At 43.0% G+C, this 62,578-nt stretch overlaps 3 protein-coding genes across 8 annotated transcripts in view; 2 read left to right on the plus strand and 1 right to left on the minus strand.

Moving 5' to 3' along the window:
- Positions 1 to 1,875, minus strand: part of LOC109882731 (leucine-rich repeat, immunoglobulin-like domain and transmembrane domain-containing protein 1) — a 6,729-nt gene extending 4,854 nt beyond the window's left edge. The window contains exon 1 of the mRNA XM_020474822.2: positions 1 to 1,875. This exon is cut by the window's left edge and continues 476 nt beyond it. The gene's annotated coding sequence lies outside the window, so the exon portion shown is untranslated.
- A 3,366-nt stretch (positions 1,876 to 5,241) lies between these two features.
- On the plus strand, positions 5,242 to 12,628 carry LOC109882729 (RPE-retinal G protein-coupled receptor). 5 transcript variants are annotated; one of them, XR_004204454.1, is made up of 7 exons: positions 5,242 to 5,769; positions 6,227 to 6,276; positions 8,185 to 8,306; positions 8,858 to 9,034; positions 9,739 to 9,856; positions 10,581 to 10,694; positions 10,864 to 12,628. XR_004204454.1 is itself a non-coding variant. In XM_031799311.1 (7 exons), the coding sequence occupies exons 1-7, from the start codon at positions 5,694 to 5,696 to the stop codon at positions 11,005 to 11,007; spliced, it is 888 nt and encodes a 295-aa protein (XP_031655171.1). In that variant the 5' UTR covers positions 5,249 to 5,693; the 3' UTR covers positions 11,008 to 12,628. The 5 variants fall into 5 exon arrangements, 3 of the variants coding, with proteins under 3 accessions (XP_031655171.1, XP_031655170.1, XP_031655169.1); XM_031799311.1 differs by having other exon boundaries at positions 5,249 to 5,769; positions 6,227 to 6,386; positions 8,858 to 9,011; XM_031799310.1 differs by lacking the exon at positions 5,242 to 5,769 and having other exon boundaries at positions 5,790 to 6,386; positions 8,858 to 9,011; positions 10,864 to 11,041; positions 11,102 to 12,628.
- A 35,086-nt stretch (positions 12,629 to 47,714) lies between these two features.
- Positions 47,715 to 51,923, plus strand: LOC109882730 (protein Tob1-like). 2 transcript variants are annotated; one of them, XM_020474821.2, is made up of 3 exons: positions 47,719 to 48,005; positions 49,689 to 50,616; positions 50,656 to 51,923. In XM_020474821.2, exons 2-3 carry the CDS (start codon positions 49,821 to 49,823, stop codon positions 50,964 to 50,966), a joined length of 1,107 nt encoding a protein of 368 aa, XP_020330410.2. In that variant the 5' UTR covers positions 47,719 to 48,005; positions 49,689 to 49,820; the 3' UTR covers positions 50,967 to 51,923. The 2 variants fall into 2 exon arrangements, with proteins under 2 accessions (XP_020330409.2, XP_020330410.2); XM_020474820.2 differs by having other exon boundaries at positions 47,715 to 48,005; positions 49,689 to 51,923.
- Positions 51,924 to 62,578: the final 10,655 nt, after the last annotated feature.

Here is a 62,578-nt window from a genome sequence, read left to right on the forward strand (position 1 = left end):
TTCTCTATAGTTGGGGTTTATTATAGAGATGGGAGGGAACCATTAGTCTAAATGCAGAGTAAAAACACTTCTCTATAGTTGGGGTTTATTATAGAGATGGGAGGGAACCATTAGTCTAAATGCAGAGTAAAAACACTTCTCTATAGTTGGGGTTTATTATAGAGATGGGAGGGAACCATTAGTCTAAATGCAGAGTAAAAACACTTCTCTATAGTTGGGGTTTATTATAGAGATGGGAGGGAACCATTAGTCTAAATGCAGAGTAAAAACACTTCTCTATAGTTGGGGTTTATTATAGAGATGGGAGGGAACCATTAGTCTAAATGCAGAGTAAAAACACTTCTCTATAGTTGGGGTTTATTATAGAGATGGGAGGGAACCATTAGTCTAAATGCAGAGTAAAAACACTTCTCTATAGTTGGGGTTTATTATAGAGATGGGAGGGAACCATTAGTCTAAATGCAGAGTAAAAACACTTCTCTATAGTTGGGGTTTATTATAGAGATGGGAGGGAACCATTAGTCTAAATGCAGAGTAAAAACACTTCTCTATAGTTGGGGTTTATTATAGAGATGGGAGGGAACCATTAGTCTAAATGCAGAGTAAAAACACTTCTCTATAGTTGGGGTTTATTATAGAGATGGGAGGGAACCATTAGTCTAAATGCAGAGTAAAAACACTTCTCTATAGTTGGGGTTTATTATAGAGATGGGAGGGAACCATTAGTCTAAATGCAGAGTAAAAACACTTCTCTATAGTTGGGGTTTATTATAGAGATGGGAGGGAACCATTAGTCTAAATGCAGAGTAAAAACACTTCTCTATAGTTGGGGTTTATTATAGAGATGGGAGGGAACCATTAGTCTAAATGCAGAGTAAAAACACTTCTCTATAGTTGGGGTTTATTATAGAGATGGGAGGGAACCATTAGTCTAAATGCAGAGTAAAAACACTTCTCTATAGTTGGGGTTTATTATAGAGATGGGAGGGAACCATTAGTCTAAATGCAGAGTAAAAACACTTCTCTATAGTTGGGGTTTATTATAGAGATGGGAGGGAACCATTAGTCTAAATGCAGAGTAAAAACACTTCTCTATAGTTGGGGTTTATTATAGAGATGGGAGGGAACCATTAGTCTAAATGCAGAGTAAAAACACTTCTCTATAGTTGGGGTTTATTATAGAGATGGGAGGGAACCATTAGTCTAAATGCAGAGTAAAAACACTTCTCTATAGTTGGGGTTTATTATAGAGATGGGAGGGAACCATTAGTCTAAATGCAGAGTAAAAACACTTCTCTATAGTTGGGGTTTATTATAGAGATGGGAGGGAACCATTAGTCTAAATGCAGAGTAAAAACACTTCTCTATAGTTGGGGTTTATTATAGAGATGGGAGGGAACCATTAGTCTAAATGCAGAGTAAAAACACTTCTCTATAGTTGGGGTTTATTATAGAGATGGGAGGGAACCATTAGTCTAAATGCAGAGTAAAAACACTTCTCTATAGTTGGGGTTTATTATAGAGATGGGAGGGAACCATTAGTCTAAATGCAGAGTAAAAACACTTCTCTATAGTTGGGGTTTATTATAGAGATGGGAGGGAACCATTAGTCTAAATGCAGAGTAAAAACACTTCTCTATAGTTGGGGTTTATTATAGAGATGGGAGGGAACCATTAGTCTAAATGCAGAGTAAAAACACTTCTCTATAGTTGGGGTTTATTATAGAGATGGGAGGGAACCATTAGTCTAAATGCAGAGTAAAAACACTTCTCTATAGTTGGGGTTTATTATAGAGATGGGAGGGAACCATTAGTCTAAATGCAGAGTAAAAACACTTCTCTATAGTTGGGGTTTATTATAGAGATGGGAGGGAACCATTAGTCTAAATGCAGAGTAAAAACACTTCTCTATAGTTGGGGTTTATTATAGAGATGGGAGGGAACCATCAGTCTAAATGCAGAGTAAAAACACTTCTCTATAGTTGGGGTTTATTATAGAGATGGGAGTGGACCATTAGTTTTGGTGGTTAATTTACTTTTATAGAAGCACTGTATGCATTTTCTTGAATGTGACAATATAAGGTAAGTGCAAAAGGAAGCTATTATTTTTTCAAACATAACTATTACCATAGTCTGTCATTAAAAGGTTGCATACCATGATTTTGACATAGAACTCATTATTTCTTCCATTTTTTAAACTTTGTGCAGTATTTTCAGGCTAAATATCTATTAACAAAGTCACACCGATGAAAGATATCCACCAGTATTATCAAAACCCATACCAGTAGCAGCCTCCCTTCCCCCAATGCACTGTGGGGTACAGTGTTCTAGACCCCAGTGAGACCCTACATGACATGGAACGCACCACTAGATGGCAGCTAAGAGTGATAGAAAACAATCCATCCATTTGATTTGTAAACTTTCATGACCTGTATATTTTGGCGAGTCAGGGTCATGGTTCTAGAGTCAGAGTAAGAGTTCTAGAGTCAAAGTCAGTATTCTAGAGTCAGAGTTCTAGTCAAAGTCAGGGTTCTAGAGTCAGAGTAAGAGTTCTAGAGTCAACGTCAGGGTTCTAGAGTCAGAGTCAGGGTTCTAGAGTCAGAGTAAGCATTCTACACAAGGGATTCTGATGACTTCAACATTCTATGACTATGCTTCTTCATCCACTTAATGTTTATAGCCCATTGTTCCTGTAGGTCTGGACATCTATTAGTCTGCAAAACTACTGATCCCTCCTCATGACACACTTTCCATCTGTGAGAGTGGCTTAGTGTGAGTACACAGTCTGTCCCCGGTCTCTATTCAGACACTGATGTAAAATGCACCCTGAAATGGCACCCTATCCCCTATATAGTGCACTACTTTTGACCAGGGCCCATAGGGTAGTAATGCACTATATAGGGAATAGGGTGCGGTTTGGGACCGGGCCATAAACAGCCAGGTGCAGACAAAAGCTTTAAAGATTTCAAGCGAATTTGCGACCAGGAGGCAAATCCCAGCCTCCAAACAACTATGTGTCTTTAATCCAGTTATCTATCTATGGCCCTTATTAATACATCTTAAACCCACTTTCATTCTGGAGGGGTTTTCTAGCACTTGAAAAAAAAACTCCTCCACTTGCATGTATTATCTGGGCTCTAGGTTGTGTGTGTGTGTGTGTGTGTGTGTGTGTGTGTGTGTGTGTGTGTGTGTGTGTGTCCTAAGTAATGTGAATGAGTATTTATAAAGAGGGCTGCCTTCTGCTTTAGTAAGTTGAGTTGAGTTAAGTTGAGCTGAGTTTTTTTAAGTTGAGTTTTGAAATGTTAAACAATTGTGTGTTATTCAATGTCTAAAGTCCAAACTAAGGCAGCTGGACTTACATCAACAGTGCAATCTTTGTTTTATTGCTACATCAACAGATTATAACGGTAGGTGAAATGAACTATGTCCCAATAGGCAACACATGGAATCTGTGGGTGTTGTTTCTCGTGCCATAAAAAAAAGGTGAGGTCTTTGATTACAATTTAATATTATTCATCCAGTTTAAGTGGGATTCAAATTCTACCCTATTCCCTATGTAGTGAACTACTGGTCCTGGTCTCTGGTCAAGAGTAGTGAACTACTGGTCCTGGTCTCTGGTCAAGAGTAGTGAACTACTGGTCCTGGTCTCTGGTCAAGAGTAGTGAACTACTGGTCCTGGTCGCTGGTCAAGAGTAGTGAACTACTGCTCCTGGTCTCTGGTCAAGAGTAGTGAACTACTGGTCCTGGTCGCTGGTCAAGAGTAGTGAACTACTGGTCCTGGTCGCTGGTCAAGAGTAGTGAACTACTGGTCCTGGTCTCTGGTCAAGAGTAGTGAACTACTGGTCCTGGTCGCTGGTCAAGAGTAGTGAACTACCGGTCCTGGTCTCTGGTCAAGATTAGTGAACTACCGGTCCTGGTCGCTGGTCAAGAGTAGTGAACTACTGATCCTGGTCTCTGGTCAAGAGTAGTGAACTACTGGTCCTGGTCGCTGGTCAAGAGTAGTGAACTACTGGTCCTGGTCGCTGGTCAAGAGTAGTGAACTACTGGTCCTGGTCGCTGGTCAAGAGTAGTGAACTACTGGTCCTGGTCTCTGGTCAAGAGTAGTGAACTACTGGTCCTGGTCTCTGGTCAAGAGTAGTGCAGTAAATAGGGAATAGGGTGCCATTTGGGACGCCAGCAAGCTCTATTGTTTAAGTCTTTACTGTTGTTACAGTACATTAGGACCATCTCTAGGCTATCCAAGGCTTTGGGCTCTACTGATGAAGTATGAACCTGGGACCATCTCTAGGCTATCCAAGGGTTTGGGCTCTACTGATGAAGTATGAACCTGGGACCATCTCTAGGCTATCCAAGGCTTTGGGCTCTACTGATGAAGTATGAACCTGGGACCATCTCGAGGCTATCCAAGGCTTTGGGCTCTACGGATGAAGTATGACCCTGGGGCCATTTCTATGCTATCCACGGCTTTGGGATCTACGGATGAAGTATGACCCTGGGGCCATTTCTAGGCTATCCACGGCTTTGGGATCTACGGATGAAGTATGACCCTGGGGCCATTTCTAGGCTATCCAAGGCTTTGGGATCTACGGATGATGGATGAAACTGAGCTAATGTATCACATACCAACTCATAGAGCCTAGTCATAATGCCATCTAATGCTTTGACCCATATATATATATATATATATATATATATATATACATATTGAAATTGAATGTATAACTCAATATGCTTTGTAAGCTTCCAGCTAGCACTTAAAGTTACTGTAGGTCTATGTTTATGATGTCATGGATGGTGAAGGCAGCAGGTAAAGATGTAGGATCTTAATTTGATCACTCTTTTGTTGCTGAGCATTTTCCTGCATAGAGGAAATTCTAACTTGTAGTGAATTCAAGGTTTAAAAAGGCTTCTAAAGTTTGTAATTTATAGTTTAAAATGTCAGACTTGATTAGCCCTATCGAAAAAATGAATCAAAAATATCCATTAATTATAATCCACATAATAATTCACGTTTTCTGTTGGTGCTGGATCATTTTCCTGCCATAGCAAACTGGCTCAACTAAGATCCTACATCTGTAGGCCTACCTATCTAAATATATATGTATATGTTATTTAAACTTTATTTAACTAGGCAAGTCAGTTAAGAACAAATTCTTATTTACAATGACGGCCTTACACCGGCCAAACCCTAACCAGGACGACGCTGGGCCATTTGTGCGCCGTCCTATGAGAGATATCCTTCATTGTCATGTACCATATAATGTTTAGCCTACAAAGGATAAAGCATGATCTGTGGGTTTAGAGTTCAGTGACTACCACTGGTCAGTAGTAGCCTATAATGTGAGATAGGCGGGCTCCTTATCAGTTGTTTTATAGATCAGCGAGCTGCGCATGCGCACTAGGTGCGCAGAAACCACTTCAATGAACACAAAGAAAAATATATTTTCGGAAAAAGAAGAAAATAGTTCATATCCAATGTGTAGCATACTCTATCATTATCATTGTACCTCTAATTAGAACATTCCTGTAGGGATTGGTAAGGTTTTTTCTTGAGATAAGTCCTTGAATGTCTTTTCACGTGAAAGAGCGTTTATAAGGAGTTCAGTCTTAGAAACCTCTGGCACTTTTAGAAGCGGAAATAAACGTAGAGGAATTATCTGTAGTGTCCCGACAATTATAGTAGCCATTAAAAAATGGCAGCATACACATTACCGGAGGGATTCTCCGATTTTGACATGTTTGCATTCGGTTCAGCTCTTCTTGTTGGAGGTAAGTGAAATATTTTATGCCAAATATGTTGAAACGAAAGTTTTTATTTATTTGCACTAGAGAAACGGCTGCCAGAGGATGGAACCCTGTGGGCTTTTAAAGGGATCTTAAATGGATAGGCCTAAAGAATTTAAAGTCGGACAAAACAAAAATGATTTGGCCCGAGAAATGCTTTGAAGATTCTTCAAGTAATTACAGCAATTTGGCAACTTCAAATCATCCATGAATGTCAATGTGATAATTGCTATTATGTGCTATAATTGTAAGATAAGGTTTTGTAAGGTTGAAATGTGAAAGTGAAATAAAAGTATGTGTGCTTAAAATTCAACAATTTCGGACATATCCAATACGTGTAACTTAACTGAAATGTTAAACCTCCATTTCGTCTGTTTATATCATGGAATCTATCACAAGTTGTTTCCCTTGATGATTTCTTTCTTTCCTGTGTGTGTTTTAGGTCTTCTTGGATTCTTCCTCAACGCCATTTCAATATTGGCCTATATTAGCGTAAAGCAAATGCGAACTCCCAGTAATTTTCTTGTGTTTAACCTTGCTGTGGCTGACATTATGCTCAATTTAAACGGCCTGATCGCTGCTTACGCCAGTTTATTTTATAGGTCTGAATTTTTGTCCTCTGACACTACATTAACTCCTTTGGAGGTTGCCTAATTTATGTGTACAATAGTTGTTGCAAAACATGCGTTTATGCATTGATCTAAAAGTGGTTTACAGAATGATTTGTGCTTACATCCTTTCTAGAGAGGCATTCAAGTAAGGCACATGTGTCATGCATTTCTGAGTAGCTATAATGGATATATGCTATACTACACAAAAGGGTGATTCCTCACGAAACTAGGGAAAAAATTACTCATTTTTTTTCATTTTTTTTTTCATGAAATGTAATCTATATAAGGGTCCTTTGGAGGAAGCATTGTTGACATGTATCTGACATTTGTATCTTCAAGCATAATTTAACTTTTTTTTTACGAAGTTTGAACATTTGTGACATTTTGGCCTGACCCAGGTCTCCTTTAAGACACCAACAAAATGGGTGTCAAATGTAGCTTTTCTACTTGTTCTCTAGTATGAGTACTATTTTGATTTCAAAAACATATTTTATAATTATTGAAAAATATAGAAATGTTGGTTAGGGCAAATTGTTCAACATAATGTTGAACATCATATACTCTACGATCATATACTCTACGATCATATACTCTACGATCATATACTCTACGATCATCTCCTCTACGATCATATACTCTACGATCATCTCCTCTACGATCATCTCTACGATCATCTCTACGATCATCTCCTCTACGATACTCTACGATCATCTCCTCTACGATCATCTCCTCTACGATCATCTCCTCTACGATCATCTCCTCTACGATCATCTCCTCTACGATCATCTCCTCTACGATCATCTCCTCTACGATCATCTCCTCTACGATCATCTCCTCTACGATCATATACTCTACGATCATATACTCTACGATCATATACTCTACGGGCATATATACGTTCCAGAGGGATCTCTGCTAGTTTTTAAGTTATGACCCATTTTATTCAGAGAAAATGGTAGAGTAGGCAATGTGACCAATCACAGCCCTCCTTTTATTTGTATAATTTCACATCCTGCAAATCACCAGTAGAGGGTGACAATTTTTTTTGATCAATTTTTGCATTCACCCTGTTGGTAATGCGTACTAATTGGATCATAACTCTAAAAGTATCAGGGAGTCCACGGTGGAACTTTGATATGCCTGTTATTATGCACAAAAAAAACTATATTTAAAAATAATGTATTTAATGTATTTATATTTGTCAATATTGACAAATGAATGTACTTTATAACAAGCAGAACAAGAACAAGCAGCAAAGTTTCATATGACACCGATTTTTCATCTATAGATGAAACAATATGGAGTCTTAAGGGAGGAAAGGGGTAAGGCCAAAATGTCACAAATATTAACATTTCAATTAATTATTTCTCAATTATGCTTTAAGATACAAATGTCAAATATACATCAAGAATCCAACCTCCAAAAGGAACCTTCTATGGATTAAATTATGTAAAAATCCCCTAAAATCATGGTCTTCTTTTGTTACGAGAGGAATCGGCCGTAACTGTAATGTTGAACTGTTGTTAATGTATGTGATCCTGATTTCATAGTTCAACTGTAGGTGTATTTGATATAACAATTTGCAGCAATATGAGTCACCATGTTTATGATGGGAATACAAACACCAAGGCTGTGTTTAGACAGGTAGCCCAATTCTGATATTTTGTCAATATATGTATATTTTTTGACCAATCAGATCGATCTTTTGTAAATAATCAGGCAAAATATCGGAATTGGGCTGCCTGTGTAAACGCAGCCTAAATGTGCTCCTCTCTTCTCGTCACCCTAGACACTGGCCCTGGGGCCAAGACGGATGTAGCAACCACGCCTTCATGGGGATGACAGCAGTTCTGGCCTCTATCAGTTTCCTGGCTACCATCGCCTGGGACAGATATCACCAATATGTGACCAGTGAGTAGAATCCTACTGTACGGCGGCAGGTAGCCTAGTGGTTAGAGCGTTGGGCCAGTAACCGAGCTGACAAGGTAAGAATATGTCGTTCTGCCCCTGAGCAAGGCAGTTAACCCTCTGTTTCCCGGGTGCTGTGGATGTTGATTATGGCAGCCCCCCCCCCCCCCCCGCACCTCTGATTCAGAGGGGTTGGGTTAAATGCGGAAGACACATTTATTTTTTAATTATTATTATTTTTTAAACAATTTTACCCCCTTTTTCTCCCTAATTTTGTGGTATCCAATTGTTAGTAATTACTATCTTGTCTCATCGCTACAACTCCCGTACGGGCTCGGAGAGACAAAGGTCGAAAGCCATGCATCCTCAAATGCGTAAGACACATTTCAGTTGAATGCATTCAGTTGTACAACTGACTAGGTATCCCCCATTTGCCCTTTCCCAGTATGTGTTCATGTCATTTACTATAGTGCTATTGATTATGAAACATTTGATTGATGTACTATATACATACTCTTGCAAATTCCAATAAACTTAACTTTATTATGTTCCAGATCAGAAGCTGTTTTGGAGCACGGCCTGGACTATTTCAATCATTATCTGGGGGTTGGCCATCATCTGGGCGGCCGTCCCTCTGATTGGTTGGGGAGTTTATGACTTTGAGCCCATGAGGACCTGCTGCACACTAGACTACACCAAAGGAGACATGTAGGCTACGTTTATATTAAAATGTAGGTTATTTAGCAGACAATCTTATCCAGAGCGACTTACAGTCAGAAAATGAAATGTGTGCACAACCTCATGTTCTCTCTCATCTGTGGTGCAGGGAATTCCAATTCCTGAAGGTCATTTAATTGTAAAACAACAACTTCCTTACACACTGTTACCTCTACACGCGTTGATGTTTCAACCAGAGACCCTACAAGACTTTACAATGTCTAAAGATTGACTCCCAAATACCCTTCTGTCTAAACCAGCTGTTGGCATCACTGTTTTGCTTAGTCAAATGTCAACAATGGAATAACAGAAACTGGGATTTAAGACAACCAAGCAGATTACCTCAAAAGTAGGCTCTTTACCCCAGTTGAAAACATCCAGCATTTCACACACAGAATGAGCACTTCCAAAAAATCTCTAATGGATTGGGATTATTCATTTTGGACAATAAAAACAATGCTGTCTAGCAATGTCTCCCGCTTACTATGGTTGCAACATTCCAAGGTTTTCCATAAGTCCCAGTTGGAAGATTCCCGGAATCAGGAGGGAATAAATCAGGAACTGCGGAACCCTCTAGGATATCTGGAAAACCTGGGAATTTTGGGAAAACTACCAGAATTTAGCAACCCTAGACAAGTGAGGATACCCCATGTTTAAAGATACACTGTATTATACAGTGTATGTCGTTATACCGTCCATGTTCATCTCCATTCAACAGGGACTACATTACCTATATGGGGGCCCTGACGGTCTTCTACCTTATCTTCCCTGCTTATGTCATGAAGTCCAACTACGACGCCATTCACGCATACTTCAAGAAGATCCACAAGCACAGGGTAAATAAACCCTCCAACATTCTACCGTTAGAACATTTGAATGTTCTTTGGAACATTACAACGCATTATAATAATACCATTCATCTTTGGCCAGAAAAACATACTTCTCAATATACAGTGCATTCGGGAAAGTATTCAGACCCCCTTGACTTTTTCCACATTTTGTTACATTACAGCCTTTTTCTAAAATAGATGAGAAAAAATACACACAAAGACCCCACAAAGTGAAAATTAGTTTTTAGATATTTTTGCTAATAAATAAAAAACTGAAATACATTATTTACATCAGTATTCAGACCCTTTGCTATGAGACTCGAAATTAAGCTCAGGTGCATCCTGTTTCCATTGTCACTATGTTCTGTGTGGGGGTACATAGAGTCACTATGTTCTGTGTGGGGGTACTTAAGTCACTATGTTCTGTGTGGGGGTACATAGAGTCACTATGTTCTGTGTGGGGGTACTTAAGTCACTATGTTCTGTGTGGGGCTACATAAGTCACTCTGTTCTGTGTGGGGGAATATAACAGTCACTATGTTCTGCTCTTTTATACATTATGTGATTTTGATATGTTATTGTGTGACTTCAAAAGCCAGAAAAGTCTAAACAGGAGTAAAGTAAGTGTAGGGGTTAGAATGTATGGTAGGGACATCCCAAGGATTCCAGATAGCTTTAACCCTTAAAAGTCCCATTCAATACAATTTTATTGACTGTCCTTGTATTCCAGTGGAACACCAGCATACCACTGAGGGTTCTGTTGTTCTGCTGGGGACCCTACGAAATCATGTGCATCTACGCCTGCTTTGGCAATGCCAGACTGGTCTCTCCAAAGCTGAGAATGGTGAGCAGTTCTTTTTCTTCTACCTTTTTCCCTTTTCTTCAATTCTTTTGGTCTTTTTTTTCTGTTTCTTTCTCTCTGTGCTTGATAATTCTTTATTTCAATTAAATTTGAATGGAGATTTGTTTTATTTAAATCTTTTAACAAGAAAACATCTTTATTCATCTCCTAGTTACTTCCTGTTTTGGCGAAAACGAATCCTATTTTCAACGCGTGGCTTTATTCCTTTGGGAACGAGTTCTACAGAGGGGTGTGGCAGTTCCTGACTGGCCAGAAGTTTACTGAGCCGGTCGTTGTGAAGTTAAAAGGAAGATAAAGGAAGTTTTCCATTCTGACATTCTAATTCCATGGTTACACTACTGTACAGGCCATGGAATTAGAATGTTCCATTCTCACATTCTAATTCTATGGTTACACTACTGTACAGGCCATGGAATTAGAATGTTCCATTCTCACATTCTAATTCTATGGTTACACTACTGTACAGGCCATGGAATTAGAATGTTCCATTCTCACATTCTAATTCTATGGTTACACTACTGTACAGGCCATGGAATTAGAATGTTCCATTCTCACATTCTAATTCTATGGTTACACTACTGTACAGGCCCTGGAATTAGAATGTTCCATTCTCACATTCTAATTCTATGGTTACACTACTGTACAGGCCATGGAATTAGAATGTTCCATTCTCACATTCTAATTCTATAGTACAGGCTATATCCAAACAACATCCTCATCATGCACTCTCATTGCAGTAGGTTTCACATTGGAAGAATGGTATTTGTACAAGGTGGTGAACTTAATGTTAATTGTTTATTTAGCTGGCTTGGGAAACCATGGGTCCAATGTAGCTTGTCAATAGCGGTATGGTGGCTGACTCTCCATTCAAATAGACTTTGGGGAGAAGCACCTGCTATTAGATTGAAGGATGTCTCATGATTGACTAGACATAGGACACTCAATGACCTACGTTGTAATACAAATACCACAGTGCTCTTAATGTGGTGTTCATGCTGAGTTATTTCAAGGTAATACGACCAGAGATCAACTTAAAAGTGGACCAAACTTAAGGTTCAAGTCATGTTAATGTAATGCCGTTTAATTTTTTTTAAATTTTTATAGCCAATAGCTTTACTTCTAGAAGTTTCCCTGATGTATCCCTCCAGCACTGTAATAAACACAGCAAGGTATTCCGCCATGCAGCCGCTCTTCAATCTGACTCCACTGTCCTTACCTGGAAATGGTGTGATTCTCAGCATGCCGCTGTACCTGTACAGCTGTAAAAGGATGAGACTTCAAAAAAGAGCTATACTCTGACCACACCTGGGTTCAAATACTATTTGAAATCTTTCAAATACTTTAACCTGCCTGGAGTGCCAGATGGGCAGGGTACACAGTTTTTTAAATGTTTTTTTTTACAGTATACAATTTCAAGGCAATCTCAATCGAGCCAGGATAAAGTATTGGAAATTATTTCATATAGTGACTGAACCCAGGTGTCATTCAGCCAAGACATTTCATGCTATGGAGGTTGTTGTATAGTTGTGACCAAGTAGATTTATTGTGTGACTTTTTTGGTTCCTGAGGAGTTTTAGGATTGTCTCCCAAATTACACCCCATTCCCTATTTAGTGCACTATGTAGGGAACATGGTTCAATTTGAAATCTGAAGACAAAAGCCTTGATGTGATGTAACCTCTTCACAGTATAGCCACCAATCTTTCTGTGAAGAACTATTCTCTGTAGGTACTTTACTGTGGAGACAGAACGTAAAGAAGCAGGATCATCCCTGTTTAAAGGAAGTGGCGAAAACCACTTCCCTTAAACACTGAATCCCACGGAGGAAGTTTGTGAATGACCAATGCTCCCTATGTTACAAAGTCTTACATTACATTACATCCCCATATAGTCTGGAGTAAACTAGATGTAACCTAATAATGTTTGGTGTATTGAATGTGTTTGTTGTTGTTCTAATATAATATGCCATTTAGCAGACAGATTGACAGTCATGCGTGCATATATATACATTTTTGAATGTATTTGCACGTTCAAACCGTAATCTTAGACTATCACATTGTGTCCCGTTGTGTCGTTTTAACTTTGTCTATCTTTGTGTAGCAGACGCCTCCATGCATAACCTTACGTTAAAAACAAACAGTCAATCTACTCCATTGCAGTTGTTTGCAATGTTGTCTTTCTCAGTTTTGTTTCTACTCCCAGTCATGTGTTCTGGTCCCAGGTGAGGTAAGCATGGCAGACATCAACACAGTGGTGTAACGCGCCAGCGCCTGTCACTGTGTCGTCTGAGCTGCTTAACATGGAGTCTCCAGTCCTGAAATAAACCTTTAACGAGTGGAGTGAACTAATGCAGCTAAGTCCCTGACACAGCCGCCTGTCACAGTAATCCTGTGTGGCACAGCACCAGGGCCTGTCAGAGCCACATCACCCAATCAGCAGGGGTGTTGCAAATGGCAACCTATTCCCTATATAGTGCACTACTATGATCCAAGACCTAATAGCCACCTATTCCCTATATAGTGCACTACTATGATCCAAGACCTAATAGCCACCTATTCCCTATATAGTGCACTACTATGAACCAAGACCTAATGGCCACCTATTCCCTATATATTGCACTACAACAGAGTGGGGAATAGAGTGTCATTTGAGACGCAAACTGCAAATAGACAACAGCCTTCCTCCGGGGGAGGAGTTGACTTTCTCCTAACTCACCTGAATGTTACAGTTTGGCAGGTTCAGAGAACCCTGTTGACCAATAAAAAGGGTCCTGGATGTTACAGATTGTCAGGTTCAGAGAACCCTGTTGACCAATAAAAAGGGACCTGGATGTTATAGTTTGTCAGGTTCAGAGAACCCTGTTGACCAATAAAAAGGGTCCTGGATGTTATAGTTTGTCAGGTTCAGAGAACCCTGTTGACCAATAAAAAGGGACCTGGATGTTACTACAGTACTCTAAGAAAGTACTACACACCATCATTACAGTATGTTTTAGGAGGGTTGACAGAATGATGTAACCAAACCATTTATTTTTATACAAATTGGGCAACGTCTTGTATTTTCCTGAAATGTATACAAAACACAGTTCTGAGATCATTTTTAGTGAGAGCAGAATTGGTGGAAATGACAGAATGCCAACTAGTTCTGGATAAATCAACAAAATGTTTTATTTAAAAAAGTAAAAAAAAAAAAATGTAGAGATAGATTAGATCAATCCTGAACTGTGAGATGTAGTAGGGAGTTGTAATTTCCAACAGGCCAACATTGTACATAGTTTACCTCAGAAAACTTGGTAATTAACTACAATGACTATAATCCATTGCGCGCCCGCTGAGAGAAGAGAGAAGCACCGATCGAGAGATAGAAAGTTTAGCGAGCCTGAAAATACATGATTTTAGATATTCAGCAGTCATAAAAGTATGCCTTCTTTACTTTGAAGAAATACTAAAATAGTGATTTTGTCAAACAGCATAGGCAGTAACTCTAGTAACTCTATAGAGATGAGATGTTGACTTGGAATTAAATAAATAAGTCATCAAATAAAACACATTTGTTGAAAAAAAAGGTTTGGTTCCTTTAAGAGGTTTAAAGTAACGTGACTGCTGTTAATTGTTTTATTCTGTGTTACAGAATTCAACATACATAATGCATAGCACTTTTATTTTTTTAAATGATAGAAATTGAAAAACGTGATTCTTTTTTAATAATCGAACCGAAACTGAACCGACCTCAAAAATACTAATCTATGTAGAGCACTACTTTTGACCAGAGCCCTATGGTAGGGAATAGGGGGCCATTTGGGATGCGTGTGAAGTCTGAGGGGTTCATGAACTGACATTAACATACTTCGAAGAACTCAAACACAATTGGTAACTGCCTGGTACAGTACACAATGCTAACTACAGATGTAGGATCTTAATTTGATCACTCGGATGTTGCAGGAAATTTCCTGCACAACAGGAAATGCAAACGTATAGTGTATTTCAAGGTTTAAAAAGGTGTGTAAAGTTTGTCATTTCCATTTAACAGACTTGAACTAATAAAAAAGTATCAACACCTTCAAAAATGTCCATTCATTGTAATTCACCCATAATTCAAATTTCCTGTTTCTGACATGGCATGCTATTCACTATATAGTGTCCCACATTTGGCTACAGTAGAACTTGATACCATTAGCTGGGAGGCGTGTAGAATGTCATTCATTGTATGCTGTAGCATTAAGATGTCCCTTCACTGGAACTAAGGGGCCTGAACCATGAAAAACAGCCCAAACCATTATTCCAAATTTTACAGTTGGCACGATGCATTCTGGCAGATAGCGTGCTCAGATTCTTCCGTCGGACTGCCAGATGGTGAAGCGTGATTCGTCACTCCAGAGTCCAAAGGTGGCGAGCTTTACACCACTCCAGCTGACGCTTGGCATTGCGCATGGTGATCTTTGGCTTGTGTGATCTTTGACTGCTTCACCATGGAAACCATTTCATAAATCTCCCGACGAACAGTTCTTGTGCTGACGTTGCTTCCAGAGGCAGTTTGGAACTCGGCAGTGAGTGTTGCAACCCGAGGACAGATGATTTTTACGCTCTTCAGCATTTCCTGTTCTGTGAGCTTGAATGGCCTATCACTTCAGGGCTGAGCTGTTGTTGCTCCTAGACCTTTCCACTTCACAATAACAGCATTTACAGTTGACCGGGGAAACTCTAGAGGGGAGAAATTTGACAAACTGACTTGTTGGAAAGGTGGCGTCCTATGAAGGTGCCACAAAGTGACTGAGCTCTTCAGTAAGGGCCATTCTACTGCCAGTGTTTGTCTATGGAGATTGCATGGCGGTGTGCTCGATTTTATACATCTGTCAGCAACAGGTGTGGCTGACATAGCCGGTTCCACTCATTTGAAGGGGTGTCCACCAATGTTCCCTTGCACTGAGCAAATTTTTGGTCTGCTGAGCTCAAACTTGATTCTGTGCAACTTCCAGTGTGCGTTTACTATGAACACTGAGGCTGTACCTGCTTTAAGTTACAGGTTTAACAGTGGCCTAGTAGCCTACAGTGACTATTTGATCATAATGTAGACCTACCAGAGTGGCCTACCATCAAAAACAATGGAGAAAATGCATCCCATAACATTTTAACATGGAAATAGCTGTCCTAGTATTCAGCCGACAGTAACAGCCAAAGTTTGGTGTTCAATGTAGGCCCACATTCCATGAGACTTAATCTGTTTATCAACTTAACCTTCAGACAAGGAGGTGACTGAAAATGTTGTTGTGTTGTTTAATGCAAGAAACCACTTTACAAAATTAGATGCATTACTATTCCCATACCATTATTACAGAGAATCAGACAAATTATGCTTCTCTCTGCCTATTGGCTATTTAGCTTATTCAAGCCTGTCTCAAAATATAACACTGCCCCTTTAAAACATAAAAAAAAGCTCTTTACCTGACTTGGTTTTCAAAGATGTCTAGAAAAAAAATCACTCCCCTATTGCTGACTACAAATGATTTTTAACTGGGATAATAAGTCACTAACTAGTAAAGGATATGGACAGACCTGGCTACATGCAGCTCTTGATAACATAATCCTTCACATTTGGATTCACATGAGATTTCTGCAAACCAAAAATGAGTCATTCTGATACACAGTGCCTTTAAACACATATTTGACAACATTGTGTGTATTTATGGAGTAATTCATGTACAACATGTTGTTACCTGGGATTTGAACTCACATCCTCTTGGTTCACAGCATTCCAATCTTCCTGCTCCGCCACAATGTCTGTTGTCAGTAACCAATTTCACCTGTATTCCTACACTTTGGAGTTCGAAGAAAATCTCAGCTTTGTTTAAAAACGATTCTATTTATTATAGTGATTCAGGGGTAACATTAAAAGAATATACAGAATCACTCAAATGACTGAAATAAGTCAATGAAATCAATGATGAGAGAATAGTCAGATTAATTGAGGACTATAATAGCAGTACAGATGACGCTCTTTTGATAAGTGTAGAGATGTATCATAAGTAATTAATGTTTTAAGAAAACACTGCTGACTTTGTGGCGCAGCAGAATGATCAGTCTACTTCCAATCCAGTGGTTCTGAGTTCAAATCCCAGGTGTGGTCATCCCTTTAACTGAACAGCAATAACACATGGAATTGCACATTTGAAAATGTGAAGTGTTCCAAAAACACGTTTTCCACATGTGAAGTGTTCCAAAAACACATTTTCCACATGTGAAGTGTTCCAAAAACAAATTTTTTCACATGAAGTGTTCCAAAAACACATTTTTCACATGTGAAGTGTTCCAAAAACACATTTTCCACATGTGAAGTGTTCCAAAAACATGTTTTCCACATGTGAAGTGTTCCAAAAACACATTTTCCACATGTGAAGTGTTCCAAAAACACATTTTTTCACATGAAGTGTTCCAAAAACACATTTTCCACATGTAAAGTGTTCCAAAAACACATTCTCCACATGTAAAGTGTTCCAAAAACATGTTTTCCACATGTGAAGTGTTCCAAAAACACCGTTTCACACGATTTGTTCCAAAAACATGTGAAATCATTTGGTTCAACATGTGATAACATGAAACTACACTGTTAGCCATTAGTGTTTATTTTGTGGTAAATTGTAGTTAATTTATGGTACATTTCTACAGTAATAGGATACTCTATTAGTATTTTGTAGTTTATTTACTGTCAATAGCAATGCACGTACGTACTTTTTGTCCCGTCAAGAATACATTTTTGCACGTTGCTAAAAGTTGTCTGGAATCAAGTCAATAATGGCGTGATTATCTGACACCAACTAAAAAGTAGCAGTGCTCAGGGACACTTGACGTTAAGGCCTAGATTCAACACGCGATAGCCGACACCCGCATAGCTGGTGTTTTTACTGTGTCAGAGGTGTAACTGCATTAGAGCTGTCAAATCGGGGAGTTCATATGGTCATCATCATGAAGCCACGCCAGTTCTACTCAGAACGAGAACGTGTAGGCTATATTGAAATAATGACACTCAAATTGAAAATCATTCCACAAAATATTGAGGATTTCTATCAGCCTAATTGAGGTGTAGATTACATCTCGTGTTCCAACTTGTAAACAAGGCTGCATGGTATCTCTCTTAATGCAATTCTGTGCAGCCAATGGCAATTTCCGCTTCAGGTATAAGGCCGGAAGACGTTTGTGGATTTGACAGCTCTAATGCAGTTCCACATCTTACACTGCCAAAATAATAGCTTTGCAGGTGTCCACTAGCATGGAGCTGGTAGACTCTAACACAACGTGTGATTAAACACACTCGGGATAGGAACTTTCAGTCTGGACTGTATTAATGTCTCAGCGGTGCCACAAAATGGTTATTACACACACACACACACACACACACACACACACACACACACACACACACACACACACACACACACACACACACACACACACACACACACACACACACACACACACACACACACACACACACACACACACACACACACACACACACACACACACACAGACAGACAGAGGAATGAGAGCATGGTTACAGTACAGCGTTATTCGCTGGTCAAAGGTACACATAGGAACTCAAGTAGTACTGGTCGGTACCTTTTAGTGTACATGTGCTCATAATCTAGTATAATGGTAAATTTTTCTACCCAATATATTAAATATAAAGCTGCATTTGTAACCATGTAGGAGGTGGGAATTTACCAGTTGTGAAATCGTAAATACCAGTTGGAAGCGTTAGCATTTGAATTATTACAATAACATTATGACTAGCAATAAATTAAATATTGTATGGTTCTTTGGTATCACATTGATATATAATCTCAGCAAAAAAGGAAACATACTCTCACTGTCAACTGCGTTTATTTTCAGCAAACTTAACATTTGTAAATTATTGTATGAACATGACAAGATTCAACAACTGAGACATAAACTGAACAAGTTCCACAGACATGTGACTAACAGAAATGGAATAATGTATCCCTGAACAAAGAGAGGGTCAAAATCAAAAGTAACAGTCAGTATCTAGTGTGGCCACCAGCTGCATTAAGTACTGCAGTGCATCTCCTCCTCATGGACTGCACCAGATTTGCCAGTTCTTGCTGTGAGATGTTACCCCACTCTTCCACCAAGGCACCTGCAAGTTCCCAGACATTTCTGGGGGGAATGGCCCTAGCCCTCACCCTCCGATCCAACAGGTCCCAGGCGTGCTCAATGGGATTGAGATCCGGGCTCTTCGCTGGCCATGCCAGAACACTGACATTCCTGTCATGCAGGAAATCACGCACAGAACGAGCAGTATGGCTGGTGGCATTGTCATGCTGGAGGTTCATGTCAGGATGAGCCTGCAGATAGGGTACCACATGAGGGAGGATGATGTCTTCCCTGTAACGCACAGCGTTGAGATTGCCTGCAATGACAACAAGCTCAGTCCGATGATGATGTGACACACCGCCCCAGACCATGACAGACCCTCCACCTCCAAATCGATCCCGCTCCAGAGTACAGGCCTTGGTGTAATGCTCATTCCTTCGACGATAAACGCGAATCCGACCATCACCTTTGGTGAGACAAAATCTCGACTCGTCAGTGAAGAGCACTTTTTGCCAGTCCTGTCTGGTCCAGCGACGGTGGGTTTGTACCCATAGGCAACGTTGTTGCCAGTGAGGTCCTGCCTTACAACGGGCCTACAAGCCCTCAGTCCTGCCTCTCTCAGCCTATTGCAGGCAGTCTGAGCACTGATGGAGGGATTGTGCGTTCCTGCTGTAACTCGGTCAGTTGTTGTTGCCATCCTGTACCTGTCCTGCAGGTGTAATATTCGGATGTACCGATCCTGTGCAGGTGTTGTTACACGTGGTCTGCCACTGCAAGGACGATCAGCTGTTTGTCCTGTCTCCCTGTAGCGCTGTCTTAGGCATCTCACAGTACGGACATTGCAGTTTATTGCCCTGGCCACATCTGCAGTCCTCATGTCTCCTTGCAGCATGCCTAAGGCACATTCAAGCAGATGAGCAGTGACCCTGGGCATCTTTCTTTTGGTGTTTTTCAGAGTCAGTAGAAAGGCCTCTTTAGTGTCCGAAGTTTTCATAACCGTGACCTTAATTGCCCACCGTCTGTAAGCTGCTAGTGTCTTAATGACCGTTCCACAGGTGCATGTTCATTCATTGAACAAGCATGGGAAACAGTGTTTAAACCCTTTACAATGAAGATCTGTGAAGTTATTTGAATTTTTACGAATTATCTTTGAAAAACAGATTCCTGTAAAAGGGACGTTTCTTTTTTTGCTGAGTTTATGTCTGGCCTTTAACAACGCTGGGACTAAGACTAAGACTCAAACTCACTCAGGCGCCATCACAGACGGTGAACAAATCAAGCTTCAACAAAGGACAACACTGGGTAACTGGCAGACTACAGGCTTCTTCTTCGCTGAGCTTTAACAGCGGTTGGCATCCAAGAAATGTTGCATTACCACCACCTACTGGACTGGAGTATAACTCCCTTATAGTTTGCTTTAAAAAATACACAATAATAATAATAAATAAATACCCTACTGTCTAACACTACACTCACAAAAAAATAAAAAATAATACTTCACTATTTAAATCTATTTACTCCTACCTCAGGCCAACAGCCTGAAAGGATGGGATACCACCACTTATTACATCCTTTAACTCTTCTGACGTCAAGTCTCGCACAACCAAATACCTCTCTGCAGCTGCCACCACAACCTCTATTTTCTGAGATTTATGTTTCATCCCTGCAGTACAGTTGATAACCATTGCTATAAATGCCAAAAATCCAATCTTACTGAAACATATATCACTTGTTGGTTTATCTCTCTATACTGGTACAGATCTACTACTCACACCACTCCTCTCAGTATCCCTCCCCCTTGACCCATCTTCCTCTACTTTCTTCACTACTCTAACCCTGGAAATCTCAAACTGCCTTTCTCGCACCGAACAATTCTGATCCCCTGCCCCATGGGCTCCCCTACAATTAACACATTCCACTACTTTCCCTAATGCTACACATTCCTTTGTCTCGTGCCCTTCTGCACACTTCTCACACCTACAGTAGGAACCTCCCTTCAACACACTGCTGCCACATGCCCATAAGCTTGACACCTGTAACAACATAATGTAATCGGCACAAAAAGCTTGTACATGATAACTTATACATCCTAACATCACTTTTTGGGCAAAGACTCAACATCAAAGCTCAAAAGAACAGACAATGATTTCTGTTTCACCACTCACGCCACCCTGTCTGCGTTGCACCAAACAACAAGCATCACAAACACCGGGAATCTTCCCCTTCCTGAGGTTAGGTTCACATTTACCGGGAGTCTTCCCCTTCCTGAGGTCAGGTTCACATTTACCGGGAGTCTTCCCCTTCCTGAGGTCAGGTTCACATTTACTGGGAGTCTTCCCCTTCCTGAGGTCAGGAACACATTTACCAGGAGTCTTCCCCTTCCTGAGGTCAGGAACACATTTACCGGGAGTCCTCCCCTTCCTTAGGTCAGGAACACATTTACCGGGAGTCCTCCCCTTCCTGAGGTCAGGAACACATTTACCGGGAGTCCTCCCCTTCCTGAGGTCAGGAACACATTTACCGGGAGTCCTCCCCTTCCTTAGGTCAGGAACACATTTACCGGGAGTCCTCCCCTTCCTTAGGTCAGGAACACATTTACCGGGAGTCTTCCCCTTCCTGAGGTCAGGAACACATTTACCGGGAGTCTTCCCCTTCCTGAGGTCAGGAACACATTTACCTGGAGTCCTCCCCTTCCTGAGGTCAGGAACACATTTACCGCTGCCCCAGTAATCACTCCTTTCAATGGCACCCTTTTCTTGAGAGCGAAACGATCCACATCTCTTGCCCCCATTTGTTTAACACGGATTGCCTGCTCCCTCTGACCAGCAGAAACACAAACAATTATCACGAGCCCACTTATGGTTACCCTGACGGATTCCATAGCACCAAACTCTGTTTTCACGCACCCCGAAACCTCAAAATGGCAAGGGTCCACTTTTTCCAAAAACCTTTCTCCTACTGTCACAGATTAGTCGTTATCCTGACCCTCGGGCTCTGAGAACTTCATCACACCTACCACCTCGGATTCTTCGCCCTCATTCACTTCCATTTCTCCTCCTGGCTTCAACTCACTCTGCTTACACTTTCTACCATTCTTCTTTAAAAAACCATCTCCCTTTTTCCCACCATTTTTAACAGAGTCTAGATCACCCTCTTCCTCCCTCTCTCTCTTAGACCTCCTCTGCCTCTCTTTTTCCGTCCATTCTTCCTCTGTATTCCAAGCACACGTCTACTTATGATAATACTGCACTTCTCCTGACATACTTCCTGTTCTTGCCTTGTCAAAGGATGCAATTTTTAACCAGCTGTCACAATCTCCGTCCAATCAGCACTAACGCTCAATGTATGTAACACTCAACAATGCATCCCACTTGTTAAAAAATGATTTATATATAATTACAAGCTTGGTGTTTATGAACAGACCAGATTAACTGGGATGACATTCCCAGTTAACATTCCCAAAAAGAGCTAGATGAAAGCCACACCTCGAATAAGCCAAGTCTGCAATCTTCTGATAGGATGAGGCTGTTACAATATGCTTCCAATCAGCAAGTGATGTCAACAGAAGAGTCAGTGAAGGCACAGTATGTTACTGTCACCATTGCTAGTGGTAGCAAGTGTCCTGTAGGTTACTGGTACCATTGCTAGTGGCAGCAAGTGTCCTATAGGTTACTGGCACCATTGCTAGTGGCAGCAAGTGTCCTATAGGTTACTGGTACCATTGCTAGTGGCAGCAAGTGTCCTATAGGTTACTGAAACCATTGCTAGTGGCAGCAAGTGTCCTATAGGTTACTGAAACCATTGCTAGTGGCAGCAAGTGTCCTATAGGTTACTGGCACCATTGCTAGTGGCAGCAAGTGTCCTGTAGGTTACTGGCACCATTGCTAGTGGCAGCAAGTGTCCTATAGGTTACTGGCACCATTGCTAGTGGCAGCAAGTGTCCTATAGGTTACTGGCAAGATCACTAGTGGCAGCAAGTGTCCTATAGGTTACTGGCACCATTGCTAGTGGCAGCAAGTGTCCTATAGGTTACTGGCACCATTGCTAGTGGCAGCAAGTGTCCTATAGGTTACTGGCAAGATCACTAGTGGCAGCAAGTGTCCTATAGGTTACTGAAACCATTGCTAGTGGCAGCAAGTGTCCTATAGGTTACTGGCACCATTGCTAGTGGCAGCAAGTGTCCTATAGGTTACTGAAACCATTGCTAGTGGCAGCAAGTGTCCTATAGGTTACTGGCACCATTGCTAGTGGCAGCAAGTGTCCTATAGGTTACTGGCACCATTGCTAGTGGCAGCAAGTGTCCTATAGGTTACTGGCACCATTGCTAGTGGCAGCAAGTGTCCTATAGGTTACTGGCAAGATCACTAGTGGCAGCAAGTGTCCTATAGGTTACTGAAACCATTGCTAGTGGCAGCAAGTGTCCTATAGGTTACTGGCACCATTGCTAGTGGCAGCAAGTGTCCTATAGGTTACTGGCAAGATCACTAGTGGCAGCAAGTGTCCTATAGGTTACTGGCACCATTGCTAGTGGCAGCAAGTGTCCTATAGGTTACTGAAACCATTGCTAGTGGCAGCAAGTGTCCTATAGGTTACTGGCACCATTGCTAGTGGCAGCAAGTGTCCTATAGGTTACTGGCACCATTGCTAGTGGCAGCAAGTGTCCTATAGGTTACTGGCACCATTGCTAGTGGCAGCAAGTGTCCTATAGGTTACTGGCAAGATCACTAGTGGCAGCAAGTGTCCTATAGGTTACTGAAACCATTGCTAGTGGCAGCAAGTGTCCTATAGGTTACTGGCACCATTGCTAGTGGCAGCAAGTGTCCTATAGGTTACTGGCAAGATCACTAGTGGCAGCAAGTGTCCTATAGGTTACTGGCACCATTGCTAGTGGCAGCAAGTGTCCTATAGGTTACTGGCACCATTGCTAGTGGCAGCAAGTGTCCTATAGGTTACTGGCACCATTGCTAGTGGCAGCAAGTGTCCTATAGGTTACTGGCACCATTGCTAGTGGCAGCAAGTGTCCTATAGGTTACTGGCACCATTGCTAGTGGCAGCAAGTGTCCTATAGGTTACTGGCAAGATCACTAGTGGCAGCAAGTGTCCTATAGGTTACTGAAACCATTGCTAGTGGCAGCAAGTGTCCTATAGGTTACTGGCACCATTGCTAGTGGCAGCAAGTGTCCTATAGGTTACTGGCAAGATCACTAGTGGCAGCAAGTGTCCTATAGGTTACTGGCACCATTGCTAGTGGCAGCAAGTGTCTTATAGGTTACTGGCACCATTGCTAGTGGCAGCAAGTGTCCTATAGGTTACTGGCACCATTGCTAGTGGCAGAAAGTGTCCTATAGGTTACTGGCACCATTTCTAGTGGCAGCAAGTGTCCTATAGGTAACTGGCACCATTGCTAGTGGCAGCAAGTGTCCTATAGATTACTGGAACCATTGCTAGTGGTAACAAGTGTCCTATAGGTTACTGGCACCATTGCTTGTGGCAGCAAGTGTCCTATAGATTACTGGAACCATTGCTAGTGGTAACAAGTGTCCTATAGGTTACTGGCACCATTGCTAGTGGCAGTAAGTGTCCTATAGGTTACTGGCAAGATTGCTAGTGGCAGCAAGTGTCCTATCGGTTACTGGCAAGATTGCTAGTGGCAGCAAGTGTCCTGTAGGTTACTAGCAAGATTGCTTGTGGCAGAAACTGTCTTGTAGGTTACTGGCACCATTGCTAGTGGCAGCAAGTGTCCTATAGGTTACTGGCACCATTTCTAGTGGCAGCAAGTGTCCTATAGGTAACTGGCACCATTGCTAGTGGCAGCAAGTGTCCTATAGATTACTGGAACCATTGCTAGTGGTAACAAGTGTCCTATAGGTTACTGGCACCATTGCTAGTGGCAGCAAGTGTCCTGTAGGTTACTGGCACCATTGCTAGTGGCAGCAAGTGTCCTATAGGTTACTGGCAAGATTGCTAGTGGCAGCAAGTGTCCTGTAGGTTACTAGCAAGATTGCTTGTGGCAGAAACTGTCTTGTAGGTTACTGGCACCATTGCTAGTGGCAGCAAGTGTCCTGTAGGTTACTGGCACCATTGCTAGTGGCAGCAAGTGTCCTATAGTTACTGGCACCATTGCTAGTGGCAGCAAGTGTCCTGTAGGTTACTGGCACCATTGCTAGTGGCAGCAAGTGTCCTGTAGGTTACTGGCACCATTGCTAGTGGCAGCAAGTGTCCTGTAGGTTACTGGCACCATTGCTAGTGGCAGCAAGTGTCCTGTAGGTTACTGGCACCATTGCTAGTGGCAGCAAGTGTCCTGTAGGTTACTGGCACCATTGCTAGTGGCAGCAAGTGTCCTGTAGGTTACTGGCACCATTGCTAGTGGCAGCAAGTGTCCTGTAGGTTACTGGCACCATTGCTAGTGGCAGCAAGTGTCCTGTAGGTTACTGGCACCATTGCTAGTGGCAGCAAGTGTCCTGTAGGTTACTGGCACCATTGCTAGTGGCAGCAAGTGTCCTGTAGGTTACTGGCACCATTGCTAGTGGCAGCAAGTGTCCTGTAGGTTACTGGCACCATTGCTAGTGGCAGCAAGTGTCCTGTAGGTTACTGGCACCATTGCTAGTGGCAGCAAGTGTGATACCGTAGCTCCGAGGCATGCGTCAAAATCACTAAGCAGCTAATGTTGAAGCAGTGTGATGATGCGTGTATCACTTTATCAGAAATATCAAAGCTTTGTTTGATCACGTGGTTTTTTCAAACCGTTTGATGCAACATGTGAGATCCCACTGATTTCATTGTGCTTTCTTTGATTCCAAGCTGCTTTCAAAACACCAACCTCTACTTGACACTGAATGTAGAAATAAAGAAATAAAGTTAGGATTTTGTACAGACACTTTCACACGACCGGTATCCCAGCAGGTAGAGTAGGGAACTATGGATCATTCAGGGATGTGAGGGTATGTAGTCGAATCCCGTTGAAGGCACACCATTTAGCGTTGACCAAGTAACCTAAAGGTTGCTAGATCGAATCCCCGAGCTGACAAAGTACAAATCTGTTGTTCTGCCCCTGAACAAGGCAATTAACCCACTGTTCCTAGGCCATCATTGAAAATATGAATTTGTTCTTAACTGACTTGCCTAGTTAAATAAAGGTAAAATAAACATTTTGTAAGGGATTTCCTCCTCTTCTTCCGAAGAGGAGAGGCGAAAAGGATCAGAGGACCAATATGCGGCGTGGTGAGTGTCCATGGTTCTTTTAATATGTAAACTTACACATGAACAACTGATACAACAAAACAAGAAACGTGTGAAACCCTAAACAGCCCTATCTTGTGCAAAACACAAAGACAGGAACAATCACCCACAAACACACAGTGACACCCAGGCTACCTAAGTATGATTCTCAATCAGAGACAACTAATGACACCTGCCTCTGATTGAGAACCATACTAGGCCGAAACATAGAAAACCCCAAATCATAGAAAATCAAACATAGACTGCCCACCCAACTCACGCCCTGACCATACTAACTAAATACAGAACACAGGAAATAAAGGTCAGAACGTGACACATTTAAACATTTTATTATGTGAAACTACACTTTCTGCACTGTTGTTCTAATAATTAGTTTTATTTAGTAGAGTATAAACTTCTGTCTTAAGCATCCTAAATAATGCCATCGATTCTGTTTTTTTTTATATCGATATCAACAAAGGGAAGCATGATGTTAGATGCAAACCTGGTATTTCAACTGTTTATAGGCTACTAAAGCCAACGACTTATCGCTGTGCCACGGAGTTCTGACAAAAACAGCAGTGAAGAAACCTCAATATCTCTCTGATAACCACACGCTGCTATTTATTGATGACCAGCAGAATGTGAACCGATAATGAAGCTCTGAGTAATTCAGCGTTTTTCGGCACAATTTGTTCAGAAAGCCTCGGTTTCACATCACTACTACAAGGTACCGAACTACACCATTTGAGTTAGTTTGTGTACCTGTGAAGTTTACCTTTGACCTTTTTTGTACCCCAGGCAACAACACTGCAGTGTACCCTAACCATAACCTTCATGTTTGCGAGTGTGTTAATATGTGTTCCAAGTATTAAGTATGAACGTGGTGGCGGAAACATTGATGCACTTCAAAACAGTATTAAGCAAGTTCAAATGTGTCCTTGAGCACTGCTAGTTTAACACTGATGTTATGTTGGTGGTGATAATTGGATCATTATCTATTTGATTCTGGGAATCTTTTAGCATAGAGCGGAAATGGACTCTTGCCAATAAGTCTGTGGTCGTATCTCCTTCAAGCTCACAGATCTGGTGATGCAGCTGCGCTGTAGCAGGAAGTTTCAAGTTGCTCGTGAACCAATCGATTATGAGTTCAAATTCCATTTAAGGCTGAGTCCCAATTGTGGTCACAGTATAAGATTTGAATAGTAATTGAAATCAGATTACAGCAGCATACTGTCACTGTATCGAAATAACGCCTTCAAGTTGTTGTATATATTTACTTTATTTAACCTTTTGTGCAGAAATGTATTCTTGCCCATCTCCATGATGTCCACAGACCTGGTGGTGCAGCAGGAACTTCCAGTAGCTAACAACAACCACGAGAGTTTAAGTTCCAACCACGAAGTACGGTTGAGTCACAAGTCAGCAGCCTACTGTCCTTTAACAAAAAATGCCTTAATTTATCTGTAAAAATACAGGACCTTTTTGTAGATTTACCATATTTTCACCGCAACTAGACAAAAACCTCTAGGGTATCATGACACAACGTTCTAAGAACGTCCTAAAAACGTCCTTGGGGACGTCCTTTGAACCAACCTGGAACTAAACAAAACCTGCACGGGACCATGACTGTTTAAATTGAATTAATGTAAATTATGTCTTGCAAAGTAAAATACTCAAAATTACATTTGATCTATATATATATATATATATATATATATATATATATGGAAAGTATTCAGACCCCTTCACTTTTTCCACATTTTGTTACGTTACAGCCTTATTCTAAAATTGATTAAATCGTTTTTTCCCCTCATCAATCTACACACAGTACCCCATAATGACAAAGCAAAAACAGGTTTTTAGAAAAATTTGAAAATGTGTTAAAAATAAAAAACTGAAATATCATATTTACATAAATATTCAGACTCCTTACTCAGTACTTTGTTGAATCACCAATTTTCAGGTATCTCCAGAGATGTTCGATTGGGTTTAAGTCCGGGCTCTGGCTGGGCTACTCAAGGACATTCAGAGACATGTCTCGAAGCCACTCCTGCATTGTGTTGGCTATGTGCTTATGGTCGTTGTCCTGTTGGAAGGTGAACCTTCGCCCCAGTCTGAGGTCCTGAGTGCTCTGGAGAAGGTTTTCATAAATTATTCGCTCAGTTTATCTTTCCCTCGATCCTGAATAGTTTCCCAGTCCATGCCTCTGAAAAACATCCCCACAGCATGATGCTGCCACCACCATGCTTCAAAACCAGCTTTTCTTCAGATGTGACACCTGGCGTTCAGGCCAAAGAGTTCAATATTAGTTTAATCATACCAGATAATCTTGTTTCTCATGTTCTGAGAGTCCTTTAGATGTTTTTGGCAAACTCCAAGCGGGCTGTCATGTGCCTTTTACTGAGGAGTGGCTTTTGTCTGGCCACTCTACCATAAGGCCTGATTGGTGGAATACTGCAGAGATGGTTGTCCTTCTGGAAGGTTCTACCATCTCCACAGAGGAACTCTGGAGCTCTGTCAGAGTGACCATCGTGTTTTTGGTCACCTCCCTGACCAAGGCCCTTCTCCCCCGATTGCTCAGTTTGGCCGGGGCGGCCAGATCTAGGAAGAGTCTTGGTGGTTCCAAACTTCTTCCATGTAAGAATGATGGAGGCCAATGTGTTCTTGGCGATCTTCAACAATGCAGATATTTTTCAGTACTCTTCCCCAGATCTGTGCATCGACACAATCCTGTCTCGCAGCTCTACGGACAATTCCTTCAACCTCATGGCTTGGTTTTTGCTCTGACATGCACTGTCAACTGTGGGACCTTATATAGACAGGTGTGCACCTTTCCATACCATGTTAAATCAATTGAATTTACCACAGATGGACTCCAATCAAAATCTCAGGGATGATTAATGGAAACAGGATGTACCTGAGCTCAATTTCGAGTCTCAAAGCAAAGGGTCTGAATACTTCTGTGTTATAAAGTATTTCTGTTTTTATTTTTAAACATTTCTAAACACCTCTTTTTGCTTTGTCTTTATGGGGTATTGTGTGTAGATTGATGAACTATTCATTCAAAAATGGAAGGGGTCTGAATAGTTTCCGAATGCACTGTTTACAAAAACACATATGGGGGATTGGAAATGATGCAGACAAATTACATTGATAGAAGCTTCAATCTATCTGCAATATTAAAGCTGATCTACCCCTTAAAATAAAAAATAAAGCCAGCATGGTCGCCACAGTACACTTTGTAGTGGAGTGAGGTCATCATTACTACTAATTGTATTACATCAATATAAGTAGGAAACTCCCTTTCTGTGTGTGTGTGTGTATGTGTTAGTGCGGTCATGTGTGTGTGTGTGTTCTCTTTGACTGAGGCTTCCTTCCCCACTAGGCAGCAGACACACACACACGTGACCACACTAACACACACATACACACACACACACACACGTGACCACACTAGCACACACACACGTGACCACACTAGCACACACACGCACACACACACACGTAACGACACCGTAACTATGGGGGACACATGACGTTGTTGTTAATCAGTGTGTGTGTGTATGTGTGTGTTAGTGTTTTGTTTTTGTTTTTCCTCCTCCTTGTACCCCTATTTTTACAGTACTGTACCCTGCATCTCACAAACTTGTCCTTTGTCTCTGTGATGCTGTAATTCTTGTTCTTTGTTGATATGAACCTGCAACCAGTCAAAATCTATTGAGCAGTCAGTACTGTTAATTTATGGAAAGCACAATGTTCAGGGCCATACAATTTGTCCATTGTACAGTATACAGCCTACAATGCACTGTACTACAGTATACACCCTACAATGCACTGTACTACAGTATACAGCCTACAATGCACTGTACTACAGTATACAATACTAAAAGGGACAAAAATCAAAGGAGTAGACATGTGATCAATGTTCTTCTTCTTGTCTTTGGGCTGGGTCAGGCCAGAGCACTTCGTCGACATCACAAGCAATATTGTCCCTCCTGAGGCAACGGGGGAAGAAGGCTCTTGTGTGCCGTATCCAGCCCTGACATGATTCCTCACCTATATCACCACAGGCTAAATCCATGGCTTGCAGCAGATTTACTCTGGTGTAGGGTTGTCTATCATACACTTTCCATCTCCAAGGATCGGATTCAGGAAAGGCGAGTATGGAGGGAGGTACAAGTTCATAAACTGCCCATTGATGTTAAACCATTCCCTTACCTGAGCAGCTCGGTGGAAACTGACATTGTCCCACACTATCACATAGGTGGGAATGGGATTCTCATTTAGCTCTTGACCCTGCTGATCTTGAACCTGCTGCTCAAATAAAATATCTCTTAGATTGGCAATAAATCTTAGAAGGTGCTGGGTGTTATATGGCCCGAGTGTAACATGGTGATGTAGAACACCATGGTTGCTGATAGCAGCACAGATTGTGACATTGCCACCTCGTTGACCAGGGACTTCAACAATGGCCCGCTGTTCAATCATGTTTCGGCCTCTCCTTCTCCTATTTGTTAGCTTGAAGCCTGCTTCATCGACAAAGATGAACTCACGGGGTCTGTCCAATGATTCCAAGTCAAATATTGTCTGTGTAGAAATACAATATACTGTATGTAGGATTTTGTAAGTCGTGCAGAGACAGTACTATACTATAGAGTACAATTAGGCTTCTAATTCACATACATTGTATGTACAAAAGAGTAATGTCATTCACATAGTATGTGTTAGTACTGTAGACAATCTGGATTACAGTAAATATTTCTGAATGTACTCTTACTTGCACATACTGAGCTCACAGTTCTTTCACCCTTGGTGAGTTGCGCTCAAAAGGTATTCGCATCCTGTTATGATGGAGGACACGGCCAATTGTGGAAATGCTCACACTGTCGATTCTCTGGAAGTGTGTGTTGTCTTGTATCACTCGTTCCTGGACCATGCCAACTATAACAGCCTCTTGCTCCCGAGTGAATATAGCTGTCCTTCCACCTGCATGTGGCAGCCTTGCAATTCTACAAAACGTAGTTGTGCAGTGACAAAACATATTCATGCAGTACAATACATACAGTGATTAACTTTACACATGTCTATTGGAACAGCTGCATATAGTGTAGTACAGTAAATTTGTAATTACAAAAATACAGTAGTATCCTGTACCTGTTCTCTTCTCTGAATGTCCTTACTATGGTGGACACAGAAAATCGGCTCAAATTGGGTTGCACTCTAAGTCCTGCTTCCCTCATTGTCAGTCCATGGACAAGAACATGGTCTATAACTGTTGTTCGAATTTCATCAGATATTTCCACTCTTTGTATTCCTCTTCCTCTTCGTCCTCCTCTTCCTCCTCGTTGCCCACCTCGCATACGCACTCGTCCTCGTCCTCTCACATTGTCTCTTCTATCCATTCTCAGACTTTCTCCTTCCCACCTTCAACAACCTGTTTGCTCTCTGAACTGGCTTATATTGGTTGTGTCGCATCATTTGAAACAGGTTAAATCCATGTTGAGTGGTTGTGTTCAATCAATGACATGTGTTCTCTATTTGTATTTGATTGTTGCCACTTGTGTTTACCAGTATGGAAGACATGTGCATTAGAGTGCAGAATGTGTTTACCAGTATGGAAGACATGTGCATTAGAGTGCAGAATGTGTTTACCAGTATGGAAGACATGTGCATTAGAGTGCAGAATGTGTTTACCAGTATGGATGACATGTGCATTAGAGTGCAGAATGTGTTTTGAGAATGAGAATGTGTTTCGAGTTTTGCTGAAAAGTCTAAGTGAGATCTGCAAATTGTGTTTTACCATGTGAACTGGTTTAAGGTATTGACAACAGACTGCATAATTAGCTAAATGAGTCCAGGCAACTGAGAACTTTGTTCAGCCAATGGGTTTTAGTGTTTAAGCAATTGAGAAAAAATATATGAAGCAGAGAAAGCTGAGAAACATCCATTTATTTCCCAGCTATGAATTAGTTAGACTCTTTTTGAGAGCTCAGTGCCGTCCTCCCTGTCCCAGAAATTGATTTGATACCCAAGGAGAGGAGAGGAGGGAGGAGAGGCGAAGAGAGGAGAGGAGACGAGAGGCGAAGAGAGGAGAGGAGACGAGGAAAGGTGAGGTGAGGTGAGGAGAGGAGAAGAGAGGCAAGGAGAAGAGAGGAGAGGAGAAGAGAGGCAAGGAGAAGAGAGCAGAGGAGAGGAGAAGAGAGGCAAGAAGAAGAGAGGAGAAAAGAGGAGAGGAGAAAAGAGAAGAAGAGAAGAGAAGAGAGGAGAGGAGAGGAGAAGAGAGGAGAGGAGAAGAGGAGAGGCAATAAGAAGAGAGGAGAAGAGACGAGAGGAGAGGAGAAGAGAGAAGAAGAGAAGAGAAGAGAGGAGAGGAGAGGAGAGGAGAGGAGAGGAGAGGAGAGGAGAGGAGAGGAGAGGAGAGGAGAGGAGAAGAGGAGAGGCAAGAAGAAGAGAGGAGAAGAGACGAGAGGAGAGGAGAAGAGAGAAGAAGAGAAGAGAAGAGAGGAGAAGAGAGGAGAAGAGAAGAGAGGAGAAGAGAGGAGAAGAGAAGAGAGGAGTGGAGAGGCAAAGAGAGGAGACAGAAAATGTGTTTAGGTTAAGGACTCCAAAATGAGTGTGCAAGCAATGGAAGGTCAGAGTCAAAATGAAAGATAAAGGAGTGAGGAAGGAAAGAGAGAAGGACAAAAATACAAATCACACTGCCAGAGACTCAGAACCCACTGTATCAGACTCCATTCACTATTCATGGTAATGTGACACATCATCCCCACTGAGAGCAATGGATGGCCCTCACTCCAAAATTCCATTCCATCCACAACCACTAGCTGTCCAATGCTGAGTGTAATTGAATTTCTCAAAAGTCGATCTGACTGTGAAAGCACATGCTTTATATCATGTGTAAGTGTGCTGTCTGTCTGTGTGTCTGTAGCAGGAATACACACACACACACACACACACACACACACACACACACACACACACACACACACACACACACACACACACACACACACACACACACACACACACACACACACACACAAACACACACACACAAACACACACACACACACACACACACACACACACACACACACACACACACACACACACACACACACACACACACACACACACACAAACACACACACACACAAACTTGGTCCATAGCGTGTTATTTGAGGCCTACACTGTAAATTTACAGCAAAATCTTTCACAGTTAGCTACTGTAATTCTATACAGTACTGTATTACCGTTTTGCTGTATATTTGCAGCAGCACCCTGGGAATTATGGTGCATTGTGAGAAAATGTTGTGAGTTGCAAAATAATCTTTGTCTCATTAACATATTTTCAAAAAGTGTCTTGTTACAAATACAGGATATGTTGAAGACCAACGCATCCTTAACTACAGCAACATCCCTAGTAACGGTTACAGAAGCATTTTACTTGCCGTGACTTGGTCTTGTTTTGGGGGCGTAGCTCATTAGAATAATACCCACAGTGCTTGTCAAGTGTTCATTTTTACATTTACATTTTGGTCGTTTAGCAGACACTCTTATCCAGAGCGACTTACAGTCAATGTATTTAACTAAGGTAAACAAGCATATACCACAGTCATAGCAAGTAAAACAATTTTTACAGTTACTGAGAATGCTGACGTTAAAGAGGGATATATTATATTAGACAGTACAGACGACATGTATTCTACTTCAACTTTTACAAATTAGACACAAATTGTAGTTCAATGAAATACAAATTACAAAGTAGGTATTGAAAGTACTGAAATAGCTATATCAAATACATTCAACAGAAATGCCCATGCACTGTAAATATGCAACAGTTTATTAACCACTGTGCTTCCAGTAATGTACTGTAAATTCTAGAAATACAGCATGTTACTGTAATCAGGTGTTCCAGTTATATGCTGTACATTTGTGTTACAGTAAAGGTCCTGTAAATCTACAGTATTTTACTGGCTTCTGTGCTGCTAGTCATTTACTGTAAATTTACAGTAACCTACTCGCTATTGTGCTGCCAGTAATTTTTTTTTTTTTTTTACAGCATAGCCAAGATCCCCCCCCCCCCCACCCCATTTCTCCTTCACTCAAATCCAGATAGCTGATGTTCTGAGAGAGCTGCAAAATCTGGACCCCTACAAATCAGCAGGGCTAGACAATCTGGACCCTCTCTTTCTAAAATTATCAGCTGAAATTGTTGCAACCCCTATTACTAGCCTGTTCAACCTCTCTTTCGTATCGTTTGAGATCCCTAAAGATTGGAAAGCTGCCGTGGAAAGCTACCTATATCCATCCTGCCCTGCCTTTCTAAAGTCTTTGAAAGCCAAGTTAACAAACAGATCACCGACCATTTCCAATCCCACCGTACCTTCGTACCTTCTTCTTCTATGCAATCTGGTTTTCGAGCTGGTCACGGGTGCACCTCAGCCATGCTCAAGGTCCTAAACGATATCATAACCGCCATCGATAAGAGACAATACTGGGTATTCATCGACCTGGCCAAGGCTTTCGACTCTGTCAATCACCACATTCTTATCGGAAGACTCAACAGCCTTGGTTTCTCAAATGATTGCCTCGCCTGGTTCACCAACTACTTCTCAGACAGAGTTCAGTGTGTCAAATCGGAGGGCCTGTTGTCCGGACCTCTGGCAGTCTCTATGGGGGTGTCACAGGGTTCAATTCTCTGGCCAACTCTTTTCTCTGTATACATCAATGATGTTGCTCTTGCTGCTGGTGATTCTCTGATCCACCTCTACGCAGACGACACCATTCTGTATATCTCTGGCCCTTCTTTGGACACTGTGTTAACAAACCTCCAGATGAGCTTCAATGCCATACAATTCTCCTTCCGTGGCCTCCAACTGCTCTTAAATACAAGTAAAACTAAATGCATGCTCTTCAACCGATCGCTGCCTGCACCTACCCGCCCGTCCAGCATCACCACTTTGAACGGTTGTGACTTAGAATATGTGGACAACTAAAAATACCTAGGTGTCTGGCTAGACTGTAAACTCTCCTTCCAGACTCACATTAAACATCTCCAATCCAAAATGAAATCTAGAAACGGCTTCCTATTTCGCAATAAAGCATCCGAGGGCCCTCGGAGTGTGGTGTCAGGAAAATAACCTCACACTCAACGTCAACAAAACTAAGGAGATGATTGTGGACTTCAGGAAACAGCAGAGGGAACACCCCCCCATCCACATCGATGGAACAGTAGTGGAGAGGGTAGCAAGTTTTAAGTTCCTCGGCATACACATCACAGACAAACTGAATTGGTCCACTCACACAGACAGCATCGTGAAGAAGGCGCAGCAGCGCCTCTTCAACCTCAGGAGGCTGAAGAAATTCGGCTTGTCACCAAAAGCACTCACAAACTTCTACAGATGCACAATCGAGAGTATCCTGGCGGGCTGTATCACCGCCTGGTATGGCAACTGCACCGCCCTCAACCGTAAGGCTCTCCAGAGGGTAGTGAGGTCTGCACAACGCATCACCGGGGGCAAACTACCTGCCCTCCAGGACACCTACACCACCCGATGCTACAGGAAGGCCATAAAGATCATCAAGGACATCAACCACCCGAGCCACTGCCTGTTCACCCCGCTGTCATCCAGAAGGCGAGGTCAGTACAGGTGCATCAAAGCTGGGACCGAGAGACTGAAAAACAGCTTCTATCTCAAGGCCATCAGACTGTTAAACAGCCACCACTAACATTGAGTGGCTACTGCCAACACACTGTCAATGCCACTGACTCTACTCCAGCCACTTTAATCATGGGAATTGATGGGAAATGATGTAAATATATCACTAGCCACTTTAAACAATGCTACCTTATATAATGTTACTTACCCTACATTATTCATCTCATATGCATACGTAGATACTGTACTCTATATCATCGACTGCATCCTTATGTAATACATGTATCACTAGCCACTTTAACTATGCCACTTGGTTTACATACTCATCTCATATGTATATACTGTACTCGATATCATCTACTGTATCTTGCCTATGCTGCTCTGTACCATCACTCATTCATATATCCTTATGTACATATTCTTTATCCCCTTACACTGTGTATAAGACAGTCGTTTTTTTTTGGAATTGTTAGTTAGATTACTTGTTCGTTATTACTGCATTGTCGGAACTAGAAGCACAAGCATTTCGCTACACTCGCATTAACATCTGCTAACCATGTGTATGTGACAAATAAATTTGATTTGATTTCACTCATGCTGCCAAACATACCCTCGTAAAACTGACTATCCTGCCGATCCTTGACTTCGGCGATGTCATTTACAAAATAGCCTCCAACACTCTACTCAGCAAATTGGGTGCAGTCTATCACAGTGCCATCCATTTTGTCACCAAAGCCCCATATCCTACCCACCACTGAGACTTGTATGCTCTCGTTGGCTGGCCCTCGCTTCATACTCGTCGCCAAACCCACTGGCTCCAGGTCATCTACAAGTCTTTGCTAGGTAAAGCACCGCCTTATCTCAGCTCCCTAGTCACCATAGCAGCACACACCCGTAGAACGCGCTCCAGCAGGTATATTTCACTGGTCACCCCCAAAGCCAATTTCTCCTTTGGCCGCCTTTCCTTCCAGTTCTCTGCTGCCAATGACTGGAACGAATTGCAAAAATCACTGAAGCTAGAGACCCATATCTTCCTCACTAACTTTAAGCACCAGCTGTCAGAGCAGCTCACAGATCACTGCATCTGTACATAGCCCATCTGTAAATAACTCATCTTCCTCATCCCCATACTGTTATTTGTTTTATATATTTTTTGCTGCTCCTTTGCACTCCAGTATCTCTACTTGTACATTCATCTTCTGCACATCTATCACTCCAGTGTTTATTGCTAAATTGTAATTATTTCGCCACTATGGCCTATTCATTGCCTACCTCCCTTATCTTACCTTATTTGCACACACTGTATATAGACTTTTTCTCTATTGTGTTATTGACTGTATGTTTGTTTATTCCATGTACACTCTGTGCTGTTGTTTGTGTCGCAGTGCTTTGCTTTATCTTGGCCAGGTCGCAGTTGAAAATGAGAACTTGTTCTCAACTAGCTTACCTGGTTAAAAAATCTGTGTGAGTTAGCCAAGAGCGGTGTGAGTTAGTCAAGAGCCGTGTGAGTTAGCCAAGAGCTGTGTGCGTTAGCCAAGAGCTTTGTGCGTTAGCCAAGAGCTGTGTGCGTTAGCCAAGAGCTTTGTGTGTTAGCCAAGAGCTGTGTAAGTTAGCCAAGAGCTTTGTGTGTTAGCTAAGAGCTGTGTGCGTTTACCAAGAGCTGTGTGAGTTAGCCAAGAGCTGTGTGTGTTAGCCAAGAGCTGTGTGAGTTAGCCAAGAGCTGTGTGAGTTAGCCAAGAGCTGTGTGAGTTAGCCAAGAGCTGTGTGAGTTAGCCAAGAGCTGTGTGAGTTAGCCAAGAGCTGTGTGAGTTAGCCAAGAGCTGTGTGAGTTAGCCAAGAGCTGTGTGAGTTAGCCAAGAGCTGTGTGAGTTAGCCAAGAGCTGTGTGAGTTAGCCAAGAGCTGTGTGTGTTAGCCAAGAGCTGTGTGAGTTAGCCAAGAGCTGTGTGAGTTAGCCAAGAGCTGTGTGAGTTAGCCAAGAGCTGTGTGAGTTAGCCAAGAGCTGTGTGTTTTTTCTACTGTATATGGTTCTAGGCCAGTATAGGCCCGGTGTATTCAACTCGTTCCCTACGAGCTCCGGAGACAACTGGTTTTCTGTTCCATCTGAGAGGTAATTTCACCGACCTGGTGTACCAGGTCTAAATCAGTCCCTGATTAGAGAGGAACATTGGAAACATGCAGTGGAACTGGCTTTGAGGTCCAGAGTTCTGTCTGAAGGCTCTAGGCTATATGGCTCTGATCAAGAGTATTGCACTACACAAGGAATAGGGTGTCAGAAGTATGCCATTTTGTGTCTGTGCCACATTTGCTGCCATTTAGCTGAATGTGACTGGCTGGCTGACTGGCTGATTCATGATAGCCTGCTGAACATAATCCCTAAAATGAAACCCAGCCTGGAACAGAATGGCATTGAAATGGGAGAGGAGATCCCACTGATAGTTAATAGACATTAATAGATAGTTAATACATGAATAGATAGTTAATAGACCCACCTCCACAGTCATTTTCATAGGAGCTAGTCTGTCAACACTGTTTAGACATTCAGACATGGACCTTGCTTATATCAGGCATATATATATATATATATAAGGCTCAGTACCAAAGACGTGACCTTAATTTAACAAGACAATTTCTTATTTACAATGACAGCCTACTGGGGAACAGTGGGTTAACTGCCTTGTTCAGGGGCAGAACAACAGATGTTTACCTTGTCAGCTCAGGGATTCGATCCAGCAACCTTTCAGTTACTGGCCCAATGCTCTAAACACTAGGCTACATGCCGCCCAGACTTTACATATATGGTTATGATAACTAGGAGGTTGTACTGTCCAAATCCATGAACACCTCCGGTTCCCAGTCCCACCTCCCATGCGTGTACTGTATATCAACATTTTAGTGTTAGTTTATTTAGCCTGAAAATTATTTCCAACTTTTTTCCCTGAGCCCATTGCTCAAACCTCTTCAAAGCATGCATGTATTCAGTAGAGTCGAGCTGTGCAGGTATTAACAGGTATTAACACACTTAATGACATTCCTACTCCTTAGCAGGGAAGTGTGACTAGTGAGCACAACCCCCCCCCCCCCCCCCCCAAAGGGTGAAAGTTAGAATAGCATTTAGCATTAGTATTAGCATTTAGCATTAGTATTAGCATTAGTATTAGCATTTAGCATTAGTTTTAGCATTAGTATTAGCATTTGACCTCGTGGAGACTAATGTCCCCAGTTGGTCAATAATCATGTGTTTACTATTACTATTGTGGGACACACACGCACACACACACACACACACACACACACACACACACACAGACACACACACACAGAAAAACACACACGCACGCACGCACACACACACACACACACACACAACTGGAAAGGAAGATGTTTTTTACCCCAAGAGGGAGGAGATAAAGTTGACTATGTTCTTTTCATTAGCCACATTTACACTTTCAAAAACACAACTGGGAGCACCTCACCACAACAACAACAAAAACACAACTGGGAGCACATCACCACAACAACAACAAAAACACAACTGGGAGCACCTCACCACAACAACAACAAAAACACAACTGGGAGCACCTCACCACAACAACAACAAAAACACAACTGGGAGCACCTCACCACAACAACAACAAAAACACAACTGGGAGCACCTCACCCCAACAACAACAAAAACAGTGGGGCCTTTTGGTGAGCTCTCTATGACAAGAGGCAGAAACCAGCGAGAAACCTGGCGAGCCTGAATGCTATTAAACCAGTGGGGGGGGGGGAGAATCTTCATACATTTTTAACACACTCCACCATGTTGTGGAAAGAACAACCAAATAACACAGTCACAGTGTATGTAGTTGGATTTTCAATGCTCTGTTAAAGAACGCCATTTTGCAGTGTTTGGTCATCTCACTGTCTGAACGCTGCCGTGTTGTGGGAATAACAACCAAATAAGATAGGCATTTGTGGTATGTATTGATATTCAAACTGTCCTTTTCACTGTGGCCCTGTGTGGCTTAGCCGGTTGAGCATGGTGATTGTCACGCCAAAGGTAGAGGGTTCGGTTGCCGCTTGGGGCCACCCATATGGAAAATGTGAAATGTAGCTAGCTAGTTAGCGGTGGTACGCGCTAATAGCGTTTCGATCGGTGACGTCACTCGCTATGAAACCTTGAAGTAGTGGTTCCCCTTGCTCTGCAAGGGCCGCGGCTTTTGTGGAGTGATGGGTAACGATGCTTCGTGGGTGTCAGTTGTTGATGTGTGCAGAGGGTCCCTGGTTCAAGACGAGGAGAGGAATGGAAGGAAGCTATACTGTTACACACACGTGACTGTAAATAGCTTTGGATGACAGCGTCTGCTTACGAGTATAAGTTATATACTGTAATTCATAGCATACAGATTGCTTGATTTGGTTAACTCTCAACCTGAATGCAGCCATGTCTTGGTCTGTGTCCAATGCCTTCTGTAGTGTTTTTATGGCTCCATCACACAGGATCCTCCCTGTTGGGACTCATCTCTCACCCCTACAGAGGCCCAATCTGGAGAGAGGGAGGGAGGGAGAGAGAAGGAGGGAGGGAGAGAGAAGGGGGAGGGAGAGAGAAGGGGGAGGGAGAGAGAGCGAGGGAGGGAGGGACAGAGAGACAGGGAGAGAGAAGGAGGGAGGGAGGGAAAGAGAGCGAGAGAGAGAGAGAGAGGGAGGGAGAGAGAGAGAGAGAAGGAGGGAGGGAGAGAGAGAGAAGGAGGGAGGGAGAGAGAAGGAGGGAGGGAGGGAGGGAGGGAGGGAGAGAGAGAGAAGGAGGGAGGGAGGGAGGGAGGGAGGGAGGGAGGGAGGGAGGGAGGGAGGGAGGGAGGGAGGGAGGGAGGGAGGGAGGGAGGGAGGGAGGGAGGGAGGGTTGCCTGAGGCTGCAGAAAAACATGTAGCTGAAAAACAGACACTCTTCTATAAATGAATGTCAATCATACTATAATCAATTCTAATATTGTATTGCATCACTGCATTTCGGGTTTCCCAGAATGCACTCCATTAACGTCCATCCCCTGAGTTGGACAATATTTCAGACTGAACAAATCAATCATTTATGAAACATACTGTCTCCTTTTGCCTGGGTATTCAGGGCAGGATATAATATTCTGTCTCAAATCTGTTCCCCTCCTCTGAACCCCCATTGCCCAAGCTATATAGTTAATTAATACGGTTTTGTGTTTATTGTGCTCCAGAGTTCATGTTAAGTAAGAGAGGGATGTTATGTCAAACATCTTAGGACTAGGAGAGAGGGACAGAGAGATCTCAAAAGATGGTCCAGGTATGACATTCACCCAGTCACGCTCACCTCGGTCATCATGAAGTGCTTTGAGAGGCTGATCATGGCCTACATCAAGGCCAGCATGCCAGGCACACTGGATCCACTCTAATTTACATACCGCTCCAATAGATCCTTGGAAGATGCCATTTCCATTGCTAATCACATGGCTGTAACACATCTGGACATGAGAAACACGGATGTGAGAATGCTGTTCATTGACTACAGTTCAGCATTTAACACTATAGTTTCCTCCAAGCTCGACACCAAGCTCAGAGCCCTGGGTCTGGACACTAAGCTCAGAGCCCTGGGTCTGGACACCAAGCTCAGAGCCCTGGGTCTGGACACCAAGCTCAGAGCCCTGGGTCTGGACACCAAGCTCAGAGCCCTGGGTCTGGACACAGGCTGTGAGTATTGGCAACAACATCTCCTCCACACGGACTCTTAACACAGGGCACCCCCAAGGGTGTGTCCTCAGTCCTCTACTGTACTCCCTGTTCACCCACGACTGCATGGCTTTGCACGACAGCAACTCCATCATACAGTTTGCAGACGACACCACGGTTGTAAGCCTGATAACCAACAACAATGAGTCAGCCTATAGGGAGGGATTTGTGCCATCTGACTTGAACTGCCTGGTGAAACCCCCAAGGCCACAGCAATCATTCATAGCCAGTTTCAAGAACCCCCAGTTACTAGAACAAATTCAAATTCAGAAACGGCTAAGATTCAGCCCTGTTTAGCAAACTTTGAGCATAGCCCCCTTTACGGAAGAATGAAAGGTAGTTACAGTACAGTACGACATACAAGTTTGGTTAAGCAGGTTCGCCACCCTCAAGTCAGCGGCTAGTAGTGTCCTGGACGAAGACAACGTCAGACACACATAACTGCACCACATATCACACTTTCATAAAATGCTTGAAGACATGGCTAAAGGTCAATCAGATTTGTGAACATGGTCCCTAGCTGTGTGTTGCCGCTCTCCATGTTGTCTGTTGTCTGTAGCTTGTGAGGTGTGGAAACACTTTGTTGCTTTTATGAATTTTGTCTTGCTGCTTTTTGTTTTATGTTGCTCTGTCTGTATGCTACGTCTTGCTTGTCCTATGTTGCTCTGTCTGTATGCTATGTCTTGCTTGTCCTATGTTGCTATGTCTTGCTTGTTCTATGTTGCTATTGTCTATATTGTAATTGTTTTTAATAACCTGCCCAGGGACTGCGGTTGAAAATTAGCCGGCTGGCTAAAACCGGCACTTTTACTGAAATGTTGATTAATGTGCACTGTCCCTGTAAAAATAAAAATAAACTCAAACTCAAACTGGGGCACGAAAATGGCTAGTAATGTTAAGACTGGTCCTAACCGAAGTGGGCGAAGTCCAACACCTCCCCAGCACTGGGAAACCACAGAGGATCCGTCCACTACTACAAGCTTTCTCTGCCCTTAACCTTGTTCTGAATATCTCCAAAAACAAAGGTCATGTGGTTTGGTAAGAAGAATGCCCCTCTCCCCACCGGTGTGACTACTACCTCTGAGGGTTTAGAGCTTGAGGTAGTCACCTCATACAAGTACTTGGGAGTATGGCTAGACGGTACACTGTCCTTCTCTCAGCACATATCAGAGCTGCAGGCTAAAGTTATATCTAGACTTGGTTTCCTCTATCGTAATCGCTCCTCTTTCACCCCAGCTGCCAAAATAACTCTGATTCAGATGACCATCCTATCCATGCTAGATTACGGAGACATCATTTATAGATCGGCAGGTAAGGGTGCTCTCGAGCGGCTAGATGTTCTTTACAATTTGGCCATCAGATTTGCCACCAATGCTCCTTATAGGACACATCACTGCACTCTATACTCCTCTGTAAACTGGTCATCTCTGTATACCTGTCGCAAGGCTGACTGGATGATGCTTATTTATAAAACCCTCTTAGGCCTTACTAACTTACCTTACTTGTCTCTTGGGCTTGTCTAAAAGGGTACACGGTGGAGAAATGTGAACGCAACAAAGAGGATCTGAAGATACAGTAAGTCAAAGCTGAATGAAAACCTCAAAGAGTAATTTTAATAGCCTGCAATCTATACTCCTCTGTAAACTGCTCATCTCTGTATACCCATCGCAAGACCCACTGGTTGATGCTTATTTATAAAACCCTTAGGCCTCACTCCCCCCTATCTGAGATATATACTGCAGCCGTCATTCTTCACAAACAACACCCGTTCTGCCAGTCACATTCTGTTAAAGGTCCCTAAAGCACACACATCCCTGGGTCGCTCCTCATTTCAGTTCGCTGCAGCTAGCGACAGGAACGAGCTGCAACTAACACTCAAACTATCTCAATCTCTTCATTCAACGACTCAATCATGGACACTCTTACTGACAGTTGTGGCTGCTTTGTGTGATGTATTGTTGTCTCTACCTTCTTGCCCTCTGTGCCCAATAATGGTTGTACCATGTTTTGTGCTGCTAACATATTGTGCTGCTGCCATGTTGTGTTGCTACAATGCTATGTTTTGTCTTAGGTCTCTCTTTATGTAGTGTTGTGGTGTCTCTTGTCGTGATGTGTGTTTTGTCCTATAATTTAACTTAATTTTTAATCCCAGCCTCCGTCCCCGCAGGAGGCCTTTTGCCTTTTGGTAGGCCGTCATTGTAAATAAGAAATTGTTCAATTGACTTCTACCTTTTTTTCAATTTCCGCCTGACTGGCGTGCCCAAAGTAAACTGCCTGTTACTCAGGCCCAGAAGCCAGGAAATGCATATAATTGGTACTATTGGATAAAAAACACGTTGAAGTTTGCAGAAATTTTAAAATAATGTATAAGACTATAACACAATTGATATGGTAGGAGAAAATCCAAAGAAAAAAACAAAGAAAAAACAACCGAAATGTTTAATATCCATAATTTTTATGATTATTTATTTGAATTGCGTGCCCTCCAATTTCACCGGAAGTTGACAGGTGTCCCGCTGGCAGTTCTGACTTGTCTAGTTAAATAAAGGTAAATACAATTAAAAAAAATACTACTGCATGCCCAAACTGTGCAGAAACTTCAAACAACTGGGCCATCTGGCCATTTCCTGCACAGCCATCATCTGCAAGGTATGTATAGACAACCATTCCACCTCAGACTGTACCTCCACATGCCCCTGCAACCTGTGTGGGAAAGGGGGCCATTTCTTCAGAACCTGCCCCAGTTCCTACGCTGGCAGGGCAAGGGCCATGGCCACTAACCCAAATCCCAACCCCCTCCACCCTCTCCACCAGACAATAACATCAAAGACACAGACCTTTCTACAGGCACAACCCAAGATGTCTCAGAAACAACCCCCCCGCCCCACGCCGGCCCCTCCACCTTTGCACCCCCAACAAATCCCTTGCTTACCACCTCCACCCCCTCCAAACCCCTGTTCAAATGGGAGCCGGTTTTGAGAGAGCTTACACAACTCCAGTTCTTAGATGACGATGACGACCCAAACTGGACTAACATTTCCAAACGGACAAGACCAGACAAACAACAGACCAACAAGAGACCAGACCAGAAGACCACCCCAGAACCCAAACCCTGATGCCAGCCTCAGTCCAGACCCCTCGGACCCTCTGAACCACCTTCACCCCTCCCAGCATCCCCCATTCCATCACCAAGATAGTACAAGGTTTCAACAGGCAGTCAATGGGGAGGCACGTCAAGACCTGTGAACAGCCAATAACCATTCAACACAAATGACCTGCTAGAGGCCCTCATCCAAATATGCAATGAATCAATCAGACCTGAACTCTGCCCCAATAACCCATCATCATGACCCTGACAACACTCCGAACAGAATATTTTTCCCCAGATGGGTGTTCAAGGTGGCCTCCCCACTAGATAATCCATCTATAGATGGAATGTGGTACCTATAGAGAGCTTCCCCCAGGTGGATCTGGGCCCTGTTTTCTCCCTGTCTTCCAGCCTCCGGCATCCAGCCTTGCCATCACATCGCTCCTACTCCAACACCAGCCCAGGCCGATGGACTTACCCTCCACCACCCCCACACCCCTGCTCCCTCTCCATCTCTTCCCCCTACTCGTATCCCTCTCACAGAACCAGACCAGAAGCAGGAACCATTCATCACCACACCAGAAGGCACAGAGGAAGGACCAAAGCTCTAGACCTACGCCTGGAGCGAGCAGGCCACAGGAGAGTACCATCACTGACCTCCAGGTCTTGTGCTTCCAGGTGTGTTTGTCTGCTCCTCAGGTCGTCCTTCCTCCCCTTTGCAGATCCAGGTCCAGACCCAGACCCAGCACCAGAACACCGGAAGAGGCACGGAGGAGGGACCAAAGATCACACCTTCACCTGGAGCAAGCAGACAACAGGGAAGTACCAACATTGACCTCTGGGTCTAGGGCTCCCTTGTGTGTCTGCTTGATCCTCAGGTTGTCCTTCCTCCCCTCTACAGACCCAGATCCCAACTAAGCACCTGTAACAGCCCCAGTTCCAGTTTCAGGTTCCTGGTTCCAGTTTTTTCCCCCCCGGTCCCCAGCACCAGACCCAAAACAAACCCTTGACCTCCAGTCCCGGTCCCAGCATGACTTCCAGTCCCGGCCCTAACACCAGAACCAACCCAGGTTTTCCTGGTCCCAGACACAGCACCGACCAACCACAACTGTCACCGCTTTTCAGCAAATGCCAGCACAATCCCCACCACTTCCCCTCCCCCTCCCCCAACACAAAGACACATACTGTACATTGTGGACTGACTGACTGAATTGACTGACAGATTTTTCTGATTGATTGATTGCTTTTGTTTCTTAAAAAAAAAAAGGTTTTGATTGGATGACCTTTTGGTTTGCTTAATTTGAATTGATTACTTATTGTTTTAATTGTTTATTATTTGAAATGTTAAAATAATGATGGATTGAATTTGAACTTGTTGAACATTTTCAACTGTAATTAATTTTTGAAAAAACTATTAAAGGGAGAAGGTAAGTTAACTGGCATTGTGGTATCATGACTTCAGGAAGCAGAGGAGGGAACATGACCCAATCCACATCAACGGTACTGCAGTAGAGAGAGTCAGCAGTTTTAAGTTTCTCTGTGTCCACATCACAGAGGACCAGAGGACATCACAGGACATCACAGAGGACCAACAACACCACCACTCTGGTCAAGAGGGCGCAACAGCGTCTTTACGTCCTAAAGGCGGCTGAACAAATTTGGCATGCCGCCCCGGGTCCTCTCCAAATACTACCGATGCACCATCGAGAGCGTCCTGACCAGTTGCATCACGGCCTGGTACGGGATTTGCTACATTCACGATCGTAAGGCCCTCCAGCGGGTGGTGAAGATGACCCCGTACATCACTGGGACCGTGCTCCCACCCATCCAGGACATCTACTCGAACAGTGTCTGAGGAAGTCCCACGGTATCATCAAGGACCCCACACACCCCAGGCATGTTCTCTCCCTTATTGTCGTGCAGACGGTATCGGAGCATGTGGTCTGATATGAACAGGCTCAGAGGAAAAAGTTTCTATCTACGACCTATCAGACTGCTGAACACTTGAACTGGACGGACCACGTGCTCTGATCCACGTTCCTCTTTTGTTCTCTAACGCTCCTCTATGGTTCCTCAAGCAAGGGGGAGGCCGATGACATCACAAATCCCCATGAGACCAACTATTTGAATGCCTTACACCTTGAAGTTTGCAGTTGTGTAAAAAAAAAGCCCTATTTTGCTCAAAACTGATTTCGTTTTACATTATAGTGTATACTTTACTATATTTATACTGGCTTTCAACAGTAAAAGTAATACAAAAAAAAAACGTATTTGAGCTTTACACAGTTACTGTACTAGGCCACAAACAGAAAGAGCTTGACAATTGTGTAACAAAACCAGTCACTCACACGGTCCAACAGACCATGACCTAAAAGTTTCATCATAGGAACCTGTAACCTAGGGAACTTTAGCCTACTATAAAACGTAACACTTACAAGTAATATCCTATTTTTTAAGCAAGGACCCAATATGCATAACCTGTTAACTCTAATGTCCATTCATTTTAATATATCAATTTCTCTCTTGTATTCCTAGTGTTTAAGAGAGCCAGGTCAGAATAACCCTGTAACTTCAAGCTAAAGCATATCAAAACAAAATTCGCAAACTGTACAGACTGTACAGCCAATGTCCCAAGTACCAAACGGAACAGAGTACAACCCTACCCGGTGACATTTGTCCTTCCGCCAAACTGCCCGTGCACTACTTTTCCCTCTCCACAACCTTTTTTGCACGTCGTCTCACAATGATCATTGCATTTCCGAAGTAAACACACTGGCATAATCTTTGGGCATAATTAGAGCAACTACAACAAATCATTGTCTCATATATTTGAGACACTATATCGTACTGGGTTTAAGTGTTAAGTGTCCGTTTCTTTGCTATGAAATTGAATGGAATTTATTTACTACTGTCAAAGTACATCCATTAATGTTCAGACGCTATCTCAACAACCTTCAACATTATGATACTTGTGGTCCCAATACACATGAAACGCTAACCACTACCGTAAATAAACCCTTGCTATTGACTGACTTGCTAAACAGCCAATCGGAATGCAAGATGAAGTAGTTCACGAATGACGAAGGCCGAGTTTGGCCAATGGAAAACCGTTATTTAGGCTCGACCTCTGAGCACCTCATCACCGCCTTTTTTGTGTCCGTGGCGGAGTACTACCTATATATAAACGAGACAATCCGAACTTTAAAGCGCAGTTGTAAAAAAAAAACTTCCAGACGAAATAAAAATTGTCGCCCGCATAACATAACTGGAATAATATATAGTCATACAGCAGCAGGACAATTTTGTTCAACAAGGAAGTAGCTAACCGTCTCCATTTAGTTAGCTAAAAAGCGTATTAGACAACGTTATTTTTGTTTGCTACAGCAGCTAACTGACGTTAAGTCATTCGTCATCGAAGCTGTGCAGTGCAACGACCTGCTGTGAATTTCTATGTAACTGTAACGTTGGATACTTACATGTAAGTCTAATTCTCTTTTATTAGCTATTTCAATAGAATTCTTTAGCGAGGTAGCTAGTTAAGTTATATTGTTGTTCAAATCCCTAGAGACGAGCTAACTTATGATATAACCGCTTTGTTCCGTCTTGTTTTGGGTTGGTTATAACGTTAGCTAGCTAGCACAGATAATTATTAGTAATAACGTTAGATAGCTAGTTGATATAGCTGACGATGGGAATATCTAGCCATCTATCTAGAAAGTTTAAATCAAACTATTTTGAGCTAACAACCAGAAGTATTTTTGTTAGTTCGGTGGTCATTGAATGACAGTGAAGGATAGGAGCACATTCAACAGTCTTAATGTTAAATTACACATCCGATGAGATTTAATTTAACAGGTTAAGTCTATACCGTAACGGTAAACATAGCTGCTGTTTACAATACTACATTTCCTTCAAACCCTTGGTGCGTAACTAGCTAACGTTGGCTACGTTACTGATTGATGGATTCAATTGAAACGAGGCAAGCTGTAGGATTTGGATTGGACGTTTGATCATCTCATATATATATATATATATCTCACTAGCTAGCTAATGGTAAGCGTCATTTCTAAAAGAGAAGGACATCTATGACCGTGAATAGAAATTCAATGAGGATTATGTAACAAGGGTTCTCTTTACTAGATCAGCTCACCAGCTGCTCTCTAACAATACATGATTCTCTAGCCAGTGGTGGTTCACGGACACGGTTTCTTCTGTTACCTTCACTAGACAACATGATTCTTTCATCTCATCATATCAAATGAATTAGGGACGTGTGTGTGTTTGTCATCGCGCAAGAAATATTCTATATCAGGTAAGGTTACAATGTCTCGGATCATTGGCTAATTACATTGTTACTTTAATTGCGTTAACGCGCTGAGCCACCACTGTCCAGAGTTCAACTATGCTTGCTTTTAGCTGTCACAAATACTAGACTGCCAGGGAACTGAGTCCGTATGTTTAGGCCTTACTTATAGCTAGTGATATTGTACACCCTGTCTGGTGGACACAGCAATGCACTGTACTGGGAAGGGAATGGCAGAGCACATTTAGTACTCTACTGTAAATGCAATCAGGTTTATGAAGCCAACATCTTTACAACGGTGAGTTAAATAGATTATTTAATATAATGATGATATATTCTATTTAGCAGATGCTTTTATCCAAAGTGACTTGGCGTCGTCATGCGTGCATACATTGATCATATTACTTATATGAACGTACAGTTTTGTTGTACTATTGGATGGTAGGTTTAGCAATAATGACCCAAGTGGGTGTGGTATATGGCCATTTACACCACACCTATGCATGAATCAGAAAGCTTGTATACAGTCCTTAGCCATGGTATATTGGCCATATTCCACAAACCCCTGAGGTGACTTATTGCTATTATAAACTGGTTACCAACGTGTGTGTGTGTGTGCACACGTTGGTAACCAGTTTATAATAGCAATAAGTCACCTCAGGGGTTTGTGGAATATGGCCATATATATAACAGTAAACAGGTAGTTTTGCATCATACCAGTGGTGTATTGTCTGATATTTACATGGCTGAAATGCTGTTTCAGCCAGTCAGCATCCAGGACCCAAACTACCCGGTTTATAATTAGCCATATAGCATTGTCATCGTGTTTTTGTTCATTTATCTCTCCTCTTCTTCCAGGCTTAGGAACCTTATCCTGTGGACGGAAGGATATCGTTTCAGCATCTACCACTTACTCTGTCCCTCTGTTTGGCCCAAACTGCTTATCACTGCAACGCTCAGGAATACCCACGTCATAACCGGGAAGCAGCTATGCAGCTTGAAATCCAAGTAGCACTTAACTTTCTTATCTCCTACTTGTACAACAAACTCCCCAGACGGCGTGTGAACATCTTCGGGGAGGAGCTCGAGAGGCAGCTGAAGAAGAAGTACGATGGCCACTGGTACACGGATAAGCCATACAAGGGCTCTGGTTACAGGTGCCTCCACGTAGGGGAGAAGGTGGACCCTGTGGTGGAGCAGGCAGCCAAGGAGAGCGGCCTGGACTTGGACGACGTCCGGGATAATCTCCCTCAGGACCTAAGTGTGTGGATTGACCCCTTCGAGGTTTCCTACCAGCTTGGCGAGAAGGGGCCGGTCAAGGTGCTGTATGTGGATGATAACAATGAGAACAACGGGTCCGAGTTGGACAAGGAGATCAAGAACAGCTTCAACCCAGAGGCCCAGGTCTTCATGCCCATCAGTGACTCTATCGGGACTTCCTCTGAGTCCAGCTCTCCTTCACCCCCTTTCGGGCAATCTGCGGCCATTAGCCCCTCGTTCATGCCGCGCTCCACCTATCCAATAACCTTCACCACCGCCACCTTTGCCGCCACCAAGTTTGGTTCTACCAAGATGAAGATCTCCGGCCGCAACAACAACAACAATGGTAACGGCAACAAGGTGGCCCGCACCTCCCCAACCAATGACCTGGGGCTGAATGTGAACACCCTAATGAAGCAGAAAGCCGTTTCCACCTCTATGTACTCTCTGTACGGCCTGGGCCAGCAGCAGAATGCCTCTGCACTCTCTCCTAATGCTAAGGAGTTTGTGTTCCCCAGCCTCCAGGGTCAGGGGAGCTCCGGTGGCGTGTTCCCCAGCCTCCAGGGTCAGGGGAGCTCCGGTGGCGTGTTCCCCAGCCTCCAGGGTCAGGGGAGCTCCGGTGGCGTGTTCCCCAGCCTCCAGGGTCAGGGGAGCTCCGGTGGCGTTTTCCCCAGCCTCCAGGGTCAGGGGAGCTCCGGTGGCGTGTTCCCCAGCGAGGGCTCTCTCAGCCTCAGCCCGCTGCAGTACAACGATTCCTTTGACGTGTTTGCGGCCTACGGAGATCTCAACGACAAGTCCCTCAATGATGGGCTGAACTTCAACCTCAGCAACATGCAATATTCCAAGCAGCAATTCCAGTCGGTCATGGCTAACTAAACCTGACACTAGGACTTGAACATGTTATTTCTTAATGACGACGGTAGCTTGAAGGGAAGCATTAAAAAGAACTGGACTTTCAAGGAACCTCTTGAGGAGCTTTCTATCTAGTTAGGGAAGCAGCATGTGTCCAAGGCTGCTTTTTCTCTGCCCCATTGAATTTGTTTTTTTTAACTAAAAGTTTGTTGTACGAACACGTCCAAGCTTGATTACTTAAATTCAACATGCATAGTTGTTTTTTTTGTGTTTTGTTTTTTTGGTCAACCGAGCACAAAATATATTTTTGTACTATGTTTGAAATACAAAAAAATACTCCATTAACATGGATTTAAAAAAAAATCTTTTTTTTTCTGTCCTCTTAGTGTTTTACATGTGTTAGGACATGGCAGATTTGTATGACTTTGCACTACTAAATGGGGTTACTTGGTCTTTTTCTACTTGTATAATTTAATTTAGTACAGAGTTTAAGATATCAGAGTATATATTGTTTCTTTGACATGGCAGTGCATCTATCGTTTTACTACTCCAGTGATGGCTGCAGCAGCTTGTCATCGTGGTTTTTTTATTGGTAGTATTTTTATTTTTAGGTAAAGAATTGTCTTTAAAATCCATCACGTATTCTAAAGATTGCGTACAGAGTTTTCCTTCGTGGTGGAATTTCATGTACAACAAGAGTTGTATTTTCTCTTAAGAGTTGGAAGATTTTGCTATATTATGTACAAAAATGTAAATTGTATACATTTTAATTTTGTACCTACATTGTGTAATACTTGATTTAAAAAAAAAAAAAAAAACGCTATAACGAAGTATTTTTTTTGTCCGTGTCTTAGATGTCAAGAGGGACTGGAATAGTTTATTGTTTTGTATTAAAAATGCTTAAATTATGTTTCTCTTTTTACATATTTTTTAAAAATATTTGCACCCTGGTCTTTTTAATAAATTAAACTACAGTCAAAACATGATTTGTGGACATTGGATTTATTGATTGCTTGCATTTGTTAGGCCCAGAATCTCATTTTACGAATAACTCATTACTATAACTACATTTCGTATGTGATGCATTGGAAAGTAATGGGGCTTTTTATGACAGGAATAGACAATTAGTTTAGGACCAAGGCAAGGCCTGACTCCTCACTATTCCGGGGATAGTGTTGATGCATTTCTATTATAATAGGCCATCAGTAAGACTGCTCAATGCACACCTACCTTCTGAATGAACAACCTTAGCTGTTGGACAATCCTTGGCCCTGGATGGATAAAGTAGCAAGCTGTGAAAGTGTAGCACTATATACATGTCATGTTTATAGTATTATGCCCAAAGGGCAGGTTAAGATGACACAGAATGACTTGGCAGTTTATTACTGTGACATCACACACAGATAATCTACAATTCATACCACTCCTATGTGGTGCATGTGAACTCTCAATGCTATTCATGATTATGATGGAATCCTGTACGCATGTGGTATTATACAGTTCCTTCAGGGACGATCCAAAGTCCACGCCCATCCCCGGGTTACCTTTCATGTGATTGGTGTGGAGGAGCTATTTTTGTCACATGTCAAATTATTGTGACTGTATCAACCTATTTTCAGGCTGTTGCGTTACTTTGCTTGCTATAGTCAAATCAGATTGTATTTGTCACAAGCGCTGAACGCAACAGTGAAATGCTTACTTACAACCCCTTAACCAACAATGCAGTTTTAAGAAAATACCTAAAAAAAAAGTAACATAATTAAAGAGCAGCAGTAAAATAACTATAGCGAGGCTACATACAGGTAGTACCGGTACAGAGTCAATGTGGAGGCTATATACCGGTAGTACCGGTACAGAGTCAATGTGGAGGCTATATACCGGTAGTACCGGTACAGAGTCAATGTGGAGGCTATATACAGGGGGTACAGGTACAGAGTCAATGTGGAGGCTATATACAGGGGGTACCGGTACAGAGTCAATGTGGAGGCTATATACAGGTAGTACCGGTACAGAGTCAATGTGGAGGCTATATACAGGTAGTACCGGTACAGAGTCAATGTGGAGGCTATATACAGGTAGTACCGGTACAGAGTCAATGTGGAGGCTATATACAGGGGGTACCGGTACAGAGTCAATGTGGAGGCTATATACAGGTAGTACCGGTACAGAGTCAATGTGGAGGCTATATACAGGGGGTACCGGTACAGAGTCAATGTGGAGGCTATATACAGGTAGTACCGGTACAGAGTCAATGTGGAGGCTATATACAGGGGGTACCGGTACAGAGTCAATGTGGAGACTATATACAGGTAGTACCGGTACAGAGTCAATGTGGAGGCTATATACAGGTAGTACCGGTACAGAGTCAATGTGGAGGCTATATACAGGTAGTACCGGTACAGAGTCAATGTGGAGGCTATATACAGGTAGTACCGGTACAGAGTCAATGTGGAGGCTATATACAGGTAGTACCGGTACAGAGTCAATGTGGAGGCTATATACAGGTAGTACCGGTACAGAGTCAATGTGGAGGCTATATACAGGTAGTACCGGTACAGAGTCAATGTGGAGGCTATATACAGGGGGTACCGGTACAGAGTCAATGTGGAGTCTATATACAGGTAGTACCGGTACAGAGTCAATGTGGAGGCTATATACAGGGGGTACCGGTACAGAGTCAATGTGGAGGCTATATACAGGTAGTACCGGTACAGAGTCAATGTGGAGGCTATATACATGTAGCACCGGTACAGAGTCAATGCCCAGGGGCACCGGTTAGTTGAGGTAATTTGTACATGTAAGTAGAGTTAAAGTGACTATGCATAGATAATAACAGAGTAGTAGCAGCAGCATAGAAGGGGGGGGGGGCAATGCAAATAGCCTGGGTGGCCATTTGATTAGATGTTCAGGAGTCTTATGGCTGGGGGGGTAGAAGCTGTTTAGAAGCCTCTTGGACAAAGACTTGGAGCTCTGGTACCGCTTGCCATGCGGTAGCAAAGAGAACATTCTATGACTAGGGTGGCTGGAGTCTTTGGCAATTTTTAGGACCTTCCTCTGACACTGCCTGGTATAGAGGTCCTGGATGCCAGGAAGCTTGGCCCTGGTGATGTACTGGGCCGTACGCACTACCCTCTGTAGTGCCTTGCGGTCGGAGGCCGAACAGTTGCCATACCAGGCAGTGATGCAACCCGTCAGGATGGTGCAGCTGTAGAACCTTTTGAGGATCTGAGGACCCATGCCAAATCTTTTCAGTCTCCTGAGGGGAAATAGGTTTTGTCGTGCCCTCTTCAGGACTGTCTTGGTGTGCTTGGATCATGTTAGTTTGTTGGTGATGTGGAACAACCAAGGTACTTGAAGCTCTCAATCTGCTCCACTACAGCCCTGTCGATGAGAATGGGGGCGTGCTCGGTCCTCCTTTTCTTGTAGTCCATATACAGCTCATTGTGTGCGGTCTTAGTGCCAGCATTGGTTTGTGTGTGGTTTGTAGACAGATGAAAACTCTCTAAGTAGATGGTGTGGTCTCCAGCTTATCATGAGATACTCAACCTCGGGCGAGCAAAACCTCAAGACTTCCTTAGATTTTCTTGCACCAGCTGTTGTTTACAAATATACAAGACCTAAACCCCTGGTCTTACAAGAGTCTACTGTTCTATCCTGCCGATAGAGTGTATAACCCACCAGCTGTATGTTATTAATGTCATTGTTCAGCCACGACTCAGTGAAACATAAGATATTACAGTTTTTAATGTCCCGTTTGTAGGATATACGTGCTTTCTTCGTCCCATTTATATTCCAGCGATTGTACAATGGCTAACAGTACGGATGGCAAAGGCAGATACGCATTTATGGAATACCAGCTCCTTCAGAGACGATCCAAAGTCCATGCCCCCCCACACATGCAGAGACCCCACCTGGCTTAATTGGCGCAACCTCTCTCATCGTCACTCAATGTAGTGACTCTCACTAGGTTTACCCCCACTGAACTCGCATCCTACCATACCCTTGTCTGTACACTATGCCTTGAATCTATCCTACTATGCCCAGAAATCTGCTCCTTTTATTTGCTGGCCTTTAGCTATACCCTCATCCTACTCCTCCTCTGTTCCTCTGGTGATGTAGAGATAAACCCAGGCCCTGTGTGTCCCCAGGTGCTCTCATTTGTTGACTTCTACAACCATAAAAGCCTTGGGTTCATGCATGTTAACATCAGAAGCCTCCTACCTAAGTTTGCTTTATTCACTGCTTTAGCACACTCCGCCAACCCTAATGTCCTAGCCGTTTCTGAATCCTGGCTTAGGAAGGCCAACAACAATTCTGAGATTTCCATACCCAGCTACAACATTTTCCATCAAGATAGAACTGCTAAAGGGGGTGGAATTACAAACTACTGTAGAGATAGCCTGCAGAGTTCTATTATACTATCCTGGTCTATGCCCAAACAGTTCGAGCTTCTACATTCTAAAGATCCATCTCTCCAGAAATAAGTCCCTCACTGTTGTCACTTGTTAAAGACCCCTCTCAGCTCCCAGCTGTGCCCTGGACACCAAATGTGAATTGATTTCCCCCCATCTATTGTCAGAGTTCGTACTGCTAGGTGACCTAAATTGGGATATGCTTAACACCCCGCCCATCCTACAATCTAAGTTAGATGCCCTCAATCTCACACAAATTATCAAGGAACCTACCAGGTACAACCCCAAATCCGTAAACATGGGCAACCTCATAGATATCATCCTAACCAACTTGCCCTCAAAATTTTCTCTGTATATATATCAATGATGTTGCTCTTGCTGCGGGCGATTCCCTGATCCACCTCTACGCAGACGACACCATTCTGTATACTTCCGGCCCTTCCTTGGACACTGTGCTATCTAACCTCCAAACGAGCTTCAATGCCATACAACACTCCTTCCGTGGCCTCCAACTGCTCTTAAACGCTAGTAAAACCAAATGCATGCTTTTCAACCGTTCGCTGCCTGCACCCGCACGCCCGACTAGCATCACCACCCTGGATGGTTCCGACCTAGAATATGTGGACATCTATAAGTACCTAGGTGTCTGGCTAGACTGTAACGTCTCCTTCCAGACTCATATCAAACATCTCCAATCTAAAATCAAATCTAGAGTCGGCTTTCTATTCCGCAACAAAGCCTCCTTCACTCACGCCGCCAAACTTACCCTAGTAAAACTGACTATCCTACCGATACTCGACTTCGGCGATGTCATCTACAAAATATCTTCCAATACTCTACTCAGCAAACTGGATGCAGTTTATCACAGTGCCATCCGTTTTGTTACTAAAGCACCTTATACCACCCACCACTGCGACCTGTATGCTCTAGCCGGCTGGTCCTCGCTACATATTCGTCGCCAGACCCACTGGCTCCAGGTCATCTGTAAGTCTATGCTAGGTAAAGCTATGCCTTATCTCAGCTCTCTGGTCACCATAGCAGCACAGAAGTTGGAGACTTTTATCTCCCTCATCAACTTCAAACATCTGCTATCTGAGCAGCTAACCGATCGCTGCAGCTGTACATAGTCTATCGGTAAATAGCCCACCCAATTTTACCTACCTCATCCCCATACTGTTTATATTTATTTACTTTTCTGCTCTTTTGCACACCAATATCTCTACCTGTACATGACCATCTGATAATTTATCACTCCAGTGTTAATCTGCAAAATTGTAATTATTCGCCTACCTCCTCATGCCTTTTGCACACAATGTATATAGACTCTCTTTTTTTCTACTGTGTTATTGACTAGTTAATTGTTTACTCCATGTGTAACTCTGTGTTGTCTGTTCACACTGCTATGCTTTATCTTGGCCAGGTCGTAGTTGTAAATGAGAACTTGTTCTCAACTAGCCTACCTGGTTAAATAAAGGTGTTCTCAACTAGCCTACCTGGTTAAATAAAGGTGTTCTCAACTAGCCTACCTGGTTAAATAAAGGTGTTCTCAACTAGCCTACCTGGTTAAATAAAGGTGTTCTCAACTAGCCTACCTGGTTAAATAAAGGTTAAATAAATAAAGGTTAAATTAAAAAAAATACACCATTGCTGTTTTCAACCAGGACCTCAGCCATCACTGCCTAATAATTGCCTGCGTCCGTTATGGGTCCGCTGTCAAACGACCAGCCCTCATCACTGTCAAACGCTCCCTAAAACACTTCAGCGAGCGGGCCTTTCTAATCGACCTGGCCCAGGTATCTTGGATGGATATTGACCCCAATCCATCAGTAGAGGATGCCTGGTTGTTCTTTAAAAGTGCTTTCCTCACCATCTTAAATAAGCATGCCCCATTCAAAAAATGTAGAACTAAGAACAGATATAGCCCTTGGTTCACTCCAGACTTGACTGCCCTTGACCAGCACAAAAACACCCTGTGGCGTACTGCTTCGAATAGTCCCCCCAATATGCAACTTTTCAGGGAAGTTAGGAACCAATACACACAGTCAGTTAGGAAAGCAAAGGCTAGCTTTTTCAAACAGAAATTTGCCTCCTGCAGCACTAACTCCAAAAGGTTTTCGGACACCATAAAGTCTATGGAGAATAAGAGTACCTCCTCCCAGCTGCCCACTGCACTGAGACTAGGAAACACTGTCACCACTGATACAGTAAATCACCTATAATTGAGAATTTCAATGAGCATTTCTCTATTAGCATGCCTTCCACCTGGCTACCCCAACCCCGGCAAACAGCTCTGCACCCCCCGCAGCAACTACATATTCGTTGCCAAACCCACTGGCTCCAGATGTCAGAGACGTGTGTATAGGTGGCAGGGAAGTCAGGCGCAGGAGAATCAAACTGAGTGTAATGGAGTTATTTAATGACAATAAACTAAACACTAAATATAACTATAAACAAAGTGGGTACGAGGACCCGTCGCACACCAATACAAAAACAACACAACACTGAAATAACAAACAATCTCTGACAAAGACATGAGGGGAAACAAAGGGTTAAATACACAACAGGTAATGAATGGGATTGGAACCACGTGTGTAGGAAGACAAGGCAAAACCAAATGAAAATGAAAAATGATCAATGATGGCTAGAAGACCGGTGACGTCGACCGCCGAGCACCGCCCAAACAAGGAGAGGCTTCGACTTCGGCAGAAGTCATGACACCAGGTCATCTATAAGTCTTTGCTAGGTAAAGCCCCGCCTTATCTCAGCTCACTGGTCACCATAGCAACACCCACCCATAGCACGCACTCCAGCAGGTATATTTCACTGGTCATCCCCAAAGCCAACACCTCCTTTGGTCGCCTTTCCTTCCAGTTCTCTGCTGCCAATAACTGGAACAAATTGCAAAAATCACTGAAGTTTGAGACTTATATCTCCATCGTTACTTTAAGCGTCAGCTGTCAGAGCAGTTTACCGATCGCTACAGCTGTACACAGCCCATCTGTAAATATCCCATCCAACCAACTACCTACCTCATCCACATATTTCTTTTTGTTTTTCTGCTCTTTTGCACACCAGTATTTCTACTTGCACATCCTCATCTGCACATATCTCACTCCAGTGTAAATTGCTAAATTGTAATTACATTGCCACTTTTGGCCCATTTATTATATATATTTATATTTAAATCCCTGAGTAACCCTGGCATGTGATTGGTGACGTCGTAATAACAGATGGAGTAGCTATGTTTATCACATTTTAAATTTTTGTGACTGTATCAAACTATTTTCCGGCTGTTGTGTTACTTTGCTTTTTATAGTCTAAAGCTATCTGACGCTGTAAGAGGGTAGACAAGGCTACACAGCAACACAGCCAGCCTCTGACGCCATTAAAGATGATGGTGAGCGCCACTTGAAGGGAAGTGAATTGGAGCCCATGTGAGGCTAGGACAGGTCAAAACCTTGACCACGGATGGTCTAATCCTAGGACAGGTCAAAACCTTGACCACGGATGGTTTAATCCTAGGACAGGTCAGAACCTTGACCACGGACGGTTTAATGCTAGGACAGGTCAGTTTACGGACGGTTTAATGCTAGGACAGGTCAGTTTACGGACGGTTTAATGCTAGGACGGGTCAGTTTACGGACGGTTTAATGCTAGGACAGGTCAAAACCTTGACCACGGATGGTTTAATGCTAGGACAGGTCAGTTTACGGACGGTTTAATGCTAGGACAGGTCAGTTTACGGACGGTTTAATGCTAGGACAGGTCAGTTTACGGACGGTCTAATGCTAGGACAGGTCAAAACCTTGACCACGGACGGTCTAATGCTAGGACAGGTCAGAACCTTGACCACGGATGGTTTAATGCTAGGACAGGTCAGTTTACGGACGGTTTAATGCTAGGACAGGTCAGTTTACGGACGGTTTAATGCTAGGACAGGTCAGTTTACGGACGGTTTAATGCTAGGACAGGTCAGTTTACGGACGGTTTAATGCTAGGACAGGTCAGTTTACGGACGGTTTAATGCTGGGACAGGTCTGTTTACGGACGGTTTAATGCTAGGACAGGTCAGTTTACGGACGGTTTAATGCTAGGACAGGTCAAAACCTTAACCACGGACGGTCTAATGCTAGGACAGGTCAAAACCTTGACCACGGACGGTCTAATGCTAGGACAGGTCAGTTTACGGACGGTCTAATCCTAGGACAGGTCAGTTTACGGACGGTTTAATGCTAGGACAGGTCAAAACCTTAACCACGGACGGTTTAATGCTAGGACAGGTCAAAACCTTGACCACGGACGGTCTAATGCTAGGACAGGTCAGTTTACGGACGGTTTAATGCTAGGACAGGTCAGTTTACGGACGGTTTAATGCTAGGACAGGTCAAAACCTTGACCACGGACGGTCTAATGCTAGGACAGGTCAAAACCTTGACCACGGATGGTTTAATGCTAGGACAGGTCAAAACCTTGACCACGGACGGTTTAATGCTAGGACAGGTCAGTTTACGGATGGTTTAATGTTAGGACAGGTCAAAACCTTGACCACGGATGGTCTAATGCTAGGACAGGTCAGTTTACGGACGGTTTAATGCTAGGACAGGTCAGTTTACGGACGGTTTAATGCTAGGACAGGTCAGTTTACGGATGGTTTAATGCTAGGACAGGTCAAAACCTTAACCACGGACGGTTTAATGCTAGGACAGGTCAGTTTACGGACGGTTTAATGCTAGGACAGGTCAAAACCTTGACCACGGACGGTCTAATGCTAGGACAGGTCAGTTTACGGACGGTTTAATGCTAGGACAGGTCAAAACCTTAACCACGGACGGTTTAATGCTAGGACAGGTCAGTTTACGGACAGTCTAATGCTAGGACAGGTCAAAACCTTGACCACGGACGGTCTAATGCTAGGACAGGTCAGTTTACGGACGGTTTAATGCTAGGACAGGTCAGTTTACGGACGGTTTAATGCTAGGACAGGTCAGTTTACGGACGGTTTAATGCTAGGACAGGTCAGTTTACGGACGGTTTAATGCTTCAGCAGTTTAACTCGCCAAACAGATATTCACATGTGCAATTGTATATGTGGTGAAGGTCGCAGCAGGAGAATAGCTTGTGTTGTTATGCTTGACAGACTTCTCCCTGTGAAGTGTCTGATGCTCTGTTAGGCGTGTGGACCTGCCTGTATCAGTATGACTAGAGCATTTCAAATCTAAAGCGCTGTTAACAGTTAAAAGTGTAAAGCCCACTTGTTAGATGGTTCTGTCGAAGGTTTGAGATGACATGTTGTGGTGTTCACTGAGCTTGTTTGTGTAAATTCGAATGTGTGAGTTTGATGTGTGTGTACATGTATAACACTATTACAGTATGAACATGACACACACACACACACACACACACACACACACACACACACACACACACACACACACACACACACACACACACACACACACATGTGCATGTGGCTAAATAGAGCGGCAGATGGTCCTGTGTTGCTCCAGCTGGGTGTCTCCCAGGGTGTGTGATGTTGTTGCTGGGTCGCCATCTAGTCCAGTGTACTTTCACTAAAGATACCTCTCATATTACTTTTCCACAATGCAACATGTTCCTCATTCTGTTATTGATTCTTGGACATGGCTGCGATAGAATCTACAGTCCTATTTATCACCTCCTCAGCCTTTACGGATGATAGCAGAGACAGTTAGATGGACTAGAAAAACCTCCTCAGCCTTTACGGATGAAGGCAGAGACAGTTAGATGGACTAGAAAAACCTCCTCAGCCTTTACGGATGAAGGCAGAGACAGTTAGATGGACTAGAAAAACCTCCTCCGCCTTTACGGATGAAGGCAGAGGCAGTTAGATGGACTAGAAAAACCTCCTCAGCCTTTACGGATGAAGGCAGAGACAGTTAGATGGACTAGAAAAACCTCCTCAGCCTTTACGGATGAAGACATAGACAGTCAGATGGACTAGAAAAACCTCCTCAGCGTTTACGGATGAATGCAGAGACAGTTAGATGGACTAGAAAAACCTCCTCAGCCTTTACGGATGAAGGCAGAGACAGTTAGATGGACTAGAACGACAACAGAGACAACACAGTGTAGATGCAGCTGACCTTTATGACTGTGTTGGTTTGGCTGTGTGAATGAGAAGAGGAAGATGGCACCTGTTCCCAGTTATTGTGTTTGGCCGGGGCGGTGCGACCAATGACATTTAGAGTGACTCAAAGATATCATATGACACGTACGTGTGAGAGTATCTCTTTCATTTTCACAATCTTCGCCAAACATGTTTAACCGAGAGAGAGAGAGAGAGAGAGAGAGAATACCCCAGTGTTGCTGAATGTAAAATGTAGCTGAGGCTCTTGATATAACCCTAATGACTACAGCCTATATTGTGTGTTGGCTGAGATAACCCTAATGACTGCAGCCTGCATTGTGTTTGGCTGATATAACCCTAATGACTACAGCCTGCATTGTGTTTGGCTGATATAACCCAAATGACTACAGCCTGCATTGTGTTTGGCTGATATAACCCTAATGACTACAGCCTGCATTGTGTTTGGCTGATATAACCCTAATGACTACAGCCTGCATTGTGTTTGGCTGATATAACCCTAATGACTACAGCCTACATTGTGTTTGGCTGATATAACCCTAATGACTACAGCCTGCATTGTGTTTGTTGATATAACCCTAATGACTACAGCCTGCATTGTGTTTGGCTGATGTAACCTTAATGACTACAGCCTGCATTGTGTTTGGCTGAGATAACCCTAATGATTACAGCCTGCATTGTGTTTGGCTGAGATAACCCTAATGACTGCAGCCTGCATTGTGTTTGGCTGATATAACCCTAATGACTACAGCCTGCATTGTGTTTGGCTGATATAACCTTAATGACTACAGCCTGCATTGTGTTTGGCTGAGATAGAACCTCCCTCAGTTTTCTGCTTTCAAGTGTTGCCAAGTCATTTCACTGCAGATCATCCTCTCAACTCTATTCTCATTCAGCCAGATAGTAATTCAACTTAAAAGCACCACAGCCCAGCAAAATAGAACAATAATCCATATTTCATGACGACTCGAGCTCAGGAAGAGCTCAATTGAATACTAAAGATGTTCCATAACCACAGACTTCACTGCCTCCCTCTTTTTCTCTCTCCCTTTCTCTCTCTCTCTCTCCTCCTGTGTCTCTCTCTCTCTCTCTCTCTCCTC

The sequence above is a fragment of the Oncorhynchus kisutch genome, linkage group LG20 (genome assembly GCF_002021735.2).
Source record: "Oncorhynchus kisutch isolate 150728-3 linkage group LG20, Okis_V2, whole genome shotgun sequence".
NCBI classification, from domain to species: Eukaryota; Metazoa; Chordata; class Actinopteri; order Salmoniformes; family Salmonidae; genus Oncorhynchus; species Oncorhynchus kisutch.

Excerpts from the sequence above, each read along its gene's own strand:
- LOC109882729 (XM_031799309.1), top strand. The coding sequence starts at position 6,136 with ATGTTAAACCTCCATTTCGTCTGTTTATATCATGGAATCTATCACAAG. Across the intron at positions 8,307-8,857 it reads ATATCACCAATATGTGACCA|ATCAGAAGCTGTTTTGGAGC; the intron begins GTGAGTAGAATC and ends ATTATGTTCCAG. Across the intron at positions 10,695-10,863 it reads TCTCTCCAAAGCTGAGAATG|TTACTTCCTGTTTTGGCGAA; the intron begins GTGAGCAGTTCT and ends TTCATCTCCTAG.
- LOC109882730 (XM_020474820.2), top strand. The coding sequence starts at position 49,821 with ATGCAGCTTGAAATCCAAGTAGCACTTAACTTTCTTATCTCCTACTTG.